Raw genomic sequence first — 72,089 nt, 5'->3', positions numbered from 1 at the left:
ATTTAGGAATCCAAACCGAACAAAAAACCTGTACATTCTTTTGACAAATAGAAAAAAAAATAAATCAAAAAAAACTTAAACTAGCATCTTGAGGATGACAGTTAATACAGTCCTAATAAGAAAGACCCGGAAAAAATTTCCAATTAATCAGACGACGTGGCAAGTTTATTTTACAAATGTGATTGATGAAACGATAATCACAAAATAGCCCCTTATCCTGCTATTTCAAAAATGTGATCTGCCTTATGTAAAGTCGATGTCTAGACAGCAAGTTAAGTTGGGACAGTACCGGGACTTTGAGACTGTCCCATAAGCCCATGGAGTGTCTTGGGACTGGAAGTGTCCCAGAAGCCTGAGACAGTCCTGGGACTTTGGGACTGTCCCAAAACCCAGAGTCTCGACGCGTTTCTTTTATCGCAATCTCAGAGACCCTACAGCCTGAGACAGTAACAAGATCGCTCGGTCTTTGGCAGAGTACTAGAAGCCTGGGCCATTCCCGGGACTTTGGGACTGTCCCAAAGACCCACAGTCCCGACATTTTGGGGTTTTATTTTTAGTCAAACTAGTCCACGAAAAATCAAACCATAAACATGTGGGACCCTGGGATTTTGGGACAGTCCTAAAAGCCTGGGACTGTTCCGGGACTTACGTACTGTCCCAAAGACCCAGAGTCCCGAATTATGGGAGTTTTTTAGTCAACCCATACGATTTCAAGAAAAATCAAACCTTAAACATGTGGGACTTTGGGTTTTTGAGACCGTCCCGTCCCAAAAGCCCAGGATCCCTGGGTCTTTGGCAGATCCCAGAAGCCTGGGGCAGTCCGGGGACTTTGGGAATGTCGCAGAAGCCGGGACAGTTCCAATTTTAAGGTTTTTAACACTTGCTGTCGGCCCAAACTAGCCAGTTGATGTCTAATTCTTTACAATATATACAACTATTATATTTGTAATACTACAATGTTTAAAAAGTCCCTTGAATTAAAAATCAAACCTGAATCGGACTCACTGTCGCTGCTCGAACTGCTCGAACTAGAATCGCTTGAACTATCGCTGGCCTGACCCGACCTGGTCGCAGTATCAACCTGATCTAATGTTCACACAATTAAGGGGACTGTAAGCGTAATTTCAAATAACCTTACATTTATAGTGACATGTCCGATTTAAACGATACCCTTTAAACCTTTAAGTGATCAAGGATTTCGTAGATATTCTTATTTATCTAGCGGGAAATTAAGTGCCTCTAGTCTCCCGGCACTCAATCTTTAGCTATAAGGAATCATAAGGAAGTGAAATCTGCAAGAGACCCCATTGTGGGCCCCCAAAACCGCCCAGGCAGCAGGGTGCACTGTCCTGCCCCTGTTCTAACTAGACCTTTAAATCCCCATCTTCTAGTCCAAATCTAGAGAAATAAAGTAGATACATTCCAGTAGTTGGCTAACCAATTAAAAACCATTGGTTGGTTGGTATCTGTCAAAAAATGAGTGTATGTACCTCATCGTTGTCCGGACAAAGGTATTGTTGTGAATCGGACATGACTCGCTATAAATGAAAGGTTACTTGAAATTATTATAAATCACATTCCTATCGTTGAATATAGGTTTCAATTATTTATCCTAAATAAATGATTACTTACTAAAAACTCAGCAATTTGCATTTTAAGAGACCAATAAATTGCAACTTGTGTACTCCAGTTTTCTGTCTCTCATCGTATTTAAAGCTTACTAGCTTATTTTTTTAATACACTAATCGTTTTTAATTGATTCATTAATTTTAAATTCATTCATTCAGTGTAAAAATATATATCTGTAAGATTATTACAATCAAATGAAATATTATTTGAATAAATTGAAAATTCCACTTAAGAATCAGTTTCTAGGTTATATTTAGTATTTATAATATTTTATTTATTACAATATTCTGTTCAGAGAGCAGCTTTATTTTCGATTTACATATTAATTGCATGTACTTAACACCAACTTCATAAACCATATCACAATTAGTCAAATTCTATTGTTCACCGATCACTGATCAATGCTAGTATTGCTCAGGGATACCGCCCTTGTCCAGATCAATTATCGATTGATCGAGTAGGAAAATATGTTCATATTTACAGAAGGGATGTTCCGAATCATGTTCATGAACCGGAAACAGTTCAGATTCTCGTCGTAAAAAAAGTTCAACGTGGACTGAACGGTTTTTAACCGTGTAGGTTTTCACAAAATTTTGTCCAGGGTTGCAAAGCATGATCTTTCCAAGTTTAGGATCAATACATATACTTTCATTATAACCTTCACTCTGCTCAAAACTAAAATATCAAACCAATCAAAAAGTAAATTATCTCCCAAGAAGCAAAATATTAACAAACCTCGTATTCCCCTTTACACACAAAAAAGTAGAAAAAGTAAGAAAATTAAAGTAGACAAATAGTAGGTATCTCGATCGAAAATCCTTCATGCCTAAATCATAAAATAATGGAAGGAAAATGTAGAACATGAGAAAATGCGGAAAAACAAATATTTGGAGAAGAAAGTGCGAGAGAACAAGGTTTATGAGAAGAAAATGCAGGAGAATAAGTTTTATGAGTAGAAAGTGCGAGAGAACAAGTTTTATGAGTAGAAAATGTGAGAGAGCAAGTTTTATGAGATGAAAATGCAGGAGAACAAGTTTTAGGAGAAGAAAATGCAGGAGAACAAGTTTTAGGAGAAGAAAATGCAGGAGAACAAGTTTTAGGAGAAGAAAATAAAGGAGAACAAGTTTTAGGAGAAGAAAATGCAGGGGAACAAGTTTTAGGAGAAGAAAAAGCAGGATAACAAGTTTTATGAGTAGAAAGTGCGAGAGAACAAGTTTTATGAGTAGAAAATGTGAGAGAGCAAGTTATATGAGAAGAAAATGCAGGAGAGCAAGTTTTAGGAGAAGAAAATGCAGGAGAACAAGTTTTAGGAGAAGAAAATAAAGGAGAACAAGTTTTAGGAGAAGAAAATGCAGGGGAACAAGTTTTAGGAGAAGAAAAAGCAGGATAACAAGTTTTATGAGTAGAAAGTGCGAGAGAACAAGTTTTATGAGTAGAAAATGTGAGAGAGCAAGTTATATGAGAAGAAAATGCAGGAGAGCAAGTTTTAGGAGAAGAAAATGCAGGAGAACAAGTTTTAGGAGAAGAAAATAAAGGAGAACAAGTTTTAGGAGAAGAAAATGCAGGGGAACAAGTTTTAGGAGAAGAAAATGCAGGATAACAAGTTTTAGGAGAAGAATATGCATAAGAACAAGTTTTAGGAGAAGAAAATGTGAGAGAACAAGTTTCAGGAGAAGAAAATGGAGGAAAACAGTTTTAGGAGAAGAAAATGCAGGAGAACAAGTTTTAGGAGAAGAATATCAGGAGAAGAAGTTATATGAGTAGAAAGTGCGAGAGAACAAGTTTTATGAGTAGAAAATGGAGGAGAACAAGTTTTAGGAGAAGAAAATGAAGGAGAAGAAGTTTTAGGAGAAGAAAATGCAGGAGAACAAGTTTTAGGAGAAGAAAATGAAGGAGAACAAGTTTTAGGAGAAGAAAATGCAGGAGAACAAGTTTTAGGAGAAGAAAATGGAGGAAAACAAGTTTTAGGAGAAGAAAATGCAGAAGAACAAGTTTTAGGAGAAGAAAATGTGAGAGCACAAGTTTTAGGAGAAGAAAATGCAGAAGAACAAGTTTTAGGAGAAGAAAATGGAGGAGAACAAGTTGTAGGAGAAGAAAATGGAGGAAAACAAGTTTTAGGAGAAGAAAATGCAGGAGAACAAGTTTTAGGCGAAGAAAATGGAGGGAAACAGTTTTAGGAGAAGAAAATGGAGGAAAACAAAATTTTAGGAGAAGAAAATGGAGGAGAACAAGTTTTAGGCGAAGAAAATGGAGGAAAACAGTTTTAGGAGAAGAAAATGGAGGAAAACAAAATTTTAGGAGAAGAAAATGCAGGAGAACAAGCTTTAGGAGAAGAAAATGAAGGAGAAGAAGTTTTAGAAGAAGAAACTGCAGGAGAACAAGTTTTAGGAGAAAAAATGCAGGAGAACAAGTTTTAGGAGAAGAAAATGGAGGAAAACAGTTTTAGGAGAAGAAAATGGAGGAAAACAAAATTTTAGGAGAAGAAAATGGAGAACAGTTTTAGGAGAAGAAAATGGGGGAGAACAAGTTTTAGGAGAAGAAAATGCAGGAGAACAAGTTTTAGAAGAACAAAATGTAGGAGAACAAGTTTTAGGAGAAGAAAATGAAGGAGAACAAGTTTTAGGAGAAGAAAATGCAGGAGAACAAGTTTTAGGAGGAGAAAATGTTGGAGATCAAGTTTTATGAGAAGAAATGCGGTAGAGTGAATTTAAGGTTTGGTTTGGTGTTCCTAATACGCCGACAGTCTGTACAAGTGAGATCCTGAGTATCAGGAGGTGTAAGGTGTACAGGATAAAACCTTCTACTACTGGACTCGGATTCATCCTGACAACAACACTAAGGCTAGGAAAAATAGAGATTTATTACAAGAGACAATGCAATTTTAAATTCTGGGAGAGTATGTTTTCCATATTTCTTTGTACAAGCCTGCATGGGTAAAAAAGGATAAAAATTGTACTTCCCTAAAAACCACCATTCCATTTTTAAAATCTTTAATTTACTCTATTTTAAAAACTCAAATTTAGAGAAGTAAAAAGAATGTATTTGTAAAAGAAATATATTCTCCAAGATTTTATATTTTTTATTAATGCTCATAATGGTGTTGCCTGGGAGCTTGAATCCTCATCCTCCAAAACAAACTCAGGATTCTCATCTAGACGCAATATTTCAACAATCAGACAATCAATCAATCAATCAACCAATCAATCAATCAATCAACCAATCAATCAAATGACTCTTTAATGAGTTTTCCAGAGAAATACTTGTTTTACAGAGTAATACATGTTTTACAGAGTAATACTTGTCTTACTGAGTATTATTTGTGTTACAGAGTATTATTTGTGTTACAGAGTATTATTTGTGTTACAGAGTATTATTTGTGTTACAGAGAAATTTTACTGGAATTGCATAGTCTTAAAAAAGGGATTTTACAAGGGATCATAATAAGGATTGTCAATCGATGAGAAAACATGATAGGCCAAATAAAAAGAGACACGGGGGTTTTGAAAATATTGTCTTAATTTTTAATAAAAGGTATCAATTTTTTATATTGTAGTGTTTCATTGATCTGTTAGATAAGTAGGGAAAAAACAGGGTTCATTTACCTGCAATCTCGGCTAGATCTGGTTCATGTTTCTTGAGAACCCTGTACCATTTCTTTGACAGCTTAGGTCGCCCACGTACCGTCTATTATGAAGCAATAAAAAAGTTTACCTATGTTTTTTCAAACATTTTATTTAATCAAGAAAAAAAACGTTTAGTTTAATCAACTTTATATCGCAGATTAATTTATTTCTTTTCATTTCAAACGTTTATTTCCCATTAATATTTTCCTTATACAAAGTTAATTTTCCTTATACAAAATATGTTAGATTATATAAATAATCTTTTCCTTGACAAAATTTTCAACTTTTAATTTTTTTTAAGCTTGGGAGTAAAAATGTAAATAAACCGCCACTCCTTCCTCTTTTAAAATGTTTTCCCCTTAAATTTTAGTTATGTGTGCGCGGAACATAAAATCTTGGTAAGAATTCTATTAGCTTAATTGGTGAAAATAAATAAATGATTCATATAGATAAATAAATTAGTTTCATTTAGATAAATAAATTAACTTTTGGGTAAAAATTATCTAAACGGAAGAGAAAAATTTTAAATATTAATGTCCATTTTTTCATTTACTTCAATATTTTTTCAGTTTTCCCTGTAATGTTTTTAAAAATAATTAATTTTTAAAATTAATAATATCTTTAAATCCCACCTTGTGCCACACTATAGGGAAGTTTGTTCTAGAGGCAAAGTTTTGTGTGACAGCTATCGTTGTATCTGGAGAACATTTCAATTAAATTCAAGGCAGTCCAGGCAACAGTGCTTAGGATCCATAAAATTTTGATGCAGATCCGGATACTGGAGCTGCATTGGTAAAAAATGGATCCGGATTCGGATCCAGGACAGGGCATAAACATTTCTTTAACATTTTTTAGAAGAAAAAATTCTAATTTATTTTTCTTTCTTTTTTCGCTCATTTTTATGTTAAAACTTTACGAACCTTTTATAGATACGGAAATATGTATTAAACTCTCTTTGTTCAACAGTTCAGATTAAGATGTTGAGAGCAAAAGATTATTTTTGCAGTTATCTGTTCATATTTTTGCGGATCCGGATCTAGGAAGCCAAAACTTTTGTATTGTGGAGATCAAGATCAATGCTTGATTTCGATCTTTTGATTAACTAGACTAGACTAGACTAGTTAATTTTGAATTAATATCCCGTAAGGATATCTAGAAACCATATAACCCGCAGTATTCTAAACAATTTCTCTAAAATATAGAGAGTAGATTTCCAAATAAGGACTATATTTAATGTTTAGTTAAAAGCTTCCTTCATTCTTCTAAGCTGCTTCTATCGTTCTGCCTTGTACTCAGTTTAGAATTTGGATAAAAGTCTGCGTAAAATGTAGAAGTGCCCACTGAGGATATGGAGATCAAGAGATCAGATATCCAACACAAAGTTCCCAGCTCTAAACATTTTAGCTACCTGGATCTGGTTCAAAATATCAATCCAACCATAATATCAATTAAAGAGATATAATTCAAACCTGCCATATCATTGAATAACATACAAAAGAAGACATTTATTATTAAATTCGCTGTATCCGGAGGCCGAATTTAAAGAATTTGAGCCGCGGTTTAAATTTAAGTCGCGGCTTAATTATGGTTGGTTTCACATAAAATTGTATCAAATGTTTCAAGATTTAAGTCGGCGCTTAATTTAAACCGGGTTTTGGCGGATTTAAGCCGCCACTTAAATTCTTTAAATTCGGCCTCGGATCTATTTGTTTACGGAACTAGGATCCAGATCAAAATTAAAGCCAAGGCTTTTAATTGAAATTTGCCTAGGTTAAGAACTACATGCCACACGCCACCAGGTACAAAAACTGTTTCTCCTTGATAGAATAAAATTAAATAACAATAAAATTTAAAATATACATTTTTCAAGAAAAGTTAAATTCGAAATTAAACGAATTTTCGAGATAAAAATGTTTTAAATGTGTTATTAGTATGTATTTTTTCCTTCAACTTCCTGAATTAAGACGATTTCACATAAATTCGTTAACGAAACCTTCATTCATTCATGCAAACTCCTTTTCATAAAAAAAAGTTTTTAGCTACCCTTGGGGGAGCGCACAAAATTAAATCTAACCTGGATGCTGAATACACTCAGTTGGACGATATTTCTCCGGCCAATCAGGTCTCTGGGTCCTGCAATCAAATAATCAATTACCTCAATCAATCAATCAATCAAAATTTGAACTAAATACCCCCCTCCCCCCCTTCTAATGCACCACGCCCCTCACCTCCAATCAGCTTTTATACTTGAGACCCAACATTGAAATTTAATTTCAAAAATGTGGAAAATCGAAATCTAAGGAAGAGAAAAAAACCGAGGGTTAGCAATTGATAAAATAAATAAAATTCCCTTTCAGTTGAACTCATTTATTCAAATAAACCTTACATACTGGGAACAAATTATGCATCAAGTTACGGGTTTTGATTTTCCAGGACGGAGAGAGATTACCTGGGATATATTATATTAAACCAAGTGATTGCTTCGTCTCTCTGCTTCCCCCCTTCAGCTGAGGTAACCTGGTAAGTCATAAAGTTCATACATTTTTGCAGAAAAATCCACGAAAATATTAGTTTTCCAATGTTCAAAGAAAAATATACGATTTAAAAAGCAACAATCAGTCACTAGAAAATTGACGTGAAGCCAAGTACTCTATGTTCAAATCCTTTCAAATCTTTTGTCAAATTTATCAAATAAAATCAGAAAGAATGTTTGTAACAGGTTACCTTTAGTAGATCTTTAGGTGTATCGGTGGGGAAGAAGCACCATCTTTTAAAAAATAATTCTTGGATTTTTTTTTACATTTTGCCTAATTCTCAATCTTACAAAACTGCTTATTTATCCCAACAAATATTTAATTATTGCTAGAGAATCAAACTTAACCAAAACATTCAAAATGACCGGATTCAAAAGCCTAAGAAGGTTCAATTTCCAATTATTAGCGTTCCTTTTGTGTCCGGAAATAAGAGCGTTCCATGCTGAGGTTCCAAGAGGATCAATATGAATTCCTGTTCCAGATCTGAAAAAAATTGTTTTAAAGAGAGTCGACGTAATTTCCAATACCCTCCAATCCCACTTTAGATATTTTTTTCCATTAAAACATCCAGAAAAAAAAATTATCTAAAACCATTCATAATCATAATAAGAGTCATATAATCAGTGACAAATAATTATTTTTTTACGACTAAAAGGGACTGTAATCGTAATTTCACGTGACCCTCCATGCAAAGGTATCAATGCCTGATTTAAACGGTACTCTTAAAACATTTATCTAATCAAAAATGTGACCGATAAAGTATGCAACTTCTCCATTGTTTCTTCTAAGTAAGAAATGCGCAAGTCAAATTTTTCCGAGAAACCAAAACTAAAATTAAGCAGTTTAAATAAACGAAAACATTGATATTTCATTCATAGTTACACAGACGAAGCGTTCAATGGTACCGTTGTAAATCAGACACTGCCATCTTTGGTTGGAGGGTTACTTGAAATTACTCTTACAGTCTCTTTAGTAAACTTTACTGGCAATTATTAAGAAACAAGCTCGAAAAACGTAAAATGGGGAGGAAATGTATTTTTCTACTCCATCTTTAAAAAAATTAGTCTCACAAAGTAAGTGTTTCTTTTTTTCTACAGTAACCTAGGATGGCTTAATAGAGATGTGCATCATTTAGCGGTTCGTTTTTAAACGTAATAAGTTTTTAGACTTTTCAAAGGCTACACAATAATCTAAAGTGTTTCTCCTATTTTAAACTATACGCTCAAAAGTTTGCTATTTTTCATTTTGCAAAACTTTTCACTCTGACCAAAGATTTCAACCAAAAGGATTTTTCAAAATGATCGGTAAAATCGTTTTAATTAACTTCTTTGTTGAGAAAAAAATAGTAACAACCCGTTATAAAAGCAAACTTATGAAAAATAGAATTGTGCTTCATGTGAAAAATCTGAGATCTGTTTACATCAACTTAAAAGCAGAAAAACTTTGAATGTTCCAAAACGAACCTCAAAATGATGCTCACCAACATTCTGTATGGTTTACCTAGCAGGCCCGAGTACTACCCAACGATAAGGTTCAGTATGGTTTACCTAGCAGGCCCGAGTACTACCCAACGATAAGGTTCAGTATGGTTTACCTAGCAGGCCCGAGTACTACCCAACGATAAGGTGGCCTTTTCTCCTCCCCACAATATTTAAACAGATCATCCCTTAGATATTCTTCTTTTATTCATCATTTAAAGCAGTGCTTAGGATCCATCTCATATTTATGTTTATGCGGATCCGGATCCTGTATCCGCCCTGAAAAAAAGGATCCCAATCCAGGTCATGAACATTTATGTAAGATTTACTGATTTAACATTAATATAAAAAATGATTCCTTCTTTCCCCCTTATTCAAACAAAACGTGATTGAAGTGAAAAAATGAAGAAATTCCTAAAATAAATTGGAAGCTCATAATCCTCCAGCAGTTTCTTCCGCTTGGGATGGTCCCCGTACCCGCTGTCGAAGATGTACAGCGGGCTGTCATCATCTGTAGTTTTGAGATACTCCATGTAATATTTCATCTTCATCTTGACAGAGTACCCCTCATCATCCTCCCCACACTTAATAAAGGAATCATAAGGAAGTGAAATCTGCAAGAGACCCCATTGTGGGCCCCCCAGACCGCCCAGGCAGCAGGGTGCACTGCCCCGCCCCTGTTCTAACTAGACCTTTAAATCCCCATCATCTAGTCCAAATTTTTAGTAGAATCAGGGAAATATATTTTGAGATTTACCACCAAATATAATCTCTAGGTTAAAATCCATAAAAATATTAGCATGCAGGATCATATATGGTAAAACTACAGGGGGAGGGGAGAGCGGGGGGGATTAATCGGGGACAAAAATAAAAAAAAATAGTACATGAATTGGATATTAACCCCCAGCCCCCTTTTTAAAATACGTTTTACCCTATTAGTCATTTCTTTCCATAATTCAGCCTTTCACAATATACAGGGAAGGCTCTGGGGTTATTTCAAAAGAGAAAAGGGATTGATTTTTTCAGAAATTATTCTCATTCTTTATCTCTCATGTCCGACATAAACAGAAATTGTTTTGTTTTTACTTTTTTTCTTCTCACATTTATGCCAGAAATATTTTTAATTATTAAAAAATTGGGGGAATATTTCATTCTCAAATTTAAGAATAAAATTAAAATTTCACCTTGAACTTTTGGTTCCTATACTTCTTGGCAATTCTTTCCAACGTCCACTTTTCCCTAAAATGTAAGATAAGATTATTCTGTGGTAATAGAAAGGCATTTCATCGATAGGACAATTCATAGATAATACATTTCATAGACAGGACATTTCATAAGGACAATATAGATAGGCCATTTCACAGAAAAAGAAATTCATAGATGGGACAATTCATAGATAGGACATTTCATAAACAGTGCAGATTCACAAATAGGTATTTTCATTGACAGAAAGGCATTGTTATTCAGGGACAATCTAAGGTTTTTAATCAATGAAAAAACGTGTCACAATTCTAGAAAATGACATTAGTTTGAGATACATATATTTCAGATTAAATATATATTTTTTTTCAATGTGTGAGTCTTAACTATCAAGATATCAACAATCTATACTATTTTATCAGGTTAGAGCAAAAATATAAAATAATAATCAAATGATCGTAGAAAGAACAAGGGATGATTTAAGAGAAGATCACTTGGGCGAAAAAGAAATGTATCTTATTTGTCTCTGAAATGTCCTATTACCTGTCTTTAAAATGTCCTATTATCTGTCTATGAAATGTCCTATTATTTGTCTATGAAAAGTCCTATTACCAGTCTATGAAATGTCCTATTATCTGTCAAGGAAATGTCCTATTATCTATGAAATGTCCTATTATTTGTCCATGAAATGTCCTATTATCAGTCTATGAAATGTCCTATTATCAGTCTATGAAAAGTCCTATTACCAGTCTATGAAATGTCCTATTATCTGTCAAGGAAATGTCCTATTATCTGTCTATGAAATGTCCTATTATCTGTCAAGGAAATGTCCTATTATCTGTCCATGAAATGTCCTATTATCTGTCTATGAAATGTCCTATTATCTGTCAAGGAAATGTCCTATTATTTGTCTATGAAAAGTCCTATTACCAGTCTATGAAATGTCCTATTATCTGTCCATGAAATGTCCTATTATCTGTCCATGAAATGTCCTATGGCTGAAATACGCGTTGGGGCATTTCATAGAAAGTCATTTCATTGATAGGACATTTCAAAAGAGGAACATTAAGGATTTACGACGATATTCAGTTTAAATCGTGATTTCATCGACTATGGATGAGTCGAGCATAATTAATGTCTTCTCAATGAGATATAAATAACGGTGTGCTTCGGAAATGGCATTAATAGAGTTTTTCTCACCTTGCCTGCCAGGTATCCTGGGCCCCTTGTATAACAACAGTCTTGTAAGGAGCTTCAAACCTAACCAAAAAAAGAGGTTTTGAAAAAAAAACAAAAAAAAACTGACCAGTCATGATACAGAAAATAAAAGAATAAAGCGGAAAATTAAATTTGACAATGGGTTAAGGAAGCATAAAGAAAATTGCTGAAAAAAATAAAGAAATAAAATGGAAAATGAGTGCATAAAATAACTGCAACTAATGGGTTGTGAAGGGACATTTATTGGTTCTTTTATTTTTGGACTTAAAGCACAACACAAATATCATGAACAATAAAAATTTCCAAAATTTCAATCTGTAATCTGTATGCTGTAAAAGTTGGCAATATTTATATCTTAAGGAAAAATAAAAGGAAAAACAAACCAAGAACAATCGTTTATGGTTCGTTAATTTGGTATATAATGGATAAAGTAAATGAGTAAAAATATTCTGGTTAAAACCTGCGGATAAACTCTTGAGGTGAGACGTCTCCGACATGTATTCTCTCAATCTCGTCTTTAACATTCTCCCAACTCAGGTCAAAGGTTCTAGCGTAATCATTCTGAACCCACAACTCACGACTATACAAACATATCATTGGTTGGTATATTCCTGGAGAACGATTTTTGGACCCCCCCCCCCCTCCTATCAATTTTGTACATTGATCTTACAGAAAGTGTCTTAACTTAACCTAACCCGTGGCCGCAGCGCTCGGCCCCCTAGCCNAATCCTTAAAAATCACATCAAAAAGACTTTTTCAGACCGTATCTCATCAGTCAGGCAGTTGACTTATTGCTTTGATTTTTAACTACAATATGTCTTATGACTGTTCAAATATGAAATACAAAATCCAAAAGTACAAAGTCCAAAAATCGTTCACTAGGACAGATCCTTATTAATTATAGTAATTTATAACATCTAGATATCCAGGACACTCTGCAACCCTTTAATAATAACAATTTTAGTCTTTTAGCTGTTCATCGTAGCTCTTAAGGATGCAATTTATTCTGGGAAATTGAAATTCGCAGATTTTACTGAAAACATTGAATATAATTCTACAAATTCCTAGATGTGTGTTCAGGGATATCAGCGTCCTAGTAAGCAATGTATGTACCGTACCCTCTCCCCCCGCTTTTGAATTTTGTATATGATCCAAATTATAACTATTTACCCAAACCGATTTAATTATATTTCAATTTTATTATATTATTTAAGTTGAGTCAGGTTAGGACATCTTCATGGCCGAGCGCTCAGGCTAGGATGTGCTAGCCGCGAGTGCTTGGAGGGGGCAAACTTCGTTCTCCAAAAAATTCCCGTTACCATTGCATGGGACGAAATTGAGTTGCTTCTAAATTGGGTCTAATAGATTTTTCAGAAGCTATTCATGTTGAAAGGCCACTATGCTGAATTATAACCTGGATAATTCTGGTCGTGCTTTTCTCTTAGCTTCTCTTATTCTCTTCCTACTTCTATGTGTTGACATTCTTTAAGTATGAAAAAATAAGAATAATTCAAAATACAATTAATCAGAGTGATTAAAGCAACTTTCATTTTTCGGCGAAATTGAGTGGTTAGAAATCCATTGTGCAATTTTGAGGAAAACAACAAATATTACAAAAATCGGTATATTCCTAGAGAACGATTTTTGGACCTCCCCTCCTCCGCCCCCGCCCCCTCCTATCAATTTTGTACATGGATCTTATATGTTAGACATGGATATAATTGACCATGTGGCCGCAGCGCTCGGCCTCCTAGCCTGTCCTAGACGCAGCACTCGGCCCCATAGCCTGTCCTAGCCGCAGCGCTCGGCCCAGAAATTGTCTTAACCTAACCTAACCCTAAATAATAATAAATAAATACTAATTTACTAATTTCGTCATGTACAAAATTGATGGGAGTCGAGGGGGGGGGGCTGGGGGGGCGGGTCCAAAAATCGTTCACTAGGACGGACCCCAAAAATCATGTTATAGATGCAAATTAGACCGCGTCTGGCTGAAAATTGCTTATCTAGGTCTAGAACCTTGGAAAACCAGCATCGTTAGCTTATTTTACGCTTGATCTGAAAAAATTTGTAATCAATCAATGCCGCGGAGATTTCTCGTTACTAGATAAGACGACAGAATAATATAATCCATAAATCAACTTTCAGGCGAATTCGGAGAATTTAAGGAGATTTATAAGGAATTGGCAGAATTAGGCCCGTGGCCGTAGCTTGGGTGGGCATGGGCACAAGGACACGTGCCCCCTCTTTCATCTCCGAAGGGGAGCACAGGGGAGGGGGAAAACTTTCTGAGACAAAAAAGATGAAAATGAAACAATTAAAGATCATGCAGGAAACAAAAATTAAAGAAAGATGGAAAAAGAGGAGAAAATTGGCCTAAAATCTAATTTTTGTTACCAATATGATGTGTAAAGGATAATTTTTCTCAAATTAACTATTTTTGAATTTTTAATTTCTATCAGCTATCTTGTGAAATGATAGGGCCTTTAAATTAATTTTTTTGTATTTTAAGAAGCTTATCCTAATCCCTTCTTTTATAAGAATATAATGATTCTAATAAACCATCACACAGCAACAAGTAACATATGGAGACAAATTTAAATTAAATATAAAATATGGCCACTGGCCAGGTAGGAGAAGCTGTTTGTTTTACTTATCCTCATGGGCTTGAAGGGGAGTTTTAATAAAAATTTTAGTTTAGAGAAAACTGAAGATTTTCATGCTTTAGCTTTTCTTAATCTTTAGAGGCATTTGCATCCTTTACTTTTCCCGTATTGAAAATAAGTATTGGCATTTATGATTCAAACATTTCCATATAGTACATTTATTTATAGTTTAACTCGCAAACCTCATACATCTTATACAAGGTCTTATAAAGAAATAAATTTAGGGGGGGGGGGGCAAAATTTCGCGAGCGCAAAAATAAATTTTGACCCCCGGCCCCTAGGACCTCCTGGAAGGGGGGGGGGGCAAAATATGAACTGTAAATTCAAAACATTTGGCTTCTTGGATATCAGGTATAAGTATAAGATATACTTTAAATGTACACATACAGTCCAATGACCTTGCATGTGCTAAACTTTATCTCTCCTTTAAACAAAACTAGCATTGTTTCTAAAATATAGACATTTTATTATACTGTTATGTTAGTAATAATTATTTTTTAAACTAGAGATAGTAAAAGACATTTTTGAAAATGAAAAATTCAACTTAAGCTTAAATTCTATGAGTTGAATTATATATATATATTTGTGAGCTGAACAAAAGGAAAAGTTACTCGAAGTTTGTGTTTAAATAGGTTCTTTTTAATGCACTTTAAGTTTTACTAGATCCATGAGGTTATTTATGTAAAATCCTTGGCAAGGTTTGGTTTGGCGGATGGCCGGAGTACGGAGTATTCAACGGAGATACAATCTGTCGGAGACGACCTTTGAAACAGGGTTACATTAGGGATATGGTTCACAATATTTGCTATGGCTGTTAGTTTGTATTAAAAAGAAAGAGTACAAAACGGCGGTGCAATGAATAAAGTAAATTAAATCCAATTTTTACATATCAAATCATATTATTTTAATGAAGCGAGAAATTTTTATTTGTATCCTGCTATAATTTTTGCTCTTTAAGTAAATAATGCTTATTAAATCATGCTACATTTTCTTGCAGGGGACTGCAAGGAGTTTATTTTTAGAGTAAAAATTAAAGTATACAATAAAAAGACTGAAAGTAAAAAAGGAATTTTTGTTCAAAATATTAAAAAAATATGACCAAACTGTAGATGGTCAAGGATGACCTGCATGTTCCAGGTCAAAAGTCTTCGGAGTAATGACTTTGTAAAAATCCAGAGGAGGTGGGGGGCATATGGGGGGGTCCACCCCCTTTCTTTCATTCAGGGAAGGGTTAAGGACTGCCACCCCCTGCCTAAAACTGCCTATGCACATATTCTACATCTCTTTCCATATGTATCTGGAAGCTGAAGGAGCAGAATAATCGTTTTACAATTACCTGGAGTATCAGAGCATTAGCACCAACAAAGAAGGAAACTAGATTCTGCTTTTTTTAATGGAAAACCTTTGTTAATCATAGAAAATGAAGAAAACTATTTGATCTCTACAAACTCCGCACTGAGATATAGAGTGCTTCTGATGAATTGGTAGTTTTTTATATTCAAATAACACTAATCCGCCTACTCTTTCCTGAAAATATGCGAACCGAAAAAATACCGGAATATTCTGCAGTCAAGAACACCAAAAATTGGAGCAACTGCTTGAGGATCCGAGGATGTAAATCTGTTTTTTGATTAAGTAATAAATTGAGAAATTAACATTTCATTTATTTTTAATGAAAATATTATCCTCCTTGTAACATCTGCAGATAACTTAAGAAACAGATGGATTTCTAATTATGATCTGAATTCATTTTAATGTTAAGAAAAAAATGTTTGACCAAAGGGAAAGCTAAAACTGCAATAACTGAAGTTTTAATTTTGTAATTTAATAACAATTTCAGAGGGCTTTGCGCACATCTTTTATCTAAACTTTATATGCGCCCATCTTTTATTTATTACTTTTAGTTTTTGCTCTATCTGTAAGCATGTTCTCTTCTACATTATAAAACAAAAACAAAAAAATTATCAGGTGATTTTTTCTCTGAAAAATTAAATGTTTGATGGTAAACTTGCTTAATTCTGACTATACATAAACCTTTCCTGAGGTCATGTGAGTTTTATCCGTAATGATTATGGATGCAATTAAGCAAACTTACAAACAAAGGATATAAAGATGCTTTATTTGATGAAAATTAGTATTCGAACAGTTTATAATGGTCTATCATAGAAACAAATAATTTTTTTTTTCCAAACTTGTGTCATGGAGTTCTCAAATTGGGCACTTTTGTAAATGTACATGTTGTTAAAATAGTTAATAAACTCGGCTCTTCCCCTTGCAGATGCTGTTTTTGACCTTTCCTTTCCTGATACCAGCGCTTTCACATGCTGCCTCAACTTTAGCCTAGAAAATACAGTCGATTAGGGGATATTAGGAAAGAAATTGGAGACACTTTAACTTAGACAGAAGTTGTGGAAAACTGTAAACCAGGTGTTCAGTGACCACACCTCATCACATTTATACCATGCCCTCTCAATTTTGACACTTTCTCTTTGAAACTTTGTTGTTAAGTTAGCGGTATTATTTATATTTGAGCCTTATAAATGGGCAATGAACATTTCAATTAGGATGCAGGAGGGGAGATTAACTACCTTGTTGAAGTGTAGTGCAGGAGCGTTGTCCAGAATACATGACACCCAATCTCTAAAGTTAATAATTAATTGACTGCTGAATGATATAACCTGTTGTACTGTATACTGGTGAATGATATAACCTGTTGTACTGTATACTGGTGAATGATATAACCTGTTGTACTGTATACAGGTGAATGATAAAACCTGTTGTACTGTATACTAGTGAATGATATAACCTGTTGTACTGTATACTGGTGAAAATCTAACCTATTGTATATTGTATACTGGTGAATGATATAACCTGTTGTACTGTATACTGGTTTATGATATAACCTGTTGTACTGTATACTAGTGAATAATATAGCCTGTTGTACTGTATACTGGTGAATGATAAAACCTGTTGTATTGTATACTGGTGAATGATATAACCTGTTTAACTGTATACTGGTGAATGATATTACCTGTTGTACTGTTTACTGGTGAATAATTTAACCTGTTGTACTTAATACTGGTGTACCATTCTGGGGCAGTTCCACAACAAGACAGACGTCCACTGTTGAAAAATATTCTGAATGATGTTTATGGATTGGAGCAAGAAAATCACAGTAGCATTGGAAGATTATTGACCCATTAGAACAAAATTATGGTTATGCATATATGGTTGAAAGAAAAATCAACAAAAGGTTAAATTTTTAATATTTATTTCCTGACAATACCAACTAGATTTCTTCTTCCCTCCTTGTCCTGAAATAGATAGTTGCTTTGAAATAAAAAATTATTAACTTTGTCCAAAAATGGTAAAAAAAATTAAGTTAAAGTAAGTGATCAATTGTTCAATATTTTATTGTTTTCCCACATTTCTCTCTATAGACTAAATGCAAAGACATTCATTGATCTGCTGCATAGTTAAGAATTTCAAATGTTCATCGTTTTCCTCCCTTCTGCATCTACATGTCTGCAGTTTCTCTTTTTTATGCCTCCCTTTTGCCTGTCTATTTATGGTGCTGCTTTTGAAAGAATGTTTATGTGTTCCTGTCTTTGCACCATTGCATCAGGATTACCCTTTCATTGTATATATTTCCCCTCTACTTTTTTTTTTTTTGCTGAATTGTAATTGCAGCCTCAGCTCTGCACATCCTGTGGACTTGCATTTTCTTCACCACTCATAGCACTTCCAGTTAGTTTCTGTTAGCAGTGAGACAGCAATAGCTTCCTTGCTATGAACCACACATTTTTACTTTCCTATATTAGCAGAGTTGCTAATTATCGAAGGATAATCAATTGACTAGCTCAGAAGTAATTTTGTTGTAGGATCCAACAGAAAAATGTTCTTGAGTCTCATTTCGTTGCTTGTGAGAAGGTTAGATGGTATGTAGAGGAGAGTGGAGATGTGCATAAGGGTTTGTAGGAGTGGGGTATCAGGATTATTTTGTTAAAATCACTCCATTTGTTCACATGTCAAACTGTTTCCCAGTCCAGCAAAATTCCTTACGAAGTATCGAATTCATGCAGAATGCATGTTGTCCCCTATTATCAGCTCTGCTCAGGTAGCAGAGACAGGGCCTTTCCAGAAAGGGCTTTGTTTGTAGTTAAGAAAGGATTCTAAATAATTGAGCATGGGATTCAGGTCCACTTGGCCTTCCTTTCTGCCTATGTGCTGACACCTTTCTCAGCGTTGCCTGCAAATACTGCAGAGATCTTTCTGAGCAGAGCTCTGCTATCCTAACCTGTAGGCATGAAACTTCATAAAGAAATTTTATTAAGTAATAACTTATCAAATATTCAAGCTTTGCCTAGCAAAACCAAACAAAGATAAGTTTGTTTTGGAATTTGAGGTCAAAAACCAAAAACCTGAAAAGTTCTTTATAAAGCAAGTTGGCTCAATATTTCAAAATTAATTGAACAAAAATTTTGCAAACATAAAAAATATGGCAAATTTAACCTCAATGAAAAGTGGCCCCCCACCATCTCCTTTACAAGTTGCTGTTGTAATACCATCCTCCTAAAAAAACATTCATATTTAGGGTGATTAATTAATTTTAAACAAAAATTACTAGTTAATAGTTACCATTTTAATTCCATTGGCACAAATTTGCTCATCAGATATTCCAAGAGGCATTGTAGAACAAAATTCTTTTTTCTTTCTCTAGAAAATATAAAATTCCAACATATTAAAAATTCAATAGTTTAAAGAAAACATTACAACTCTTGGAAATCTTGGAAACATAGATTTTGTAACTTTAAAGATTTTAGTTATTTCCTAAGGTGTGCCTGAGATATTTCAGAACCTACAAGGTAATGAACTTCCTCATAGGGGATATAAGGTTGCCAACTTGAAGAAGTTAAAGTATATTCACACTGGTATAGTTATTGATTTAAAACTTACTTGGCGAGTTTGTAAGAAGGTGTCAAGCTGATTGATACACTCATCAGTGTTCATCAATGTCACATTTATTTCTAGGAGCCTATCACCCATTCCAAACCCCTAAGTGTAGAATATTTCTGGGTTAAAAATTAGGGTATGGTTCTGGATTTATCTCCTTCAGCGGTGGATACAGGATTTAAGTGAGGGGGTGCTAGATTTATTTTGGAACAAAGAAATCCAGATTTAGAAACAAAAAGACATGCAGCTGGCGAAATTTGTTTTACGATAGATACTGTTCCTGTTTTGCACTAGGTTTTTTTTAATTCTTTAGCTTACCCAAATAGAACAAAATCATATAAACTTGAATGGGTTCTCTTTAAAACTCTAGAATGTTTTCCCTCTGCTTTATTTCCAAAAATATAGAATTAGATTGAATTAGAGCTGAAAGTAACTAAATCTGCAAAATCGTTTAAAAGAAAAGTTGCCAAGATCTATTTAGATAGTTATGCAAGTTATATCTGTAAAAAAAACTGTGTATCATGTAGATAAACTTAGTCTTTACTATCTTCTTCACCCTGTAATTCATAAACATGATTTTAATAACATATGTTACCCTCTGTTCCAACCCTTACCCTGAGTATCCTACCTTTCCTTTATACTCCCTCACCTCCTCCTTATCTTTTTCCTGATCTATCATCATTCTTATGTTTAAAATGTACAATGTACATTGTTTTTATTTGCAATTCTCATTCGTTTATAGTGGGCCAACAAATTAAAACAACCTACTCTGGTTAGGCGGGTCCAAACTACATAGTAAATTGTGATTTTTTTATTTGTATTATCTTGTGCTTTGTAGTTGAATAAAAATATGAAAAAAGTGCTATTAAGTAGCTATTCTAAAATCTTAGGGGGTGCACAGGTCCTGCTGCCCCCCCCCCTGTATCCACCGCTGATCTACTTTTTAGTCTATTAAAAAGAACACATTTGGAAAGCTTAAAAAATCATAAGATGATAACAAAAAATGCCATGTAAAATTAAAACCATAGTAAAAGTTTCAAGTATTGGAAATTCTTTTTAGCAGAAGTTCAAGAAACTGCCCTTGACTTAAAAAACATTTTAAATCTCTGATTATATAATGTTTTTTATTAAAAAGATGTGACTAACATTGGTTGCAGAATGTACATTAAAATCTACCTGTGCAATAGCAACTTTTCCTGGTAGATCTAGACCTTTATCTAGACAGATTGGAGTATCTCCAAACTCATCTAGCTTAAACTCTACACGACGTCCTAGTTCTAAAAGAGCTATGTCTGCGTGTAGTTCTCCGTATCTGTATCTTGGATGGATATAAGTATTTTTTACCTCAACTAATTCCTGAGATATTGATTTGTTAATTTTGTTAGTTTTGTCATCTATTTTGAAATCTTTAAAATAACTGTTTGATTTTGGCTTTTTATTATAGGTTAAATCTGACAAATAGCTTGATGTATTTGAAGTTGGGCACATCTATGTAAATTTTAATACAGTATCTTATAATGTGTACCGTAAGGCTTTGTATTGCTGTTCTAAGAATCTGGGATTGTATTTCTGCATCAGGGGGGCGATTAATTTCATCACAGCAGTGAGCAGCTGTTATCATCCATCTGAATCAAGCATTTTCATCATTTTAATTTCTTTAATATTTTTTATGTTTTACTTACCCTCTTACATAATTTTGGAAAACATGTGAAATAATAGGAGCCTACGTTTTTGTTGAAACTTTGTTAAGATTAAAGGGACTGTAAAGGAAAAATGAAAGGGGCTATATGCTGAAAGCTAATCACTTTAGCTCTAGATTGCAACCCATGAAAGTTATACCTGATGTTTCTGTCCCGAGAAATTGATACAAAATTTATGTCAAATAAATACGAAAATTCATATATATACAATTTTGTATGGAATTGGTAGGTTTAATTAGATCATACCCAGCAAATGTGCAACCAATCTTAAAGGGTTAAGGCTCCGTCGTAATGATAGAAAGTACCCAAATCCTCTTCTCTTGAAAGAACCTTTTCATTATTTTACACGGTGAAAATGAACCTAATCCTGAACTTGATCCTGAACCTGATCCTGAACTTGAACAAAACAGCAAACCTAAACCAGAGCAGACCCTGAAACCCCTAAATAAAACCATTCCACCGTAACCTTAACCCTTGTCTAGCCTGAATCCTCCATCCAATTTTGTGAATCCTATGTTTGGATTTTGTCGGGATACTATATGTTCAATATGTCCCGATAAAACCATGGAAAAAATCGGAAACTATGATGCCTGTTTTCCTAGCACAGATAAATCAATACCAGGATGTGGACATGTACACTGGCATTCTAAGAAATCACTCTGTTTTACAGCAAGTGAATTCTAAAAAACTAATATGTGGTTAAATTTCTTTGAGATAACTGTAAAACTTTATGAAATCTTTAATCTTTAATCACAGAACAAATATTTAGATCTTAAAAAGATTATCTTTAAATCTTACTTGTCTGCTATTATTGATGATGAACAAAAAATGGATGTGTTAGAATTAGCATTACTCATAGAAGCGTCATTTACTGTGTCACTAAAATATGTGTACAGGTTAAGTTTATTATAGGTTACTGTGAGACTTTTTAAAATATTATTTTTTATTTTTTTTACACTTAACAATGTTTTGTGTCTCTTTTTGTTACCTTTCCTCACAATTATCTTGAACTCCTTGAACAATATCTTTGTAATCAGCACTTAATATATTAAAAGTATTATTAGATATCAGAACAGATAATATCAAATTAAATATTATTTAGTACCATGCTGATAGAAAGAGACTTACAATTTCACATTAAAAGTAATAATATTACTGAAAATCTTTCTTTTAATATTGTGGAATTGTGTAAAGGTCTGTACTTGGTGTTTGGGAGGCATGAGGCAACTGATATAATGAAAGACTCCAATAAATACAAAATATTCTAAAGCAATAAATTAATTTTGAATAAAAATATTTTTTGACATGGTTTACATGAGAACGTAAAAAATAAGATATTTTGGATACTATAAATCACCACATCCTTATATACCTATACAGCAATTTATTCGAGTTAATTCAGATACTTTAAAATTTTGGGGATATGGTTATTCCTGATATACTCACTTGGTCTCTTCCGGTGCCTCATCAAACCCTTTAAAAACATCTAGACCAATGTTCTCAAGATATTCCAAACTTTTAAAACTGAATTAAAGAGTATTATTAATATGATATATATTTATCAAATCATATGTAGTATATATAAAATATTGATAAAGACATTATTGTTTACCTGCCACAATCAAAGTCCGGATCTGAAATACGAGAGTAGGATTTTCCTTTATAAACTTGTTTCTCTGTGTTTAATGTTGATAAATATCCACAGGATCCACAACTCTCTCTTGAAAAATTAAAGTGTAAAATAGGTTCCAGTCAAAAGCTTTGACTTGAATTATTCTGTAACTAGGGTGAGATGTGTTTAGTTTCTTCAATTTGAATTAAATTTTGGTTCATAAATCAACAATCTTAAAGCTTATGGAGTTGTAATTCTTTACTTTTTCATATAACAACAAAAAATATAAAAACATAAAAAAAATCTAAAATTTTGTTTAATAGGTCCAATTGTGATTGCAAACTTTATTGTGAAATTTAAAAAAGCAAAAGAAATATGAAATTTAGTGAAATTTTTGCAAATGCAGGCCCTGTAATTTTTGCACAATTCTGCATGATTCCGCACAATTTCTCTCATTGGAATTCCAATTAAAAACCTTAGCTAGAACCTGCAAGAATGACCCATTAGGAAGGAGTTTTTAGTACAGTATCCTTGTCTAGCCCATTGGGGACATGATGGAAATTCATCAACACAACCCTGTTGAGTAGAAACATTTACCAATGATAAAATGTCACACCAATTTCATAATCAAATAAAATTTTAAAAACTTCTGTGCAAATACTTAGTACCTCCATTAATATTGCAGAGAAAATTGGAAAAATTGTTTGGATCCTTTAAATAACCAAAATTTAAATTTACATTGCTTTAAAGGAAAATACTGGTCAAATTTTTGCATGGTGTGAAATAGGTGAAAAATTCATGAATTATTAAATATTATTGACTTTCCCTGTCTTTTGATCAGTATTAATTAGGGTTTCCATTTTTACTGGATCAATTTGGTTCCGTAATTAGGCCCTACAGGTCCTTTCCTGAAGCCTTTAAGTATGATAAACCATTAAAAACTTTTGTAAATGGACAATAGAACATTTCTTACTTGATTTTAGAATAAATCTACCTCTAAAATAATGTATACATTTTGAAAATAGTTTATATAGGACAATATTCCATATAGAATTAATCTGGAATAATTGTCCCAAACACTTTTTTTAACAGGTCACACACAGCTCTGTGAACATCTAGAAGGCAGGTTTATCTTAATTCATCAAAGAAAATACTGATAGATTTTTTAATAGTTTATAATTTATAAAATCTTGGAGAAATGATCCGGAAAAAATGAAAACTCTAGTCTTAATACCAATATTTATTTAAAATTAAGAACAGAAAACTTTCAAATTATGAATTTTCTTAAAGGAATGTAAACAATGCCCTATTTTTTATTTAGCAAAAATAATTCTTATGCTAAGAGATGTTGTCAGGACGTAAAAAGCGACATGTTAAAAGAAAGGTCATCAGGACATAGATGGTGGAACATTTACGTCTTACCAACACCCTAATGATTATGTCACATGGACATCTTGTAGGTGATTGATGACGTCATCATCTAGATTTTCCATGGTTGCTAGGGATATTTTGGATCATCTTTGCTATTTAAAATCCTCAAAATTGCGGGAATCAATATTTCCAAAAGTTACAAAATGAAAAATATTATGTGTGTGTGTGTGAATTCTTGAAAAGTCTTAATGTCTAACTTTGAACAACTAATTTTTATGATAAAAATATATACCTTGCTGCCACAACGATTGCAGGATTCCATACATCCTTTCATAGTAAATTGAAACATGTCTACATTCGTCACAAAATTCTGATGTGGTTTAACCTCACTAAACATTGAATTTTCACCTTACAAAGGACAGTTAAATCTCAGATTTGGGATTTATTGACCTATCTTTAGAGAGGTTTGAAGGATCAAATGAGACAAATTTGAAAAACCCCATTACAAGGATTTGCGTAGCTTTACATTTAAAAACTTAAATTAAAGATTAAAAATTTACCTTGTTACAAATTTCTTGTTCAATGCACAAGCTCCATTAGTTTTCCATCTTCTGCATAGGTTCGTCTGATCCTCACATTTTCGGGGTTTATTATTTACTGGAAACCTAGGAATATATCTTTTAACATAAAATCTTGCAGCAGTGGCGCAACATAGGGGAGGAGGGGGCAAATCGAGTTTTGCCCCCCCCCCCTCACTTGAGTCCAGCATGATTATTATTGTGGACCATCTTTTATTAAATTTTGTCAATTAAGAAAAAAATACTAATATTTTTCTTTGGTGCTTCGCGCAACATTTCTAATAGAATTTCTAACTGTTTTCTCGTTTTTGAAGAAAGTCAGTCATGCTTAATTTATCCCCTCAAAAAACCTGTATATATGCAGTTACTTCCCATGAGTATTAAAATACATATATCATTTAAGGTTACACAAAACCTGACAACCTAAGAAGAATACCAAGAAATATAATAAGGATTATATCGGACTATTAGGACTTTTGCAGACTAAAAGAGGAAAACAGGGATAAGCCCTTTACTGGCAAACAAGGACAGAAGGACTAGACTACTATAAATTATAGACAAACAAAATATAGTAAAGTACTGCCATGAACTATTTACTACTAAAGACTACACAGACCTATGATTCAGGGACTATATAGTGGACAAATATGAATAGTGGATGAATTACAAAAAACTGCTGTAAATTGTAATAGACAAAGTGATTATGACTAAGCTGCAGGGACTAAGAGACAATAAGAAATACATGAAAAGACACTAAAAGAACGGAAATTTTTGGGCACTTGACGCACATGTTTAATTAATTTAGTCATGTTGTTCATTTAAAAGCTGTATAAAAAAGTATATTTTTTTAAACACAAGAACAAGCCATGGTTATTATAAGAATTAGGTATATTATTGAACACAGAGCCAACCCTTCAACGAAATCCTGAAAACAGTGCTTTTTTGAAGTTCATTTTGCCCTGGTGGGCTAGGCCCCTCTGTTCCCCCCACCCCTGCCCATCAAAATCAAATTTTGCCCCCCCCCCCCCCCCAACAAAAGTGATAGTGTCGCAACTGGGTTGTAGTGAAGCCAATATCTCCCTTATTAAGAAAGAAATACACCAACAAGATTAGATCCAGAAAAATGTAGTTCGGTAGATGTGAACATGGAGAAATCTACTTATCCTTCTTCTTACACATACTCTCATTTAGGAACCCCAAGTAAGGTTTTTTACACTAGGCTTATTCCATGGTAAAATCCTCAGCGTGAATTCTTGACTTTGCCAGAAGTTTACACTGCAAAAACTGATGTGAGTAAATCTACAGAGTATAGGAAAAAATGTATTTACAAGCAAAAATTAAACAAATTAAATGATCCTTATGATTCTATGAGAAACCAGAGCTCTCTAACAGACTCTCCACCTTTCATTGGCCTCTGACGACAAGTTAATCTTCCGTCTTCCGACTCTTGTTCATAACTGACTCAATTTCGGTTTTAGCCCAGGCTGATCCTATTTTCTCCATTTAAGCCATGGTTCATGCCTATTGATTTGAATTTAAACTCGGATCTGGGGCAAAGGTTTGGTTTTCCATGCATTTAAACATGCATGTTGACACATGTGTTTTCTGGGTTGGCATTTTCTAACAACAAATATTTCTCCATGTTGGCAACTTATCATCTGCCCCACTTTCTGTCCGACCTATAGCTATATACAAACGTTGTCCTGTTTATAGGCCAGACTAATTGAAATCTGAGCTTAACTGCAGATCCAGGACTGAAGGGGTTACATCAATGAAACTATCCAATCTGAGTTTAGCTCGGGTTTGTATGAGAACTGAGGGCGTTTAATCAATGGAACTATCCCTATTCCAAGCTATTGAGCTCACACTGGTTGCAATATTTTTATCTGTTTAATTAATATTCATTTATCTTCCCCTAAAAAACATTTATTTTTCCTAATGCGAGTTAGGAAGTGAGAAAGGGGGAACAAGTTTTTCCACAAATATACACCCCTGCTAGGGTCAATGAAAATAACCCTTCCCAGGTAAAGGTAATTGCTCTATATACTTTCATAAATGATACAATGATTAAATAGAAAAAATATACCTTGGTTTCTGAGGAAGTTTAGATGTTTCCAAAATATTTTTGAATGGACAGCAAATCATAAGTTCCGCAGATTCTTCATCAAAACTACAAAAACTTGTGGCCAAAGTTACAGGGTTTAGATCTAATTCTTCCATTAGGTTACATCTGAAAACAAAATAGCTTGGTTAAATTACATATGAAAATGTTGGATTCAATACGGTTATAAAAAATGAAAATGATAGTAAACATGATATTTTTGAACAATAGCGCAACTAAGGGACGGAAGAAAGTATGATTTTTATGTTGTTTTTCGCATAGAGATAGCATGGAATATAGTAGAAAATGACATCCAATCGTTTCTTTTGCTATTTTGAACACATTCCTCTCTGGCATACTGTTAGCACTAATGACTTCTTTACTCCTAATCATAGAATTGGCGATACAATACAAGAATTTTGGTCAAACACTGTATTTTAAAGATTCTGATTAAATGTTTTTTTTTGTGATTCCCATGTTCAATCAAACTTTTTGCACAGGTAGGGTTGTTAAGTTACCTAGAAAATGGCGTACAAGCTGAGTTTGCATCTTTTTTACAATTACTCTCCACGTTACTGAGGAGAACTTCAGTCTGAGAAAGGTTAGTTTAGATGTCAATTTTAAGTAACTGTTAATTTTTCAAGCAGATTCATGCGGTATACATTAATTATCATTTATATCTAAAGTGTCAATGCAAAAAGAATCTAAATTAACTTTGTATCTTGATTATTCTTTAAAAAATATATTTGATAAATAAAAAAACCATTAATGTTAATGGAAATTATTGATAATAATTGAATTTTTCTGAAATACATAATTCATTTTTCAAAGACTATTTATAAATGTATTTTTCTTACATGCTCATCATATTTATTATCTTCATAGTCACTCCCAAAATCATTTTGTCTCTCATCTAATGCTCCCACTGTTATATCAAATAAACATAAAGGTCATTAAATGAGTTAGACTAAATGTAAATTTTTTTGTTTCAGGGATTATAAATAAGGTTTAAAAAATAATTTAAAATTTTGTAAGGCACAGTTTACATTCAGCTTTCAAAGAAGCAACTTAACTAGGTCTTAATAGGCGCTTCTAACAGTATTCAGAGTTACAGGGTGAGAGAAAGAAAATGGCAAATGCACACAAATGGATTAGAAAAAAACGGAACTACAAGAAACTCCTTAATTACAAGCCTGGTTAGCTGTTATTAAGTATCCAAACTCGTCAGAGAGACATTACTTCTTTTGATTGAATCTAGTTCTATGTGAAATCATCAAGGGAGCTCAGAACAGTCAGGTTCTTATACAACTCTTTCCAGTTTCTTGTGGCTGAACAGAACCCTGTGTGGAATAACTTGGCAGTACACCCTACTTGAAAAAAAGAAGAAAATAATAGTGCAGAGAAGGAGGAGTTTCTCTCTCTCTCTTCCCCCCCCCCTTTTGCCATGTCCAAGGAAAATGAAAACATATAAAGAAGAATCCTGATAGGTTGTGCACCATGCACTATGATACTGGTTTATACTCTGCGGGCTGCAAAGGAAAAAGATAGCTGTAGAAGAGGCCATATTTTGAAGCACTCTGTCCGAGATGAACTTACAAGAATCAAGAATTCTTTTGTTGAAAATATCCACTACTTTCCTAACCTTTTATATTCCATTTGTCATTATTAAGGCTGAATTCTGACAAAGGATATCCTCAGAATTTTCAAACCCTGCTTAGCAGTGACTTTTATTATTCCAACCTGTAAGAAAATATTGAGGAATATGTGTTTGAAGGCCTGACCTTAATAGTCAGTTGTATAGTCAGACATTCCTGGATAAACAAAAAAATTACAGATACATCTGATATCTAATTTTATACTACAATATTAGGGAGAAATAAAATCAAAAATATGTGTCAAAATGAATTTTTCCCTTGTCTACAAGCGTTAGAATGCGTAGATCTAAAAGAGAGGAACAGAAAACAGATGTATGATCAGCTAAAAAGAAGATACAACAGATAGAGAAAAAAATTTACTGCTCTTTTTAAAATTTTGTTAAAAAAAATTTAATGTAAAAATTAATTGTTAGATTTTTTTTGGAGGGCACAGTAGATGAACTAAGTATGGCAAACCAATTTATTAAAATTAATGAAATTGTTAAAATTGGATTTATACTTACACTTCAAAAATCGTGTACACCCGAAAGTTTGTAGAAAAAATACTAATGTTTATGGAGTGTGTCACTGTTTGTCATAAAAAAAAACAACACAAATTAATTTAGTTTATAAAACACCTTCTGTAGCCGAATCTTCTGCATCATTGTATACAGGCTGAATCAATAGACTTATTTGAAAACCAGAAATAATAAGAAGATAATATTTAGTTTCCAGCGGAATAAATACACAAATATACACTGCGAACTTTTGCGCGGCATTCCACATATTTGTGTGAAAATGAATTTTGCGGAGCAAGCACAGCCAATGCACAATTCTGTTTAAAAATTCTGTTCAACTGCTTTGAGTTTGTGTTTAAAAGAATTGAGTCTTTGCCACAAACTCTGATTTTCCAATCCCTATATCTTTGGAACCCAATGTCTTAGACCTTATTTATTTCAAACTAAGTATACTGTTAAATCAAATAATCTAAGTTTGAAATATCAAAGGTTTACTCCATCAGGTTCCAAAGATATAGGGATTTAAAAATTTAAGTTTGTGACAAAAGCTCAATTCCTTTTTGAAAAATTTTTATTTGCGCAATTCTATGAATATTTAATTGCTTCACTGTTCGCAATTGCGCGCAACTAGCGGAAGCAGCATTGTATGCGATTTCAAGCAACGGAAACAGGACTCCTTCATAGGTTTTATTTAATTCAGTCTCTTCATTAGTCTAACTTTACAGCTTAATCCACGGACCCAAGAATAAACTCTTTAATTAGGAAAATATTATAAATTAAAGTTATGATTTCCTCTTTATTATACATTGCAGGTTCTTTCTCATCAATATTTCTTGGACAGCACACCACAGGATGGATACCATGTTGCTAAAATAAAAACAAGTAAGTTTCATTAATACTATAATCCATGATAATACAGGGTGTGCCACGAAACATGACAGTTGGTGAATAGTTATAAAGGTCTTCATCCTTAATTTATTACGTTATTTTATACAAAAGAGAATGATAAAGTATATCATATGGCAGTCATATTATAGTAAAATTTATTTTAAAGTAATTAAATTTGAATATAAGATCTTTTTTGGCTAAATAAACTGCGATAAGTCTTTAATATCTGATACAGTATCTGGAAGACGACATTCAAAAATATTTACCGACTGTCATATTTCATGGGACACCCTGTACACAAATATTTGCAACCCTATTGTAAGTTTTGTCTGATCAAGTATGAAAAGAAAGACAATGATTGATAACGATGTTTTTAATGTTTAAAATGCAGTTTTTATTCATGGTTTAACTAAAAACGTAATTTGCATATTTCTTGCTTCAGAGGTAATAGAGAATTATCAGAACTTAACACCTTTCAAGACAGAACACTTGAGAAATGTCAATTTTTTATCTAAAAAATATTTGTTGGAGCACCAGAGCCAAGTTCAACTTAGTAGTTCGATTCTTCAAATGTTGATGAATGATAAATGGTAACGTTGTGAGCTGTGATGGCTCATCTTTTAATGGAGGATTCCTTAAGATTACTATGACAGTCCCATGTAAAGAAACTGAGTTGTTACCACAAACTCAAATTTTCTGCTCTCCATATCTTTGCATCCCAATTTTGAAACCTTTGATTTTTCAAACTTATTATTTGTTCTAACAGAATTCATAGTTCAAAATATCTGTGGTCTACCATATTGGGTTGCAAAGATATAGGGATTAGAAAATCAATTTTCCTTCGTAAAAATACATATTTTAACATCTCAGCCCATAATTCTACTCAAAGATGTTCCTTATCATAATTTTTTATAACAATTAACTTTTGAAGATTCAACTCTTTTAGGGAAAAAAAATCTACTAACTGTTAATAAAAAAATTTCGATTAAAAACCTAAATTTATATTTGATCCTAGCATGAGAAACCATCCTAACTTGATAAATGTGGTAGTTCATGTTTATTTTTCAGAAAGGATTATGTCTGGATATTCAAGAAACTGTTTAAAAAGATGTTTGCCTGACAAGATGGAATTTTGTTTGCAATATGATTAAATTATTATGAAACATCAAAACAAATGAACAACTAACCTGGGTTGAACTCTCTGAAAATTTAAATCTGAAAAGCGTAAAAACCGCCAAAGGAATTGAGTCTTTGCCACAAACTCTGATTTTCTTAGCTCTATATCTTTGCAACCTAATATTTAAAACTATGAATTCTGCTAGATCAGATAATCTAAGCTTAAAATGTCAAAGGTGTACATCATCAGATCGCGAAGATATAGGGATTAGAAAACTTGAGTTTGTGACAAAGACTCTTAATTCCTTTCCATTACTTTGACTGCCTACCTGTTCGAAAGGAGCCGGAATAGGAATATCAAATCTACCCAGGCTCTCACAGTCCTAAAATTACAAATATTTTCACTTCTAAACATAAATATTTACATTATGACTTTCGAACACAATTAATTCGTTTTCCTCCATTTTACTGTTTTGTCGGCATGATGCGGTTTAAACAATAATGCATTTCAACAAAACTCCTTCAGTTTAAAGATTATTGATTTATGGAGCAATAAGTGATTAAATTCTAATAGAAGAAACCGAATGCTCTCGCCCTGGTTAGTTCGGGGTAAATTTCCCCTTCAATGTGATGCCAGGGGGTTTAAAGAGATGAAATTGGAGACGAATATGGCATCTAATCTCTCCTTTCATAAAAAGGTTACTTTTCTTTCTAGTATATATATTTGCTGTATCGCTGATACTAAAAAAATATATATATAATAAAAATCAACAAACTATTGCAGAACACAGTTTTATCTATTTTTAAATGGCCGAAACCTTTTTAGTACTCCTACTAAAAGAATTGAAGGTACAAGTGTGAATTACAGACTAGATAACTATAACGGTTTGCCCTGTTATGTTTTTAAGAAACAACTTAACATTTCCTTCTTTTTCTATAAAAATTTTGCCAGCCCATTCTCGCAATACCTGGATATATTTAGATGTCCAGTCCATTCTCGTAGTACCTGGATGTATTTAGATGTCCAGCCCATACTCGCAGTACCTGGATATATTTAGATGTCCAGCCCATACTCGCAGTACCTGGATATATTTAGATGTCCAGCCCATACTTGCAGTACCTGGATATATTTAGATGTCCAGCCCATACTTGCAGTACCTGGATATATTTAGATGTCCAGCCCATACTTGCAGTACCTGGATATATTTAGATGTCCAGCCCATACTTGCAGTACCTGGATATATTTAGATGTCCAGCCCATACTTGCAGTACCTGGATATATTTAGATGTCCAGCCCATACTTGCAGTACCTGGATATATTTAGATGTCCAGCCCATACTAGCAGTACCTGGATATATTTAGATGTTCCTTGACTATCTAGTTCAGGGGGAAGATGGCAGAAATCAGGCGGCAGGTCAACTAAATCATCTTTGTTCCTTGCTAAAACATTTAAATACAGCATGTCTAAATTATTTAACATCTAAATGTATGCCTAACCATTATAATATGGCAGATAGTGAAGTTGTTATCGTTTAAAAAATCGTTTTATAATTGAACTTTCGCTCTTAGAAAACGGTAATTATTTATTTTCTTCTTCATAAACAAAGCGATCAGTTAATTTTAGAAAAGTGAAAACGATCACAGAAATGAAAAATGTGACATTCAAACAGGGGCAGGGGCACATTAATCTCTCGTTGCAATCTGATTGTGGAAACCTTTGAAATTTTAAATGCAGACTACTTTTTCTACCCAAAATTAAAGTTTGAAATCGCAAAGGTCTACGAATTCGGGTTGTAAATTTATGAAAATTAGAGTTTGTGGACCAGATTCAATTCCTTTGAAAACTCAAGAAAAAACTTCTGCTAGTTCCAAAGGCAAAAGTTTGAAATATCAAAGGTTCACATCTTCAGGTTTCAAAGATAGAAAGCTAAGATTTAGAAAATTAGAATAATATACAAGTATTCAGTTTCTTTGTCCTGAAAAAGTGCTTTATGGGATTATTTATCTTACCAGTGGAAACAGATAAAACTCTCTGATAAATGATATTTAGTTTATCAATTTTTTGTAAAAAAAAAAATTAAAAGAACAAAATAACTTTTTATTTTTATAAATATAATAATAATTCTAAAATAATCATTCCTGAGAAATAACAATTATTTCTAACACATACACAAGTATCATTTTACATAAACTAATCTGAAATACTTAACATTTGCAAAATCAAGATGGTCTACATTAATAATATTTTACAGTATATCGTGAGCGTACTCACAACTGACCCTACTACATTCGATTCGAACAGTAGTTTTCTATCCTTGTACCGTACTTCATGTAGTATATATATATAGTGTACTGTGTAAACTTAAGCTACCCGTTGGAGAAATAAATCATCCCTCAAGGAAGTTAAATTGCTTTTTTAAACGGAAGCTCGGATTTAGCTGGTGGAACTACCGTTCATTTTGTTTGTATGGAACTATGGGACGGGAAAATGGTGTAGTCGGACATAATAATGGTGAATTTTGACGTCATTTGTAAATGATGTGGTGTGCCTTCACTCCCTCATCTTTGCCACAAACTCAAATTTTTTAAACTATAAGTCTTTGTAATCTGATGGCGTATAACAAATTAGAGTTTGTTGCAAAGACTCAATTATATTTTTCTATATTTTGGTCTCTGCTGGGGTTCAAACCTAACTCTCTTCTCCCCTTCCAACTAGGTTAAAGATATAATAATTACAGTATTTTCTTCCATGCGTTTAATTACGTTAAAATATCACAATTATAGCTGGTAAACTAAATCACTTAAATTCGATTTTACTGTTTAAAAAAAAATCTTGAGATTTTTTTATTTATAAAATTTTCATTATGTTAATTTACTTTAATTATCACCAAAGCACTTCATTAAATTTTTATACTTTTTCATCTAATTTAAAAAAAATATTTTTCAATTTTTAATTTTAATTGTAGCTCGTTACTTAATCATGTACTTAGACTTATTTATTTGCTTATTCTGAAAATTAACAGTAAAAAATTTAGTATTTTAACTTAATTTAACTTTAACTTTCTAATGCAACCCAATGCCGTAAACCTTAGATCTTTCAAACTATAAAACTGTTAGATCAAATAATCTAAGTTTTAAATATCAAAAAATTACACCATAAGATTGATAAGATATTATAGGGATTAGAAAATTTGAGACTCAATTCTTTTCAGTATAGTCCTGAATTAGACTATTTAACATAAAATCAATAATTTGTAAATTTCTCTAATTTTTGAGTTTTTTGTTTCTTTATTTAAATGAATTGTTATTTTACCCCTTTCACACCTTAAAATCTATTATTGGCTTTACGCAATAAATCGCTATGAAATGCCGAGAAACCTATATATATACATAATCATATGACAAAAATGTTGAAAAAACATTGATTTTTCAAATTGTGAAATTAAAACAAATGTGAAAAAATTAAAATATTGCCTGCCAAATGTTTTAAAATTAAGAAAAAAAAACCATTAATGACTTTATTTTGGCGCAGTCCAATCATGTTGTTAAGGCATTTCAAAACATAAAAAATTAGATTCACAGAAATAGATAGAAGAAATTATTTTAAAAATTAAAATTTGTTTTTTCCAAGGGCAACGCTGGGCTCTTTAGTTTTCATTCTTTTCATAATTTTTTCACAATTCAGTATTTTTTATTTTGGGAAAATTGAAGATGGCGTAGTTGGGGAAATAACCTTTCACCCTGGATTCAAGAATTAAACATTTTTCAAGCTAAGAAACGACGATATTTTTCAAAGTTCATGATTATTAAACGGTTTGAAGGATACCGTTGCAAAGGAATTGAGTCTTTGGAACAAAATCAAATATTAAAACCTGCACGATATCTTTAGAACTCGATGTTATAGACCTTTGATATTTCAAACTCAGATTACTTGATCTATCAGAATTCATAGTTTGAAATATCTAAGGTATGCAACATTTGGTTCCAAAGATATAGTGGTTAGAAAATAAGAGTTTGTGGCAAAGACTCAATTCCTTTAGCACTCTGCTCTTTAACTTGGAGATCAATTACCATTAGACAATTAACAGCCCTTTTAACTCAAGCAGGTATTAGTATTTATCGGAATTCAAATTTCTCCCTTCAAACAGTTTTACAATTTAATTTAACAAATATGAATTTGAAGGGTGTGTTTTCATGGATATAGGGCATCCACGCTTCTCAATGGTTTAATCCTTTCTATGATAAATAATTAGAAAAATATTGTCATTTCCTTAGATTAGTTAATTCTGACAATTTTCATTCATAGTTTCTCAACAAACTTGTAGAGGAACCACCATTGAACATAGTCAATTTTCAAAGTCAAAAACATGGATAATCACTCTAGCTTGATAATACACTATAGTAATTGGTATCGTTCTAAATCAGACATGCCTATCGTACTTCTGGATGGATACGTTTTCAGAATTGTTTTTATTTAATTATTAAATAATATAAACAAAATTCTACAGTAAACTAATTAGTTGTTTAGAAACAGGTTGAGAAAATAAAAATAAATCTTATCATCGAAAATAAGTAATCTTATTCAATTATTAGTTTCTATAATCTCTCTTTAATCACAAAGATTTTCTGCAGATTTTTTGGAATTTTTACTATTTGAAGAATTTGAAGAAATCTGCGAACAAATTCATCGAAAATAAGAAATTCAATATAATGATAATAAGAAAGTAATTAATTCTAACTTCGATCTATTGACACATTTCTTTTGAGAAATATGTTCCTAAACATCTAATTAGTTTACTATAGAATTTTTACTATATTTTTCGTCGTTTTTATTTATTAGTTTTAAAAAATCGATTCTTGAAACGAACCCACTCAAATTCATGATTTTGAACGTCGACTTTGCGCTCAAACTCAGTAATTATACATCGTGGAAACGTTTTATATGTCTCAATGAATCCTAAAGAATTCGTCCACAACACTGCATACTCAGTTTAACTACCTTACATAGCCAGAATTAGAAATCTTTGTTCTCCTTTATTTATTTGTTAAAAAGCTTCAACAGCTTGAACTTGTAAAGTAAAATAGGGCCGTGTACAGTGTACTGCACCATTATTATGTTTTATTTTCATTGACAATTAGAAGTCATAGCTGGAGTTTAACACTCATCTTCATATTGGACATTATAAGGGGTCTCACAATTTATAAACATTTATATGGGTTCATACGAATATGAAAAATAAAGGAAAAACTAGATCATGAAGTGATTAGTATTATTCTTTAATTCTAATTTAATCATTTTTTTAATTAAAAAAAGCTCAAATGAATCTTAATTGCCGCGAGGCTATATTTATTGCACAAAACTGACTGCCCAGCATGAACGGGAGTGTCTTGGACGCGGTCGAGGACGTCCTTAAGCATTCCCAAGACCCTCAAATTTTTCCAAAAATATAAAATTTCAGCAAATATCTTGTAATATGAGATATAACCTTTAAAATATATGGGTATCCTGCTCCCCGTCCCCTTTTTCAGGCGTGTTCTCAGTTATCTCCCACATCTTGAATTTGTCTTGTGTCAAGTCAAAAAAAGACTTGTTCCCCCCCTTACCGATTTAGCCTATTCCTCACCATATTTCATCATCCACATCTGCAGTTAATAGTAGTTAATAGTCTTGCCAAGACATGACACCAAGATGATCCTCAGTTTTATAATGATATCATATTTCATCCACATGTGTTATGTCCCATTCTTTTAGCCTGTTCCCCTCATATTTGATCCACATCTGTTAGAGGTCTTGCCAAGACCATCCTCAGACTGTGAAGAACCAGTCAGGACAATTTTTTGAGGACACCCGCATGACTTCCTCTGTAAGTGAATATAAGACGACTGCAGGGATGGGGGGGGGGACTGGGGAGGGGTTGAAGAACAGCTTTAAAACAGCTGCCAGAGAAACACATGTGGGGACACATTATAGACACACACAAGGGACCCCTGCAACGACAAATGCCATTGGTAACCTGATACCCCAGTTCATGAGCATCGTCTTTTTGGTCTTAATATGACTACCTCGCTAGGAGTAATTATGGGTCTTGAGGACGTCATATCTTGTAAGTCAATTTTAGACTTCCTTGGTCGTCTCCTGATTTTGCTGTGTGGGTCAACTTTACACTTGGTAGTCTTGACTGGTTGGTACAAATAAATGCATGTACAGTACACTTACACTTAACTATGATAACCGGTTTTGATAATGCAACGATTGGAGCATATGCAAACTAATTTCAAAATTTGAATATAAAAATGCAGGTATTTTCTCACTATTAAAAAAACAGAAACTTAGATATTGTTTTGATAAAGATGCAAAAGAAATAAAAAAAAAATTTTTTTGGAAAAGATTGTTTTTGTAGATCTGTCAAATGTTTAAACTCACAGACCCTTTAAGCTTAATTTTTATGTATCTTATTTGTTGAGCTATTTTAATAAGTTGACATAAATTTAATGATATATTGAAATCGTTAATGAATTTTAGCTTTTAATTATAACAGAAAATTCCGTAAGGAAACGAAACTTCATTTTACCTAAAAAAACTGAAGGGCTAACTGAAAAAAAAACGGTTTTAACTAACCGTTCACAAACGAATTGAAAAAGCAGAACGTGCACAGTCCTAGACATAGGACGCTCTCTTTTTATGAAAGCTATAAAAACTAGAACTGAATTGCGTATAGGTGCAGGAGAGAAAAATATTTAGAAATATTTTTAAGGCTTTTTTAAAAGTTTGTGTGACATTTTCATAATATGGACAAAGATGTCACTGAAAGTGTTAAAAGCTTAAATTCTATATTTTTTAACGGTTGTTTACTGCTTAAATATTATGTAAACCCAAGGTGGTGAGGCCCCTTGACAGTGGGGTTATTGTAAACATTTTAGGTTAAAAGCTTCAAGATTAGGTTTGGTTCAACGTAATACCAGTCAGTTGGGTTTCAAACCTCATAGGAATTAGTCCAGAATTATTTTGCTTGTACAGTGTTCGGCGATTATATCTATACATTGAAGACGGCTTTTCAACGTTTGATTTCAACCAAGCTTTTTTTCAAATTACAAGTTTACAAGTAAACAAAGAGAAGCTGTTAATTGACAGCCCCTCTATGTTTCCATGTTTTAAGTTTATGTGTAAGTATATCCATGATGTTTAAATTGTTTTATAGAAATAAAAATTGAAGTCAAAAGTCGTCTTCATTGTATTGAAATATTCGTTGACGACTGTATTTTTTTTTAAATTCTAAAAGACTCCCACTGTAAACATGACAGTTTGTGATAAATAGAGAGTAAAAATATCGTCTTCAGGAAATAATGAACCTAAGTAACCTAACTTTACAGTCAAAAGTGGCTTNGCACCTTCTATTTCCTTTTATTTAGGGCACAACAATAGAAAGGGGGCACCTTCTATTTCCTTTTATTTGGGGCAAAACAATAGAATGGGGGCACCTTCTTTTTCCTTTTATTTGGGGCACAACTATAGAAAGGGGGCACCTTATATTTTGTATTATTTAGGGCACAACTATAGAGAGGGGGCACCTTGTATTTCGTATTATTTAGGGTACAACTATAGAGAGGGAGCACCTTATATTTTGTATTATTTTGGGCACAACTATAGAGAGGGGGCAACTTCTAGTCCTTTTATTTAGGGCACAGCAATAGAAAGGGGGCACCTTATATTTCGTATTATTTAGGGCAAAACTAAAGAGAGGGGGCAACTTTTATTCCCTTTTATTTAGGGCACAACTATAGTGAGGGGGCAACTTCTAGTCCTTTTATTTTGGGCACAAATATAGAGAAGGGGCAACTTTTAGTCCTTTTATTTAGGGCACAAATATAGAGAGGGGGCAACTTCTATTTCCTTTTATTTAGGGCACAACAATAGAAAGAGGGCACNGGCCAGTGAAAGGGAAAAAATTACAATTATTGAATTATTTCCTTCTTCTTGAAGCTGCCACTGATTTTAACTATATTTTAGAAACAATAATCATTTAACAGTAATTATTACAGTAGGACACATACAAATGTGGAAAAGGAAGACGACATTTAATCAATTTTATGTGTGTTTATATTATGCAAATAGCTTTATCAGCATCTTGTAAATCATCTTCTAAAGTAAAACGGGTCTGTGTACAATGCACAGAGTCAAAATTATAACTTATTTATTTATTTATTTAAAGAGAATTGCTGGGGTTGTTCCTGGCCCCAGGCATTCCCACCCCTTAGCACTCCCCCTAATGACACGTGTATTCCTCACGCCTGAGGTAGTCTGGTTAATCCGCTTAAGGCATGTATTATTTATGAACCCTGAATGGAAGCGTACCCGGGTGTAGGGATATCAGAACCCGTAGTATTCTGTAGCCCCAGGCCAACATCCTTGGCCCCCCTAAACTCTTGGTTTAGTATGATCTTTAGCATAGTACATGAACACCTTATCCATTTATCTTTCCAGGTAATATTAAGACCCTGCCTTTATTACATTTATTGTTAATCCGGGTCCCTCTCATACCACAATGATGGGTTTTCCCCTATTCATCAATTTTGTTACCTGTTCTCATGGATATTCGGCTTAAAGTCATCTTTCTATTCCAGAATTCTAAAGTTCTCACTGCATGAATTGACTAGATTTAGGTCATTATCATTATTATTATTGATGCAATCATTATCATTATTATTATTGATGCAATCATTATCATTATTATTATTGATGCAATCATTATCATTATTATTATTGATACAATCATTATCATTATTTTGATTATTATTAGTATTATTTTTATCATTAATATTACTATTATTATTATTATNAACCTTTTCGCGGCACAGGAGAAGAATAGGGGGAGTTTTCCAGAAGCCACGTCATGATATATATATTTTCTACTTTGTAAACTTAGATAAAAATATAGTTAGTCGTTATCATTTCAGATTTGTTCCTACAAAAATGATATTGATGTATGCACTAAAAATAATTTTCATTTTTAAGGAATGATTATTTTAGAAATTTAAATATATTCGTAAAATTATTTAATTTTTTTTCTTGTCGTTTTTATTAATTTTTTTATGACTAAAAATCATTTCTGCAGAGTGTGTTCTCTGTTCCTATTGGTAAGCTAAGTTTCCTTATAAATTTATATAATAAAAACAACACATTCGTATATATGTTCCCTAAACCCGGCCAAACGTCTCTGAAGTCTCATCCTTTGTGGGTAGCCCTGTATCAAAAGATACAAATTCAGGACTTGGGAACTGAATACTATATATTTTAATCTTCTATTCCTTATATCGTTGCAACCTGATGATTATAAACCTTTGATATTTCAAACTTATGGCTAATGGAACTTTCTTTAAAATATCGGGTTTCTAAGAAACAAGAAAAAGACAAAATGCTTCAGACAACAGCTGTCTAGTGTCTAGTGTTAATGTCTAAAATTGTTTTTTTAGATCAACTTTCTCCTTAAATGTTAATTTAAAGGTTACAATACTGCAACTAAAAACAAAGAAATTGAGTCATTTCTGATTTTCTAAAACCTATATCTTTGCAACCTGATGGTGTAAACCTTTGATATTTCAAACTTATTTTTTCTGATCTATTAGGGAAATATAAAAGGTCTACGACATTGGATTGCTTATATAGAGAAATTAGAAAGTCCGAGTTTTCAGAATTTCTCTGAAGAATTTCTCTATTAAAATGTTTTTAAATATTTACAGTTGAAGAAAGGGAAGACAGTTATGTTCCTGAACTTCCTTCTGATTTCTGCTCTCTTCCCGCTGAACTAGATTATAAAGGAGCATCTAGATATATCCAGGTACTGCAAGTATGGGCTGGCAAAATTATTATAAAAACAGAATGTTTTTGGTAAAAATCAATATATCTCTTTTGGATTATGCTTAACACTTTTCGTGAGATGGTTACTGAGCAGGGCTGAGCTAAATTTCAATCAAGATTTTGAAATTAATGGAAACTTATCAAAAGAGCTCTTCAGTTTTTTTAAAAGTTTTCTAACCCCTAAATCTTTGCAACCTTATGGTGCACCTCTTTGATATTTCATAATCAGATTTCTAACAGATTTCATATGCATCAGAAATACAGAGTCTACGACATCAGGTTGCAAAGATATAGGGATGAAAAAGTCAGAGATTGTGGCAAAGACTCCATTTCTTTTGATTTAACATTTATTTATATTTATATTTAATATTTATTTATTAACATAAATGTCTAACTACAGTATTTATCTTTAAATTGGCTGAATTGTTTTTTTTATTAATCCTTTTCTTTTCAGTATAAATTATTTATGAGTTTTGTAAAATTAAAATTTACATCACAACCTCCAATTATTTTGGTCAGGCTACTGCAGTACGGTCAGGCTATTGCAGTACGGTGAGGCCACTGCAGTATGGTCAGGCTACTGCAGTACGGTCCGGCAACTGTTGTACGGGCAGGCTACTGCAGTATGGTCAGGCTACTGCAGTACGGTCCGGCTACTGCAGTACGGTCAGGCTACTGCAGTACGGTCAGTCTACTGCAGTACGGTCAGGCTACTGCAGTACGGTCAGGCTACTGCAGTACGGTGGCTAATGCAGTACGGTCAGGCTGCAGTACGGTCAGGCTACTGCAGTACGGTCAGGCTACTGCAGTACGGTCAGGCTACTGCCGTACGCACCGAACGTCCAGTTTAGGGTGAAATAGTGATAGCAATTTTTTTTATTCGAAATATTTGTGTTTACAGGACTGTGAGAGTCTGGGCAGGCTTGAAATCCCTATTCCAGCTCCAAGCACTGAGGTAATTAAGCACACAGTTTACAGATATATACAGATAGCTAATCAGCTTTAACGTGCTGGCCTAAGTAGGCCTATGCCTGTACCGGCACGACATGCTATATTGTTACAAAAGGTTTTTGACTGCTATGCCATCTAACCGTCACTTTTTGCATCTAATATCCATTTACGGGTTAAGTTTTATAATTTTTAAAGAAATACCTAAACTTTTAACAACAACAAAAAATTAAATTATTTTTTAAGGTTTTGTATTTCGTATCTTTAGGATCCATAAATATCCCTGAATATAGATGTCTGCTAATGGTTTTTTTTTAACTTTATCAATTTTTTTTTTTTTTATGAAACAATTTATTTGATACCATATATTTAATGCAGAATGCAGATAATCATTTTTCAAATCTTCTTGTTTCCTGGCTGTCCTGTTTTGCTCATTCAATTAGCTGCATACCCCCGCCCCCCCAGGATGGTTAATATGCAGATTCGAGATGCTGATCAGGCAATTTGTAGTATTTCAATATCAGCTCTTGAGTTTCTGTAATTATTCTAGTTGTTTTTGATATCGGCCATCTATGCAGGTTTATTGCTGACATTGTGTAATGAGAACTTCCCTTTGTCAGGTGCATTACATGTATCAGTGTCTTGCAGTAATTTAGAAAGAAATTAAATGGCCTCCTAGCCTTAACTGCATTCGGCTAGCTTCAAGGTGATTTAGATGTACCCCCTAGGAAAGGAACACCCAATGCAACCAATGATGATCTCTCTCAGAAAGTTTTGATTACGATTCCACAGCAAAGCAGTTTCTGAGTTCCACTATATCTGCTCGTGAAGAAGGATAAGGTTGGAATTTAGGAGGCAGGCGGATGAGGATGGAGGTGTAAGGGTAACAGGTATGAGAAATACCGTAGTCCTCACTTTTAATGTGTATTCTCACGTGAACAGATTTTTTAAAGAAAAAATAACCCGCTAAGCATGCTGTCTCATCGCTTTAAAACACGGGAGTGTGTCTTTTGCCTATCATTGTCAGAGGTCTGCCATGCGTAATCGAGTTTCCATTGTGAGGAGGGTGAAAAACCAGTTTATGGTATTTGATTTAAAGTCTATTGAAGGCTGTGTTTCCCCTCAAAACCTGTATCAGCGTGTACCTCATCCCTGATGTTTTGAGTTTCTGTATTCCTTCTATATTCATCTTCATTACTATATCTTGTTCGGGATTAGTCACGCTTCTAATGGGTCTTTAATACTTTTCCAATTGTTGTTTCGGTTATTTTAATAATCGTTAAATCTAAAGTCATATTGATGTATTTTTTTTTTATAAAATTTGGTTCTCCTCGTTCTTGTGAACTCTTTTATTATAAACAATGCCATAATAAAATTCTAACTTGCTTTTTTAAAAACAATACTTTTAATATCCAGACAAACTCTGTTCTGAGTGCATGAAACAGTGGCATTATTAAATATTTAACTTTAGAACACACTACCAAATTATCTTTAATAATAGGATGAAAATCTTCAAAATTGTCAAGTATTTAAATTATGGGAACTTAAGAATGGGATATCTTTAATCCCGATGGGTTAATGTTAATATCCAGTGTGAACACTTCTACTTTCCTGCATCCGACCAATGAGAGTTCACTCATTCAATGGCGCGCAAAATTTCAAATTTCCCGGCTTCTCTGATTGGCTGTTCCGGTTTCTCCAAATGCCACTCGATTGGTTGAGTTATTTACACTTTTGCGGATACAAACTTAGGAATAAATTAATCTTGAAATTAATAAAAAGTGAAGATCAAGCATTGATCTCAGTATCCACAATTCTATAGTTTTCAGCTCAAGATTGTTTTTCTTCTGTAGAAGAAAGAAGTCTTGATCAGTTGCAAAGATAAGTAAATTATAAACCTGTTCCTTGTCCAACAGTGCACTATAAATATATCGGCCATTCAAGGGGTATTCACCTTTTTCTTCAGAACAACCCACATAATTTGGGGCCTGAACAATTACAATACTTTTATAATACAGAGTATATTGATAGAGGTTCAGTGTACTGAGTACAGCAGACAAGCTGGGCAAAACTGTACTATTTTATAAAAATTGGGTTTGTTTGTGTATTTTTAAAAACATGTTATCTTTTCAGTGCTTTCTTCGTTTGCTTTCTTATAATTATTTTCATTTTAGGGGAAAAATATCTATCTATCTCTCAGATCATTTCATATTGATGTGTACAACTGCAAAATGCCTCCTAAATATCTGATCTAAATATATACCAAAATTGAAGTTTTAACAAATCCCTACAGACTCTGCAGTATGTGTACTGAATAACCCCCTCTTCTTCTTGAATCGAGGTTTCGTGAGATGAGTTTGTCTATTTAAACACAAAATTTATAAAACAACAATTAAGTAAACAAAAGAAAGCTAGGAATTGATTTTAATTACGCATTGATATTTCAAAATTCAAAGGTTCACAAATGCAAATTTACAAACCCTTTACAGTTTCCTGGAATTGAGTATTGGCCACAAACTCTATAATTTTCTAATCTTTATATTTTTACAAACTATGAATTACATTAGGTAAAACAATCCAACTTTGTAGGATTAAAGGTGTACACCATCAGGTTGCAAAGCTATAGGAATAAGAAAATTTGAGTTTCTTGCAAAGACTCAATTCCTTTGTTTTATATTTTTATTTTTGGAAATAGGCAAATTCATTTCTGTTATTGAAAAATGTCATTGAGGGAAAGAATTAAGTTTTCAATCCATTATTTTTCAACCTTGTTGTTTTCTAGCAACGTGGAATCCATCCTGTAGTGTGCTGTCCCAGGAATATTGATACAAAGGTATCAATATGTTTCCCCACTGATGCGTGGTGTCCAACATATACTCAGGAAATCATAACTTTTCTAGTAAAAGGGGGCTGCTGTACGCTGCTACAAGCTGCTGAAAGCTGTTGTAAGCTGCTGTAAGCTGTTGTAAGGTGTTGTAAGCTGCTGTAAGCTGCTATACGCTGCTATAAGCTGCTGTAAAGCTGCTGTAAGTTGATGTAAGCTGCTGTAAGCGTTGTAAGCTGTTTTAAGCTGCTGTAAGCTGGTGTAAGCTGTTGTAAGCTACTGTAAGCTACTGTAAGCTGCTGTAAGCTGTTGTAAGCTACTGTAAGCTGTTGTAAGCTACTGTAAGCTGTTGTAAGCTACTGTAAGCTACTGTAAGCTGCTGTAAGCTGCTGTAGCTGTTGTACGATACTGTACGCTGCTGTAAGCTGTTTTAAGCTGCTGTAAGCTGTTGTAAGCTACTGTAAGCTGTTGTAAGCTACTGTAAGCTGCTGTAAGCTGATGTAAGCTGCTGTAGCTGATGTACGATACTGTACGCTGCTGTAAGCTGTTTTAAGCTGCTGTAAGCTGTTGTAAGCTACTGTAAGCTGCTGTAAGCTGTTTTAAGCTGCTGTAAGCTGCTGTAAGCTGCTGTAAGCTGCTATAAGCGTAATTGTAAGTGACTCTCTATTCAAAGATGGCGATGCATGATTTACAACGGTACCCATTAAAGTTTTCTCTGATCAAGTATAAATTAAATATCCAATTTTTTGTTCCTATAAACTGAAAATGTCACTTTTCTGAAATAAACACTTTTAGAGTAATAAAAACGACGTTTTCTCTTAAATATTTTTGATCAGATTAAGATTTCAAGGGTATCGTTGTAAATCGGGCATTACCAGCTTTGCGTGGAGAATCACCTGAAATTACCATAGATAAAGATAGATAAGACGACATTTTTCATCTTGAAAGATATAAATGTACAGAGATGTTTTAAAGATATTCAATAGATTAACTAGGTCGGTTGTGAACATTGGCTGTTCTTATGTCATTGAGTACTTGTGGTGTACATGAGTTCTGTAGAGAGAAATTTAAGTTAGTTCAGTCCTTCTCATGTCCTTCCTCAGTTTTCGTCAGTATGATATATTGCTCAGTGAAATATTGTTGTTCAAAAAGTTCCATTCCCTGAGTTATTTTACACTCTATTATGAAATCCATTAAAACACCAAACCACCCCGCTTATCAATGAAGTACACTTTGACCCCTAGAAGTATGAGTTCGCGGACTGTACAATTCTTGGTGATTTGGCGTACATAAGCTATCTATGTTTATTTATTTATCTATGGAAATTACACATACAGTCTCTACACAGAATTCATTTGCAAAATTTGAACTTGGTTAAAAAACTTCCATTGTCGAAAAATTAAAATGGCAGCAGGTTCTTTACTTACAAAATTAAAATTGCAGCAGCTTATTTACTAACACAAAATTATAATATCAGAAGCTTATATCATTTAAAATTTTAAATGCAGCAGCTTATTTACTAACAAAATTATGATTGCAGCAGTTTAATTACTTATAAAATTTAATATCAGAAGCTTAAATACATTCAAAATTTTAAATGCAGCAGCTTATTTACTTACAAAATTATAATTGCAGCAGTTTTTTTGGAGGGGAAGTTGCGAGATAAGCGTTATACGCATTGAAGAATGAATTATTTTTCAGTAATCTGTTTAATTATCTTTAATACAGGGTGTCCCAAAAAACATGGGAATTCAGTGACGAATTCAATATCGCCTTTGTTATGAATTAGCATTGTAATACCTAATTTCAAAAGCAATAATATTATTATGTCTGCTAGAGTTTATTTTATGAAAACGGTAAAAGACTGTAAAGATGTGTCTATAATGTCTCCGCAAGATGAACAGTGAAGACGGACAAGTTTACTCTGTTTGTATACTGCAATTTTCTTGTTATACTAAGTACAACCGTATGCAGTCAAAACATTAACAAACAAAATGTGAACATAGCAGACGAAACTCTTACAGATTACAGCTTTCTCAGTAGGTATCACTATACTAAATCAAAGAATTATTTTAAAAGACGATATCGAATTCGTCACTGAATTCCCATGTTTTTTGGGACACCCTGTTGTTCAATTAGATCAATGTTCTTTTAACTGCCTTTTGACAAGCTTAGTCTCTCATTTGATGATGTGACATAATGAAAATTTATTTACAAAATGTGGAATTTGCGTACAAAATGTGGAAAATATATCACTGTGATTTAAAATTTGCAAGCTCTCAAGCTAAAATTTATGAGAATTTTGCCAATTACTTCTTAAAAACCAAAGCTAACAAAGGAACTTTACAATCGTAAAATGAACATGTAAAGGGCTACAGAAAGGCATTTGAGAGTTAGAGCGGTAAAATCAAAGCCCAAATCAAAAACGACCAATGTGACAAAGTCAAAATAGACTGAATCTATATGACATCGGGATAGAGCACTTATACTTGATAAAAAGCACTAAAAAGACGTTGAATATATAGATAGACTATCCTCATGATCATTAAACCTGTCCAAAATATTGCCTTCTTGACATTTCTGTTGTTTGAAAAAACGAAAGTATATTGATGAATTCAGCCTGTTTACGACGATTACGACAATGCTGCAGAATCCGTTGCAGCAGGTATTTTCTAGATTTAAAGGGACAAAAGGCGTAATTTAAACTCCTCCATGAAAAGATGACAATGCCCGATTCACAACGGTACCTTTGAAGCCTTAAAGGGAGTGTTCGCGAAAAATGAAAGGGGGTATAGGCTTAATGTGATAAAAAAGCGCTTTTGATCGCCACTAAGCTTACTTCCATCTGTTGCGTTTATAAAGAGAAAATTGTTAAAGACGTCTCATACCGAATAACATGGCGTCCATACAAATTGAGAAAATTGCAACATACGACTTATACCGTAAAAAAAATCAATTTAATTTCAAACAAATCATTCATATATTACAAACTATAGTCATCGATTATCTTTCGCCACATTTATATATAGTTGATTTTTCATAATATGTTTTAATTGTTATGATCTGAGAGTTACTTATAAAAACGTTTATTCCTGTTTCGAGGATTTTTGGTAATGAAGACCACATTTTCATATTTTCCAGGAATGTTCGAAAACAAGTTGTAAGCTAAATATTATTTTAAAAAACAAAATCAAAACTAGTATGAAATATTAAATATATACAAATGTGGCGAAAGATAATCGATGACTATAGGTTGTAATATCTGAATGATTTGTGATATTAATTTAATTTTTTTACGGTCTAAGTCGTATGTTCCAACTTCCTCAATTTGTATGGGCGCTACGCTCTTCGGTATGAGACGTCTTTATCAATTTTCTCCTTATAGACGCAACAGATAGAAGTAAGATTAGTAGCGATCAAAAGCGCTTTTTTATCGCATTAAGCCTATACCCCCTTTCATTTTTCGCGAACACTCCCTTTAATCTGATTTTAAAAACGTGGAAGATAACGTTGTTTTTATGACACGAAAAGTGTATATTTCTCTGAGTTTCCATTGCTTATAATAAACAAGCAGAGGTTTGGCAGAGAAACCTCAAATGAAAATACAGTTTAAAGGAATAAAAACATTGATATCTAATTCATACTTGATCAGACAAAGCTTTCAAGAGTGCCATTGTAAATCCGGCATTGCCTTCTTTACATGGAGGGTCACTTCAAATTACGTTTTTAACAAAAAAAATTAGTTTTTGACAAACTGTACATTTAATTTGAACATTTAGTGATCTTTATGCTTAGATGATTTAACAGTTGGAGGAGAAGATGTGAGCCAATATGATGATGGAATAGATCAAAGACAGTATGACGATGGAGCAAACAATGAATATAATACTGATTATGAATATGTAAGAACAAAACATTTTTACAATTGGAACTCATTACTTGATACAGTGTCTTTGCATCCTGACTATTTCATTCTAAATCTTGAACTTTGCTCGAGATCAAATAATCAAAGTTAAAAAGTTTGTGGCAAATTAGAAATTCCATTTTAGTTTATTTGTATTTGTAAAAGGTTTGAGTGTGGCTTTAAAAATGCAAAAAGTATGTCGGAAAATTTGAAAAATTAAAAGAATTTATTTTTGAAAAATTTTTAACTTCGGAAGCATTTTTTATTCATCATTGAGTTCTAACTTCTAAAAGGGGAGTTTACCCTTCTGCATTTTTAGGGTTAACTCATATTTTGTTATAAAAATTTATTTCCTATTTATTAAACCTTATTTCTTATTTATTAAACCTTATTTCCTATTTATTAAAACTTTTGACTTTAAAGATTTTAAAAATGGAATTGAAAGGCTGAAGGCATAAACGTTTACCTTACTTAGATCGCAGAGGTGGAAGTTTTACTGAGTAATGTGGAGATTAACTGTCTAGGTGTTGTTAACACAACTTGTACTCCATTCTCAAGGTAATAACAAATATAGCTTATCTCTTGAACACATTAAAAGGAGATGTAAGCGTAACCCGCCATGTAAAATGACAATTTCCGACTCACAAGAGTACCTTTAAAAGTTTTGTCTGATCAAATATGAATTGGATATCAATGTTTATGAATCCTAAAAATATTAATTTCAATTGTGGTTTCTCTAACAAAAGTGTCATGTGAATTTCTATTGCAGGACAGCATATGGGAATTATTAGAATTAAACCTATATAAACAACAATATCTTCCACATTATTGATCAGATAACTTTTTGCTATCCTTGCATGTAGATTCACTGAAAATTATGCGTGCACTTCCCTTTAAGTCAGTACACTTGTAATTTCTTTGAAAACTTTTAGTTGATTTTTAGTAAGTTAGTAATTCTCTTTTTAAACTCTTTATTAAAATCTAGGATTTCACATTTCATGTAGACCCTCCATGCAAAGATGACAATGCTTGATTTACAACATTACCCTGGAAACCTTAATCTGTGTCAATCTTAATCTGACTCGAAAAGTGATTATTTCTATGAATTTCTCCATTGCTTCTGAGAAACAAAAAATAAACATGTCTTTTAAAGATATTTTGTTTTCAGGTGTAATATAATGGAAGAACTAGATCTGAACCCTCAAACCTTAGAACAGACAACAAGGTTTTGCAGTTTTGACGAAGCATCTGCGGAACTTATGATTTGCTGTCCATTCAAAAATATTTTGCAAACATCTAAACTTCCTGAGAACCCTAGGTATATTTTGTATCATTTAGGATATTATTTATAGAGCAATTACCTTTCCTGGGAATTGGTTTGTTTTATTTTAACTCCTTTCTAAAAACTAGGTGAATTCATTTGCAAAACTTTTGGCGCGAAATTTAACGCAAAATATTTATTATTATTAAAAGAGCAATTTGCGCAATCATTCACAGATGTCATTTTGCTCACTATTCCGCTTTTTTGCAACTTTGTTTTGCACAATTTTGGACAAATTGAAAAGGTCCCAATTTAGAAAGGATAGCAAGGGTTGCATTATATATATTTTAAAAAATTTAACATTGACACGAATGTATCACAGAATTTATATAATCAAGAGCCTAGTCCTGTTCTCAGGAGATACAGGGTGTCCCACGAAACATGACGGCAACAAGACGAATTGACTGTCGTCTTCAATCTTGGAACATAATTGTCACATTTAGTCGTAAACCTACTTTAGCATGTACAGTGATAACCAGAAAACTCTGAAATAGGAAGACGACTTTACAGCAATACTTAAGTGTATTTAAGGTTGCTACAAAGCAAATAATTTGACCATAAGACACTTTTGAAAGGGGTCTGTTTACACTGCACAATTTCTGTGTCCGATGATAATTGGAATATTTAAAGTCGTAACTTGAGTCTAAAAGTCGTCTTCTAATTTCAGAGTTTTCTGGTTATCACTGTATGATTCTTGAAACAATAATCACAACATTTGTCTAGTCCTGGCATACCCAAAATGTGGTCTGCCTTTTCAATGTGGTCTGCCTTTTCTTTACCGTTCAAGTCGTCTTGCTACAGTCATGTTTCGTGGGACACCCTTTATGTATCCCCTGAAATCGTATATATCAAAGATTATGTGTGTACTTTTCAGTCTTCATATATATTTTCCTGTCTTCCGAATTCATAATCTGTTTTTCGGATATAGTTTCTGTTTTCCGGATACAATTTCTGTTTTCCGGATATACTTTCTATTTTCCGTATATATATTTTCTGTTTTCCGGATATGTTTTCTGTTTTCCGGAGATATTATCTGTTTTCCGGATACATTTTATGCTTTCCGGATATATTTTCTATTTTCCGGAAATATTTTATGTTTTCCGAATATATTTTGTGTTTTCTGGATATATTTTATGATTTCTGGATATATTTTCTGTTTTCCGGAAATATTTTCTGTTTTCCGGATATATTTTCTGTTGTCCGGAAATATTTTCTGTTTTCCTCGATATATTTTCTGTTTTCCGGATATATTTTCTGTTTTCTGGATACATTTTCGGATATATTCCTAGGTTTCCAGTCAACAATAAACCTCGAAAGTGTGAGGATCAGACAAACCTGTGTCAAAGATGGAGTAAAAAAGGAGCTTGTGCACTGGACAAGTCATTCGTTACAAGGTAACTTTTGTCACGGGTAGCCGTAGTACATTTGAATTTCTGAGCCGGGTCAACCTTTCCGGTCTTAGTTTGTACTGTATCGCCCGGACATTGGGTTAATAAAGCAGACACTCAACTGGTGCAACAAGGTTGACCCGGTCAGACTTTATGCTTCATATAGGTTGAATTTACTTTAACTAAAGGGGCAGAGGTACGGGATGAATGTACTTAACATGAAACCAAATGTATTTGTAATGTGTATGTAAGAATAAGAAATAATACAAATTTTCTAATGGTTTTTTAACAATCGGCTATTTTGTTTCCGCAGCCTTCTATTAAAACATGCCAATTGGTCCCAAAGGAATTTAGTCTTTAGCACTCAAATTTTTTAATCCCTATATCTTTGCAACCGGATGGTGTAAACCTTTGATATTTCAAATTTTGATGTTTTTATCTAACAGAAATCTTCCTTTGAAATATTTAAGATCTATATCATTGGGTTGTAAAGATATTGGGATTAGAAAACAGAGTTCGTGTCAAAGTCTCAATTCCTTTGAAGCGTCTTCCCTAAATGTTAGAAGAAAATTTAGTGTTAGAAGAGATTGCTTCAACTAACCCTAATAACGTTGTCTAATTTGTTCCCGCAGACGTCTCTAAAAATATGCCAATTAATCCATAATTTGACTGCCCTTTTAAAATAGAAAATTCTATATTTAGTGAGGTTGATCCGTATCAGAATTCTATATTTAGTGAGGTTGATCCGTATCAGAATTCTATATTTAGTGAGGTTGATCCGTATCAGAATAATTCTATATTTAGTGAGGTTGATCCGTATCAGAATTCTATATTTAGTGAGGTTGATCCGTATCAGAATTCTATATTTAGTGAGGTTGATCCGTATCAGAATGTTGTGACAAATCTTGACATGTTTCAATTTACAATGAAAGGATGTATGGAGTCCTGCAACCGTTGCGGCAGCAAGGTATATATCTTTTTATCATAAAAATTAGTTATGCAAAGTATGACTTAAAAGGGAGTGACCGACTATGTAAGATTGTTGAACTGAGTATGCAGTGTTGTGGAAAACTTCTTTCGGATTCATTTTAGACATATTAAACTTTTTAAAGATATGTAAATCCTAAGTTTGAGCATCAAAATAGAAACTGATATTTGAACAAGATTACTTATTTTCGATGATAAGATTAATTTTTTTTTCTCAACATGTTCCTGTACATGACGTCTGTAGTTTATTGTAGAACTTTTTTACATTTCATGTCGTCGTTATTTAATAATTTAAAAAAACTAATTCTGAAAACGTATCCACCCCCAAAGTAAGAGTTTTGAACGTCGAATTTGCGCTCAAACTCAGGATCTACAGATCTTACATAGCCGGTCACTCCCTTTAAGGCGTTTTAAGAATGCAAACACACACAACATAGTAATTTTCATTTTGTAACTTTTGAAAATAATGATTCCTTCAATTTGGTGGATTTTAAATAACAAAGATGATCCAAATTATCCCTAGACACCATAGGACGTATAAATGATGTCCAGAGGACGTCAATTATCTACAAGATGTCCATGTAACATTGGCTTTAATAGAACCTAAATGCATCTGCACCATTTACGTTCTGACAAAATAGTTTACAGGGAAAGTCAAGAAAATCATTAATGTTACTTTTTTACAAAATGGACAAATTTGACCAGCACTGTCAAATAAATCAATGTAACTGGGAAATTTCATGCAAAACCAAAAAAAATATATATGATATAATATGTGAAGTGGCAACAAGCTCTAACTTTTTTATCTTTGCAACACTCAATGTCTTGACCTTTGATATTTCAGACTTTGAGTTCTGTTAGATTAAATAATCTAAATTTGATATATCAAAGGAAAATAAATTCCTTTATGCAAATTGAAAGGAGTTGAGTTTTTGCCACAAACTCTAATTTTCTAATCTCTATATCTTTGTAACCCAATGTTGTAGACCTTAGATATTTCAAACTATTAATGTTTGTCCTCTAATCCTCATTTCTAAAATGTTTCTACTCAATAGGGGTGTGTGGATGAATTCCCATTATGTCCTCAGTGGGCTAGGGAAGGATACTGTACTGCTTATTCCTTCTTCATGGCCCATTCTTGTAGGTACTAACATCACATCTTATACTGTTATAATTGCCTTCAATGGATTTATCTTATGATGAGAAATGTACTTAGACAATAATAGAAAAAGAAATTGTTTCATGCAACCTATTTATTCAATTTAGTTTTAAATAACTCTTAATTTGTTTTATTAATGTTGGGAAGAATTTTCAAACTTTAGTTTTGTTTTATATATAGTGGTAGGCGATTACATCAATATTACGAAGACAACTTTCGATTTCATATCAAGCTGTTAAGCATTGATACTTGTAAACAAAAAAGTCAAGAGAAGCTGTCAATCAAAAAAGCTTCTTTTTGATTACTTGTAAACTTGTAATTCGAAAAAAAACTTGTTAACAATAAAAACTAAAATAAAAAAGTCGTCTTCATCCTTTTGATATAATCGTCTACCACTGTACAAATAACCAAACCAAAGACAATTGTGGAGTCAATACTCCATATAAGGATGTAGAAGGAAGTTCCAAAACCCCTGGGTTTGCATACAGCAAATAAAATAATTAAGTCTTTGTAACAAATTCTTAATTACTCATCGCTGTATCTTTGCAACCCAAGGTTGTGGACCTAAGATATTTAAAACCATGAATTCTGTTGGATCAAATAATCTGACTATAAGAAAATTTGAGTTTGTGGCAAAGGCTCAATTACGTTTTCCAACTTTTAAATAAAATTATTTCAAAATTATTATCCATGATGAAGTTGCAGGTATAAGCAATGATATATATTCTACAATTTTACCCTCTAAATTAAAAAATAAAAATAAATCGCTTATTTAGAATTAAAATTAGGATTCTATACCAATTAAGCGAAAAAAAATCACTTGTGTTCTACAAAATATTGCTAATTTGAGAATTGCTATGTAGCAAAGTGGCTCCGCTAGAGCAGGCTTGAGGACCATAACAAGGTTTGGGAAGCTTAGTCCCTCTTATATTTACTCAAACCCTATTGCCTCCATGTAATGACGAGATAAATATTTATTACTTGTCTTTTGGCACATTTTGAATACACTTTAATATTCTAGAGAGAGCTGTGGATCATGTGGATTTTTATCAACCTTAAGCACGGAGAAGCAAGTCTATCAAGGGAAATCATATTCTCGTATTTCAGATCCTAACTTTGATTGTGGCAGGTAACCAATCACTTCTAAAACTTATGTCTTCTTCATTTTGATTTGCATTGACATTTAAATTACTCTTATTTTCAGATATAAAGATCTTGACTTTCTTGAAAGCATTGGTCTTGAGGTCATCAAAAATTCTGATGAGACGTCAGAAGAGGCCAAGTAAGTATGACAGGAATCATCCTTTTTGGTAATTTCAAGTGACCCTCCATGCAAAGAGGCCAAATGGCAATGCCCGATTATCAAATGGCAATGACTATTCATAAAGTAGATAGATTTCTCTATTTTAACATAAATTGGTCATCTCTTGAATTCCTGTAAGCTGCAGTAGGCTGTGTACTAAGAACTTCAACGCATCTGATCTGTTACTTAACGCAACTCAAAGTATCAACTGTTTAATGTTAAAAGCGGTTTTCAAACATTCAAAAATCAAAAGTAAAATTTATTTTTCTGCCACTTTTAGATCATAGCCATTGATATTTTTTAAATATATAACAGTTTAAAAAGTAAGTGTTCAGCAATTAAAACGTTTGAAAAGATTACTCATTAATATAGATAAAGAGTACCATTTTTAAATGTAAGGTCACTTGAAATTATCCATACACCCCATTTAAATTTATAGTTTAATTTATACCTTTGCGCGCAACCTGATGGTGCCAACCTTTGATATTTCAAACTTAGACTATTTGAAACAGAATTCATAGTTTGAAAATCTAAGCTCTACAACAGATAAAGGGATTAGAAAATCAGAGGTTGTGGCAAAGACTTAATTCCTTTGATCACTTTTCTTGTTAAGTTGTGTTTTATGTTTCTATGTATGAATGTTTTGATTTATTTTGTTTTTACATTTGATGACATTTAAATATATTTAGAGCAGAGGATGCAGATACTGATGCAAATTTTTGTGAAGTAAGGTAACAAAAGCAGGCAAAGTATAGCATTAAACATGAAGAAAATAATTAATAAAAAACCTAATTTGTACTTCCTTTAGCAACAACGAAGATGACACAGCTTTGGGTAATGCTAATTCTAACACAACAGTCTTCTGTTCCGCATCAATAATAGCAGACAAGTAGGATTTTATACAGAATCTTTATATTCTTTTTAATCATTTTTTATAATTATTTATTATAATGTTGATGGGTAATAACTTGCTTTTCTTAGTAGAAGGGAAAAAAAAGAAAAAAGAGAAAAACTTCACCAAAAAAGGATTATCTAATTTTGGTTTGTTCTTAGCAAGTATCTTATCTCAGGGTCAAAATTTAATCTAGTAAAAAAGAGCAAAGGTTTGGAATAATCAAATTTGAAATTTGTAAAACTTTTTTTGCACCTTTTCAGAGTTCACTTGATAATCATGAATTGAAACCTGAAAATGGACACAAGCTTAAGACATAACAAAAAAGTTATGTTATGTTTTCTGAAATTATAAAAAATATTGAATGAATTAAAAAGCTTGATTCAGATGGATGATAACAGCTGCTCACTGCTCTGATGAAATTAATCCCACCCTAGATGGAGAAAGAAGGATAAAGTCACAGATTCTAAGGACAACAATACCAAGCCTTAAGGTAAATGCTTTCAAGATACTGTATTAGACTTTAAATAGAATGGCTTAACTTTGTAAACTTATTTCATTATTTATTAGGTATAATTAAAAAAAAGGCTCTAAATCAAGACTTTTTTTTGGCTATTTTGAAAATAAAACATCTTGTTATTTCAGGAATTAGTTGAGGTCAAAAATATTTATCTCCATCCAAGATACAGATACGGAGAACTACACGCTGACATAGCTCTTATAGAACTAGGACGTCGTGTAGAGTTTAAACCAGAGGAGTTTGGAGATACTCCAATCTGTCTAGATAAAGGTCTTGATCTACCTGACAAAGTGGCTACAGCTCAGGTGTGATATTGATGTGCACAAATAGATTATCAAGTACAATAGGTGGCAACAGAGAAATGGACCAATTATACACGATGTCACAAATGTCAAATATAACAAGGAAAACGAAATTTTCTCACATTATTTGACATGTTTTTCAAGATCAAATAAAAAGTGTAAAAACGGAAAAAAATAACAATTGAAATTGCACCTTTTTCACTGTAAGGTAAGCTCTTTATTCTAAAATAATCACTATTATTAATAATTTTGTCAGCCACAATACTGAGTTGACACTTCTGACGTAAGAATACAGCTGTACTGAGTGTTCAAATTCTACGTTGCCATCTATTGTACCTAACAATCTATTTGGATGTGCATTCTGCAATCATTGCTTTAAACAATTTATGAATATCAATATTTTCCAAATAAAATCAAGTAAGACTCTCAGATTTACCATCTCCATGGCCACCCTAAGTGACCACCAAAAAAAGAGCAGCCTAATTACAGCAATCTAATTTCCTCAAATAGAATTTTCAATTTTAAACAATTTAAAACATTAGTTTCTCAGAACAACTAGTTGGTTTTCACACAATCTGAGAATATGTTAATGTTATTTACTATAAACAAATAAATTTAGGGGTTTGGAAAGACCGAAAAAGATGATAAAGGTGGTAAACTGCTAGAAATAAATGTAACCTTGGTGAACACGAATGAGTGCATCAATCAGATTAATACCTTCTTGCAAGCTCCCAGAGTTAGGGTAAGTTAACAATTCATATTTTTTTCTAACTGACAGAGGCCTGGTAGGATTATTGATTGATTTTTCTAACTGACACAAGCCTGGTAGGATTATTGATTGATTTTTCTAACTGACACAAGCCTGGTAGGATTATTGATTGATTTTTCTAACTGACACAAGCCTGGTAGGATTATTAACTGATTTTTCTAACTGACGCAAGCCTCGTAGGATTATTGATTGATTTTTCTAACTGACACAAGCCTGGTAGGATTATTCATTGATTTTTCTAACTGACACAAGCCTGGTAGGATTATAGATTGATTTTTCTAACTGACACAAGCCTGGTAGGATTATTAACTGATTTTTCTAACTGACACAAGCCTGGTAGAATTATTGATTGATTTTTCTAACTGACACAAGCCTGGTAGGATTATTGATTGATTTTTCTAACTGACACAAGCCTGGTAGGATTATTGATTGATTTTTCTAACTGATACAAGCCTGGTAGGATTATTGATTGATTTTTCTAACTGATACAAGCCTGGTAGGATTATTGATTGATTTTTCTAACTGACACAAGCCTGGTAGGATTATTAACTGATTTTTCTAACTGACACAAGCCTGGTAGGATTATTGATTGATTTTTCTAACTGACACAAGCCGGGTAGTATTATTCATTGATTTTTCTAACTGATACAAGCCTGGTAGGATTATTCATTGATTTTTCTAACTGATACAAGCCTGGTTGGATTATTCATTGATTTTTCTAACTGATACAGTCCTGGTAGGATTATTGATTGATTTTTCTAACTGACACAAGCCTGGTAGGATTATAGATTGATTTTTCTAACCGACACGAGCCTGGTAGGATTATTCATTGATTTTTTTAACTGACACAAGCCTGGTAGGATTATTCATTGATTTTTCTAACTGACAAAAGCCTGGTAGGATTATTAACTGATTTTTCTAACTGACAAAAGCCTGGTAGGATTATTGATTGATTTTTCTAACTGACACAAGCCTGGTAGGATTATTAACTGATTTTTCTAACTGACACAAGCCTGGTAGGATTATTNTTTGCTTAACTTTAATGATTTCACAACAACGAAATATTTCAAGCTCCGTCGGAGGAGGACAATGGAATTTGCGGGCTGAAAATTTGGTTTGGCTGTCTCCGACAGGAGATTCCAGTAGAAGACGACATTTTACAGAGGTTTTGAAATTAATGGTTAACAATATTACCTATATTTGTGTAGAGAAAGAAGCAGATATTTTGTAAAACAATGCCCATGGGAATTTCTGATGAACAAATTTGTGCCAATGGAATTAAAAAGGTGACATTTTATGAGATGTTTTGATTTATAATCAATTAATCAAATCTATAAAATAACTTCAATTATTAATGTTTTAAAAGGATGATGGTATTACAACAGCAGCTTGTAAAGGAGATAGTGGGGGTCCCCTTTTCCTTCAGGTTTGAAATATTTTTGATAATTTTCAGACTTTTAACTCTGAAGCCAGCAAACTTTAAAAATAGAGCTATCCAGGTAAGGCATGAATATTAGAAAAATTGCCTGTTAGTTATTAACATTTAAAAAATTTTAAAATAGCATAATTTTTTATTGTTAAGGTAATTTTTTTCCATTTTTCTAAAACTTCTTTTTATTAATGGAACTTTACCCAGAGCTGTTGTTGTGTGGTCATACATTTATTTTGTAGGAGTGTGTTTGTCCGAATATTTTGGCAAACCCCTAAATCAGCAGCAGCTCAGTAAATCATTGCTCAGCTCTAAGTGTACTTTTTTTGCAGAAACCATTTAAAAGATTGGATCACTAACAAAAAATAAAAGGTTTTGGTCTCGACTGGTAGTGGGATAAGTTGCAACTTTTAAAACAAGTATCAACCCTAGGTCTTCCCATGCATTCTTAAACTAAGAAAAGTTGGGAAATAATGAAACATAAGACATTTGTCATTCCAAGCTTAAAGTTAATAATGTTTTGATTCTTAAGGGAGTGACCGGCAATATATGGTAGTTGAGCTGAGAATGTAGTTTTGTGGAGAAATTTTGAATGATGTATAGTTACTGAGTTTGAACGCAAAGTCATCCATTTGGGTGGCTACATTTTGAGAATCGTTTGTTGATAAATCATGCAATGTCAGAATCAATCATTTCTGTTTCATCATTATATCGAATTTCTTTTTCTTTGCAAATTTGTTCGCAGAATTCTACAAAATCTTCAAATATCGTCTTTTCAATAAAAAAAATATTTGTGAAGAATGAGAGATTACAGAAACAAATAACTGAATGAGATTACTTATTTTTGGTGTTGAGAATTAATTTTTAATTTCTCAACCTGTTCCTAAACAACTAATTAGTTTACTGTAGAATTTGTGTTACATTTTTCGTTGTCGTTATTTTATAAAAATTTAGATTCTCAAAACTTACCACCCAAATGAATGATTTTGAAAGTCGCCTTTGCGCTCAAACTCGGTAATTATACATCATTAAAACGTTTTATTTGTCTTAAATATATCCTAAACATGTTTCCACAACACTGCATACTTATTTCAACCATCATACATTACCGGTCTCTCCCTTTAAATCAAGTTCTAATTTAGGATGAGGAGGGGAGGAGAAATCTAGTTGGTATTGTCAGGAAATAAATATTAAAAATTTAAACTTTTAGTGATTTTCCATACAACCATGTCAACAATGTTGTTCTTGCTAAACATCTATTAAGGATGCAGTTTATCTTCACAAAAAACCACAAAAAACCGTAATAATGGTTATGGTCATTAACCATCCATAAAAATCCATAAAATCATTTTCAATATTTTTCAACAGCGGATCTCTGTCTTGCTGCGGAAATGCCCCAGAATGGTACACCAGTATACAGTACAACAGGTTAGATCATTCACCAGTATACAGTACAACAGGTTATATCATTCACCAGTATACAGTACAACAGGTTAGATCATTTACCAGTATACAGTACAACAGGTTATATTATTCACCAGTATACAGTACAACAGGTTAGATCATTCACCAGTATACAGTAAAGAAGGTTAGATCATTTATTAGTATACAGTACAACAGGTTACATTCACCAGTATACAGTACAACAGGTTAGATCATTCACCAGTATACAGTACAACAGGTTATATCATTCACCAGTATACAGTACAACAGGTTATAGCATTAACCAGTATACAGTACAACAGGTTAGATCATTCACTAGTATACATTACAACAGGTTATATCATTCACTAGTATACAGTACAACAGGTTATATCATTCACTAGTATACAGTACAACAGGTTATATCATTTACCAGTATACAGTGCAACAGGTTATATCATTCACCAGTATTCAGTACAACAGGTTAGATCATTTACTACTATACAGTACAACAGGTTATATCATTCACTAGTATACAGTACAACAGGTTATATCATTCACCAGTATACATTACAACAGGTTAAATCAATCACTAGTATACAGTACAACAGGTTATATCATTCACCAGTATACAGTACAACAGATTATATCATTCACCAGTATGCAGTACAACAGGTTATATCATTCACCAGTATACAGTACAACAGGTTAGATCATTCACCAGTTTATAATACAACAGGTTATATCATTCACCAGTATACAGTACAACAGGTTAGATCATTCACCAGTATATAGTACAACTGGTTATATCATTCACCAGTATACAGTACTGCAGATTATATCATTCACCAGTATACAGTACAACAGGTTATAGCATTCACCAGTATACATTACAACAGGTTATATCATCCACCAGTATACATTACAACAGGTTAAATTATCCACCAGTATACAGTACAACAGGTTATATCATTCACCAGTATACATTACAACAGGTTATATCATTCTCTAGTATAGAGTACATCAGGTTATATTATCCACCAGTATACAGTACAACAGGTTATATCATTCACCAGTATACAATACAACAGGTTATATTATCCACCAGTATACAGTACATAGTACAACAGGTTATATTATTCACCAGTATACAGTACAACAGGTTATATCATTCACCAGTTTACAGTAAAGAAGGTTAGATCATTTATTAGTATATTATAGTACGCATAACCGCATAACCCATACTTGATTTTCTTTAGGAAATGGATTGAATGTATCTTGGACAGAGCTCCTACACTAAACTTTAATAAGGTTAATTTTATATCTAGTTTATCTTTCATCTTGCATCAGGCTTCCTGCAGTTTACATCATGATATGTTTTCCAATATAGCCCTGGACACGTTTAAACTTTTTGTTGCTGGACAAAAACGGACATTATCATTATAATTTCTATTTGTTAAAGAGGGTGCAATTTTTTTAGAATGTTTCTTTTCGTTCATTAACAAATTTTTCCATTTGTCAACAGAATTTTCTGTTCATTTTAAAAGACTGTCGTTCGTTATAATTGCCTAGGCCTATGGCATATATCTTTTGTTTTTTCCTATGTAATATATCTATCATACAAAGAGTCCCAAAAAACATGGGAATTGAGAGACGAGTTTAAAGTCGTCTTTGATTTCTGATACTTATTGCATGACAAAGAAAGTATAAAAACGAGGCTGTAAATCTTACGAGCTTTTAATAAAGTGATCTACCTTTCTTGTGTCTTAAAAATTGACGAAGTTATTAATAGATATTAAGGCAATTTTGATTTATTAAATAAATTGAAATTTGAACAAATTTTACAATATCTCCGTCAATTTTGAAAATACAAAAATGGTAGACCACATTTTTAAAATCTCATGCCCAGGCGTTTTCTATTTTGGATGTTTAAGATGGAATACTGTAATGATTGTATTCATGAAAAATGCCGCATTGATCGAAGACGATATAAAAGTTGTCACGTAATTCCGATTGGGACACCATGTATTTAACTTGCATGTTATCATTGTATATCATGTTTTGGTATCAAGATAAACAGTTTTCTTCTTTCTCCTGTCCTAGTTAAGGCTGGCCGTCGTTCCTGAGGAACTATCGTTTTTTCATGGGAACGAACGGAACGAACGATTAAAAAAAGTAGGAACACGCGCAGTTCTAAGGACCGGTAATCGTTCCAGGCGAATTATCGTTCTTTTACGAAAACGAAAGAAACGGAACAGACGATTTAAAGATAGGATGAACATGCCCTGCCTTGTACAAGTATTCTAGTATTTTAAAAACTTCTTTCTTAATTTCTTTCATCAAATGTATTTTCCAGGCTAAAGTCGAGGCAGAATGTAAAGGCGCTGGTATCAGGAAAGGCAAAGACGACTTCAGCATCTGTGGTCAATAACAATTTTCCTAATTCTTAAGAGGACGCCATCACAGAAGTTTAGAGAAAAAAACTTTTTTTAAATGTGTTTCTAAATACGATAAACCATTGATATTGTTAGAATACTAATTACAATAAAGTAAGCATCAAATTACATTATGTAAACAGGTTACTTCTGAGCTAGTTTTTTTGGTCAAACATTGCTAATATCATTAAAAGTAGTTTGATCATTATTTAAAATTTCAACTCTATCCTGATTGGGAATTTTGGTTAAATATAGATTTGATTTCCACCCTCCAATGATTTTGCACATAAAGGAGTGTGATACATAACCCTAGTCCAAATTATCAATACCGGTGGCCGAATTTAAAGAATTTGAGCGGCGGTTTAAATTTAAGCCGCGGCTTAAATATGGTTGGTTCCACTTAAAATTGTATCAAATGTTTCAAGATTTAAGCCGGCGCTTAGTTTAAACCGGGTTTTGGCGGATTTAAACCACGGCTCAAATTCTTTAAATTCCATCTCGGCTTTTGGCAGATTTAAACGGCGGCTCAAATTCTTTAAATTCCATCTCGGCTCATTAAAAAAACTTAAATTGGGATGTTTAAAAAAGGGAGTGTTCTCGAAAAATGAAAGGGGGTTATAGGCTTACGGTGAGAATAAGCGATTTTGATAGCTACTATTCTCACTTCTATTAGTTGCGTGTATAAGGAGAAAATTGGTAAATAGTTGATATTTTATAATATTTTTTATTTTTCATGAGATTCATGATCTGTGAGTTACTTTTGAAAACAATTATTCCTGTTTCGAGGATTTTGATAATGAAGACGACATTTTCATATTTTCCAGGAATGTTCGACAATCCAGCGCCAGCGAAATATTATTTTTTTAAAAACTTAATCAAAAATCGATGATAACACCGCTCAAAAGATCGTATACTAAAGTTGAGACATAAAATTGAAGACGACCTATAAACGTCGACCTACTCTGCTTCTGTTGTAAAAACCAAACTAAGGACAATCGTGTGATTCTAGAGAGCAGATCAAAGTTTAAGAAAAATATGATTCATAAATAATACATACAATTAAACCATAAATTATACATACAATTAAACCATAAATTATACATACAATTAAACCATAAATGAGCCATAAATCGAAAGAATTTATCAAATGTCGTGTTGACAATTTTTCAATGGGTTTTATACTACTTTACGTAAATCTCAGTATTTGCGAAAGTAAATAAATAGCCATGAATATGTGGGAACAGTTTTAAAGAACTCCAAATCATCATTTTATTATAGAGATATTTTTAATCAAATTTGATCCTTTTAAAATGTTTTGAAATTTTAATATGTAATTTGTAATCCCATAAATTCTTAGGTTTTTTTCATGCGGAAAATCAAAACGAGCTACGAGTTTACAAAGACGTACCAGTAATATCGTGTAATTTTAACTTCTCCTTCTGTCTGTATTACTGTGATAAAATTTTAGAGGTTTTTTCTCACACTTTTTTATTCAAAACCTTGTTTCTGTATACTTATATGTATACATTGTTTGAAATTCTTAACTCTGCAAAGAATGGGGGCTTTACAAAAAATTTTAAAAATTGTAGCTTTAATAATATTTTAACTATAGTTATGGGCTATCTTAGGTCTTTCAACTGTCCTGCACCTAGGGTTGTTAATCGTTTTTGAAAACGATCGTTAAACGATCGTTTTATGTTTCATTTTCCAATCGTTTTCAAAAACGATCTTTTCGTTTTCGGAAAAAACGATCGTTTTTAAAAACTGCCCACTCGTTTTGAACTTTTAGAAAACGAATAATGATCGCTTTTGAAAACGATCATCTTTATAAATACGATTTGCGACCGTTTTTTAATACGATTGGTTTTTAAAAAACGATCTCTTGAAAAAACTATAATCGTTTTAAAAAAATTTATTTAAAATTATGTTAGCGATCGTTACCGAAGAGATCGTTAACGATCGTTACCGAAGGGTTGTCGTTAACGATCGTTAACTATAAAGCGACGAACTTTATAAAAACGGTCGTTTTTGGAAAAACGATCGTCTTACATGAAGTTAAACAGTTGCGGGAAGCTAAAACTTCTTGATATTTTCTTAAAATCTACTCAATGATAAGTACAGATGCCCTTCAGGTCGAACTCCTCTCTTCGTTAACGAAGAGTCGTCGTTAAAAATAGTTAACGAAGGGTCATCGTTAACGATCGCTACCGAAGGTTCGTCGTTAACGATCGTCAACGAATTGGTTCGTCGTTAACGATCGTTAACGATGGGTCGTCGTTAACGATCGTTAACGAGACGACGAGTTTTATAAAACGACCATTTTTAACAAACGAACTTTTTAAAATAACGATCGTTTCGTTTTCGATTTTTTGTCATCGTTTTCATAACGAAACGATCGTTTTTCAAAAAAAAAAATAAAAACGTTAACATTTCTACATGTTCCTTGTAACCATATGCATTAAAGTAAATAATAGAAATCCATTGAATTACTGATTCTCACAAAACTAAAAATATAGATATATTGGGCAAATGAAACATTTTTGCTTAACTCAAAAAAAAACAAGTGGTAACTGAAAAGTAAATCCCTATTAATTATACAAATGTGTTGCAATTCATTACAATACAATGACATAACCGGAAGCAANATTTCCTGCAATCCAATTATAGTTTCCATTCAAAAGGATATTTTATACAAATCTAAGTTTATTAGAGGCATATTCACTTTGGACAGGTTTTAAAACCTCAGCTACATAGCTGAATATTGAGATTCCCTGTCTAGATAACAAATTCATACTCGGCTTCATCTCCTGCTTTATCTGTGAGCATCATAATATTTTGCACGTACTTTTAAAATTTAACAAAAATCAAAAAATTTTACAAACAAATTTTTGTAATTTTGAGAATCTATATTCTATATACCTTTCCTGGGGTCAAGTGAGGTCCCACACAATATTTGGTTCCGATCGGTTTAGCCGTTGTAACGTTTATTGGATACAAGCGGACGGACAAACAGACAGACAGAAAACAAAGTATAAATATATATAGACTGTACTTTTAGGGCGCCTCGCGCTCATCTTCTATTTTCAACTTTTCACTGGGACTCTATGTGTAAGCATCTTCTCTTTGCACAATATAAAAAATAACAAAAAAGTTTGCGGATTCAATAATATTTTTAGCGCATTTTCAAAATTCAACAAAAATCAACAATTTTTGGATACAAATCTTTGTAATTTTGAGCATCCATAAACTTCCCTGGGGTCATGTGTAAAAACAAAATCTTCTCTCTATTTGAATAAAAACTATCTGCTTGTTTGTTAAAAAGCAAGTTTATTTATTTAACAAATATTAAAAAGAATTGATTACAAAAATATAAGTTATATAATTAATAAAAGAAACCAACTTTAAGAGTAAAACAAACTTGTTGGATTCAGTTTGGTTAATATGTTATATTGTAAATATTACATGTATGGAGGGGGGTGGGTGGGGGGGTGTTATATGAAATAGATCTAAAAAAACGGTTTAAAAAATAAGAATTTAAAAACGAGTAGAAGTTTAAAATAAGTGCTGTTTTAACTTATTGGGGGATTGATTGATGCCCCTCCAAATTTGAATTTGGGGGATGGGGGCTAGACGTGGCGCATCTTTTTCGAGGTCCTTCAGGCAAAACTTTAAATATCTTTTAAAGTATAAATACAGTAGCAATGGATTAATTGAATAATATTAAGCTTAAGGATAAATAAATGTTTGTACCAATTTGTTTTCATTAGTGTCACCATAAAAAAGTAAATTTGTCATGTTTTTTTTAAACTGAGGTTTGTTTTAGTTTGGTGTTGACTAAGAGAAGTGTTTGAATGTAAGATTTAGCATGATAAGCTTCTCCAAGAGAATACATATAGATATAGGGTGTTTCAAAATAAAATCCGTATTTAAAAGTGAATAATTCAATTTTCAGTTGTAATTTCATTTTGATGACACATTAATTTTGGGTTTAAGAAAAGAATCTTTAAAATGTTTATAAATTTTTGAACTTTTAAAAATCGGTATTTATTTTAGGACACCTCTTCTGTAAATTGATTAGTTAGGTTTGGCTCTGATTGGCATCATTTAACATAAAGTCAATACTAAAGATTGTTATACAGCACTCACACTGGTTAGACGTGATAGAGCATGGACAATCCGTGCTTTTTGCGCGCAAAATTTTACATTTTCAATACGCAAAAAGTGTGCACTGTGCACACCTGGTGCAGGATACCTTCACGTTCATACTCGACAAAAATGTTTTAAATTTGAATATCTTATAAATCTTTTCAGACTTCTAGAGATTTGAAATATGCAATTGTTCTTCACCTTACTCCTCGTAACCATTATCGGGAAGGGGGTATAGAGCTAGACGGTGCAGGCGGGAAAACAGACCATGTTTGGGTTCTGTCTGGAAATAAAGTCGACCGCTGATGGTTCCGTTGTTTTTCCCTATTGGTTGGTCCAAATGAATTCCAGCCATCTCACCCTTGGCAAAGTGTACTGTTCCTATGTAGGCAATGCGTCCCTTCTTAGTACCGTCAACCCAAACCTCCTGACCCACCATTAGTGCGTCTGTGTTGTTGTTTAGAACAATATCAGTAGCAGAGGGACGACGAAGCCCTGCCTCAGATAACCTTCTTCGTTGCAGCTCTGCATCCTCCTCTGAAGTCCTCTGAGCTGAGGAGGAACGTCTATCTCTTTCCAATCCTGCTTGAGAACCCCTACGAGGTAAACTATCATATCCAGAGAGGCCTGCGTTAGAACCCCGTCTTGGTAGACTATCATACCCAGAGTAGTTGGCTGAAGAGCCTCTGCGACGGGGTAAGCTGTTAAAGTCAGCATTAGATCCATGCTTCTCAAATCCTGCCCCTGAACCCCGTCTTGTAAGACTACTATCTCGCTTCGCCATACTGCTGTGGGTGGGATCACTGTAAGAACCCCTTCTGCCTTCTGTCAAGTACTCTGACTGTTTCCTGGAGAAACTTGGAGGTTTGGAGCTGTTGCATATATGATTGGGAGCCATTGGACTTGATCTGCCAGTGTTGCTTGACTCAGAACTTCGCCGACCATTATCTGTTAAATGCTCTGATTGACGTCTGTTAAATCCAAGTCTGGGCGAAACAGCAGTTGGTCTGCCAGGAGATACTCCAAGTCGATTTTCAGAAGCTCGCCGATTAAGATTCTGGACATCAACAGCATTAGACCCCCGCCGTTCCATCAGGTTTCCACCCATTGACAGCCGGCGAGCTTCATTTGCCAACCTTTCAATATCCGGGTCCCGTTCTATCTTTATTTCTCTATAAGTTGTGATATTATTGCTTGGTGAGGCAAGAGGTGATTTACCCGGTGTGAATTTTCTACTTGGAATTCCAAGATTGTTGTGCCGTTCTCCGAAACTACTTCTTCTGTCAACTAAACCAATGCTTCCTCTTCTTGTCTCTGGACTTGCTCTGGAGTAGGGTTCAGGGGTTCTCCGAGGACTCCGAGACTCTGGCGTTGAGCTCCTCATAGGGCTTAGTGAACCTCGATCAATGCTGCCTCTTCTTGATCCACTGTTGAAGCTACCTCGTCGGTCAGATGGCATGTCCACGATCTCATATCCAAACCTTAAACAAATAGACATAGAATATGAAGAACATCAAATTTAGTTTACTGTTATTGCACAGGCCTGGCCCTCCTGTACTGTAAATAATTACTAAGGAAATTGTTAGCAATTTTTGTTTTTGCTTTAAGCAACCCCGATCCTACCCTCTTCAATTCTACTTTCATTGGATATACGTGAATTTAAAATGTCAGGAATATATGCGTGTTAATGTTTCTTGATGAATAACTTAAGAAGTCAAACTTGTGTATTCGCTGAATGCACTGAATACTCTCTATACAAGTATACTGCATGTAATACACACAGATCATCTGATAAGCGTGCCTTGATGATGCCTTATCAAGATGCAAATGTGACAGTGTGCTATGAGAAGACAGGGTGCTAAAAGGGGACAGGGTGCAAGGTGGGGACAGGGGGCTAGGAGAGGACAGGGTGCTAGGAGGGGACATGGGACTAGGAGGGGACAGGGTGCTAGAAGGGGACAGGGTGCTAGGAGATGATAGGGGGCTAATAGAGGACAGGGTGCTAAGGTAGAACATCTGGTAAACATTTCCTTGTTTAGAAATAAACTCCAGAATAAGCAGCAAGCTAGTAATAAACTGCAGAATAAGCAGCAAGCTAGTAATAAACTGCAGAATAAGCAACAAGCTTGTAATAAACTGCAGAATAAGCAGCAAGCTAGTAATACTGCAGAATAAGCAGCAAGCTAGTAGTAAACTGCAGAATAAGCAGCAAGCTAGTAATAAACTGCAGAATAAGCAGCACGCAAGTAATAAACTGCAGAATAAGCAGCAAGGCAGTAATAAACTGCAGAATAAGCAGCATGCTAGTAATAAAGTGAAGAATAAGCAGCAAGGCAGTAATAAACTGCAGAATAAGCAGCAAGGCAGTAATAAACTGCAGAATAAGCAGCAAGCCAGTAGTAAACTGCAGAATAAGCAGCAAGGCAGTAATAAACTGCAGAATAAGCAGCAAGGCAGTAATAAACTGCAGAATAAGCAGCAAGCTAGTAATAAACTGCAGTATAAGCAGCAAGCTAGTAATAAAGTGCAGAATAAGCAGCAAGCTAGTAATAAACTGCAGAATAAGCAGCAAGCTAGAAATAAAGATGTTTTGGGTGTAAACCCCGCTAACTCCGCCTGCGGGTAAACATCAATCAATAAAAACAATAAAAATAAACATTTTTATAAATCTGACCTAGCCCAAGGTTATACAAACCACTATACGGCTTATCTTTTCTTTTTCATCTTTCACAAAACCACGCTCAGGAGTCAGGAGGCGCAACTGTTAAGGTTTTAACGTAGGGCCGGGGGAGGGGGGGGGGAATCCAGAAGTAGAACTGAAACTCTAACCATTTACATTTTTTTTATTTTTTTTTGTTTTCCAATAACGTTATAAGAAATACACCAATTTTTGTTTCATTTATTCAATATTTGAAAAAATGTCCTGGTCAAAAATGTTGTTTTTTAATTTATAAACCTTAGAGTAGAAAATCTGTAAAAATTGTTGTATCGAATCTGCAAGAGGAACTAAAAAAATGGTGAATGTATTATTAGAAAATCTGATTTGATTGTACAGAATTTATTTAACCAAATTTTATTTTAAACATTAAAAATATTTTCAATGTTGTGTGAAAATATTGACTATACTAAGTTTCTCTATGAATCCCACAAAGCTACCAGTCCCCCCCCCCCCGAACACTTTTAGGGGGGAGGGGGTGTTGCTTCCCCCTCTAGGTTAAAATGAAAATACGCTCCCCCCCAAAAAAACTTGGCAAAGTTGACAGAATTAAAATCATTCCCAGAATTGTGAATTTTCAGTGAGCTTATTAAGAAATAAATGGATTGTGCTTGCTACGGGTTGGGGCCACCACCGTTTTTAGGTCCGTTTCAAAACATTTTGGGATTAATTGGGTTTTAAAAGTGCTGAAAATGTATTTATCACATTGAAAAATGGCCTTCTCATAAAATTTGATTTTATTACATTTTGCATTTTTTTTCCTCTGACCAAAGAAATTAACTTAAAACGATTCTTAAAAACTAGTCGTTTTGAATATCCATTTAATAGTCTAAAACATTTAAATGAAAACGATGCACAGGACGGGCCGAATAAAAGATATATTAAGTGGGAGCCAAACACAAAATGTGGAATAGAAAGACGACTGTTAGACTCAAGTTATGATTTTAGATAGTCCATAGAGCATTAAACACAGCATTTTTTTACTCAACGTTTTCTTAGCTACTGGTAAAACTATTTACATCAAGTACAAGATGGCTAAATGTCGTCTTCCTATTCCCAAGTTGTATGGGTCGGACTGTATTAGAGGGTTATAAACTGGTGTGAATGGCAAGGGTATATTTGTGTAGGCGTTTACTAGTATTTATCACATCTGTACACTGTTAAAACAAATATTGAATGACCGAAATAACTTAGAAATTTTGTAAGAAATTAAAAACATTTTGATATATTCAAAGCTAAATTTGAGCCATTTTTGTCTTAACAATACCCCGTAGAAAATGTGTCCTTAAAGGGACTGTAAAGGAAGAATGAAAGGGGGTTTAGGCTGAAAGCTAAATACTATAGCTCTTGATCGCGACCCCTGAGACCCCTGAAAGTTATATCTGATGTTCCTATCTCGAGAAATTGATTGTTAACTGTGTCATATTTATACGAAAATTCATATATATATACAATTTTGTATAGAAATGGTAGGTTTAAACAGAACATATTCAGCGAATATGCAACCAATCTGAAAACGAAGATATCCCAGAGAAACCTAATTGTAACTTAAGGTTTTTTACAATTATTATTTTATAATTTTTATTTTTATTTTTTAAAGATATAATTGATAATATTATTTATAAGTCTGTATGACGTCATCAGAACTCCCACCAATAGTAGTATAGTAAACTGGTCATGTGATACAGACAGAGACATGACACATTTTTATATCAATTTATCGAGACAGAAACATCAGATATAATTTTCAGGGGTCGCGATCAAAAGATAAAGTGATTAACTTTCAGCCTAGACCCCCTTTCATTTTTCCTTACATTTCCTTAATTTTCCGTTCTAAATTTCTATCAAAATGCTTCTAATTCGTAATGCTTTCTCCTTTCGATACAAAGAACAAAATCTTATATTTTAACAGTGTAGCAAGGCCCCTGAAAATGTTGTATTTGGAGTGTATGAGTAGCTAAAATATCTTACACTCAATATATGAGTCATCTTACACTCTATAGATGAACATACCATAGACTAATTATAATATAGACATAGATCTACATGACCATAGCTTGTCATATACGTAAAGATATACATATTCATAGACTGGTTATGTCAAATAAGTATAGATATATATCCATAGACTGATTGTATTATATATATATCCATAGACTGATTATGTCATATACGTATAGATATATATATCCATAGACTGATTATGTCATTTAACGTATAGATATATATATTCATAAACTGATTATGCCATATACGTTTAGATATATATATCTTTATAGACTGATTATGTCATTTAACGTATAGATATAGATATCCATAGATTAATTATGTCATATATGTATAGATATATATATCCATAGACTGATTATGTCATATACGTAAAGATATATATATCCAGACTGATTATGTCATATAACGTATAGATATGTATATCCATAGACTGATTATGTCATATGTCATAAGGCCAATTTAGCGACAGAAAAAGTATGATATAGATCGAACACATTATCAAGCGCAAAGAATAAATATGCATTCATTAGTTATTTCTTTCTAATCTCTATATCTTTGCTTATATAATTCAAGCTATGAATTAAAAATATTAAAGGTTTACATCATCCGGCTGCAAAAATATACAGATTAAAAAACTATAGTTTGTGGCAACGACTCAAATCCTGAAGTTTTATGTATTAGTTTTAAAACTTCACTGCATGGGTAGCAGGTCCTATTCACACCGGTACCCTATAAACATTTATCTGGGCAAATATAATTTGCAAGAAATGAAAGAAGGAAATTGTCCGAATTGACCACTTTTCAGGACAATGAAGTGACAAAATATTCCTTATCGTTGCTTTAATAAAGATTAAAAGGCACCCTTGTCAATCGGCCAGAGATATAGGGCGCTTGAAATCCCGTGTACAATCCCTTTAAAGAGGTTTGATGAAAAGGAAG

The 72,089-nt window shown here is 33.1% G+C and overlaps 4 protein-coding genes across 9 annotated transcripts in view; 1 reads left to right on the top strand and 3 right to left on the bottom strand.

Annotated features, from left to right (window-relative positions):
• The window catches only part of LOC111707110 (bifunctional arginine demethylase and lysyl-hydroxylase JMJD6), a 13,872-nt gene extending 674 nt beyond the window's left edge, over positions 1 to 13,198 (bottom strand). Inside the window, exons 1-16 of one of the 4 annotated variants that reach the window (XM_023480110.1) lie at positions 13,097 to 13,198; positions 12,143 to 12,262; positions 11,665 to 11,724; positions 10,449 to 10,503; positions 9,679 to 9,848; positions 9,381 to 9,452; positions 8,198 to 8,269; positions 7,977 to 8,019; positions 7,702 to 7,769; positions 7,327 to 7,385; positions 7,019 to 7,069; positions 5,885 to 5,949; positions 5,232 to 5,313; positions 4,734 to 4,780; positions 4,358 to 4,452; positions 1,862 to 2,304 (exon numbers count right to left, since the gene is read on the bottom strand). In XM_023480110.1, the coding sequence (XP_023335878.1) occupies positions 2,034 to 2,304; positions 4,358 to 4,452; positions 4,734 to 4,780; positions 5,232 to 5,313; positions 5,885 to 5,949; positions 7,019 to 7,069; positions 7,327 to 7,385; positions 7,702 to 7,769; positions 7,977 to 8,019; positions 8,198 to 8,269; positions 9,381 to 9,452; positions 9,679 to 9,848; positions 10,449 to 10,503; positions 11,665 to 11,724; positions 12,143 to 12,262; positions 13,097 to 13,164 (1,398 nt within the window). In that variant the 5' untranslated portion in view covers positions 13,165 to 13,198 and the 3' untranslated portion in view covers positions 1,862 to 2,033. Of the gene's footprint in view, positions 1 to 990; positions 1,087 to 1,861; positions 2,305 to 4,357; positions 4,453 to 4,733; positions 4,781 to 5,231; positions 5,314 to 5,884; positions 5,950 to 7,018; positions 7,070 to 7,326; positions 7,386 to 7,701; positions 7,770 to 7,976; positions 8,026 to 8,197; positions 8,270 to 9,380; positions 9,453 to 9,678; positions 9,849 to 10,448; positions 10,504 to 11,664; positions 11,725 to 12,142; positions 12,263 to 13,096 lie in introns of those variants that run through there. The other 3 variants (XM_023480111.1, XM_023480113.1, XM_023480114.1) reach the window with 3 other exon arrangements.
• A 3,250-nt stretch (positions 13,199 to 16,448) lies between these two features.
• On the bottom strand, positions 16,449 to 33,019 carry LOC111707120 (uncharacterized). Of its 3 annotated transcripts, none has more exons than XM_023480122.1 (25): positions 32,959 to 33,019; positions 32,830 to 32,851; positions 32,168 to 32,259; positions 31,149 to 31,202; positions 29,608 to 29,682; positions 28,936 to 28,972; positions 27,521 to 27,600; positions 27,182 to 27,255; positions 26,649 to 26,792; positions 24,545 to 24,649; positions 24,277 to 24,373; positions 23,101 to 23,189; positions 22,614 to 22,721; positions 22,448 to 22,525; positions 21,990 to 22,040; positions 21,800 to 21,880; positions 20,827 to 20,926; positions 20,478 to 20,657; positions 19,305 to 19,403; positions 18,987 to 19,064; positions 18,861 to 18,920; positions 17,625 to 17,662; positions 17,412 to 17,471; positions 16,937 to 16,988; positions 16,449 to 16,688 (listed from the first exon to the last, which is right to left on the bottom strand). In XM_023480122.1, the coding sequence occupies exons 1-25, from the start codon at positions 32,998 to 33,000 to the stop codon at positions 16,599 to 16,601; spliced, it is 1,986 nt and encodes a 661-aa protein (XP_023335890.1). In that variant the 5' UTR covers positions 33,001 to 33,019; the 3' UTR covers positions 16,449 to 16,598. The 3 variants fall into 3 exon arrangements, with proteins under 3 accessions (XP_023335890.1, XP_023335892.1, XP_023335893.1); XM_023480124.1 differs by having other exon boundaries at positions 27,521 to 27,588; XM_023480125.1 differs by having other exon boundaries at positions 32,168 to 32,238.
• Positions 33,020 to 39,750: 6,731 nt separating this feature from the next.
• LOC111707106 (uncharacterized) lies at positions 39,751 to 62,407 on the top strand. Its single transcript, XM_023480105.1, has 25 exons — positions 39,751 to 39,832; positions 39,933 to 39,954; positions 40,558 to 40,655; positions 41,577 to 41,630; positions 44,406 to 44,504; positions 47,067 to 47,112; positions 48,243 to 48,349; positions 48,827 to 48,909; positions 49,520 to 49,669; positions 50,962 to 51,066; positions 51,931 to 52,027; positions 53,103 to 53,191; positions 54,228 to 54,335; positions 54,411 to 54,488; positions 55,199 to 55,240; positions 55,318 to 55,398; positions 55,789 to 55,894; positions 56,047 to 56,226; positions 56,843 to 56,965; positions 58,201 to 58,278; positions 58,359 to 58,418; positions 59,564 to 59,601; positions 59,790 to 59,849; positions 61,103 to 61,154; positions 62,200 to 62,407. The coding sequence occupies exons 1-25, from the start codon at positions 39,791 to 39,793 to the stop codon at positions 62,272 to 62,274; spliced, it is 2,073 nt and encodes a 690-aa protein (XP_023335873.1). The 5' UTR covers positions 39,751 to 39,790; the 3' UTR covers positions 62,275 to 62,407.
• A 3,455-nt stretch (positions 62,408 to 65,862) lies between these two features.
• Positions 65,863 to 72,089, bottom strand: part of LOC111707103 (uncharacterized) — a 17,042-nt gene continuing 10,815 nt past the window's right edge. Inside the window, exon 5 of the mRNA XM_023480102.1 lies at positions 65,863 to 67,905. Within this exon, the coding sequence (XP_023335870.1) occupies positions 66,627 to 67,905 (1,279 nt within the window). The 3' untranslated portion in view covers positions 65,863 to 66,626. The remainder of the gene's footprint in view (positions 67,906 to 72,089) is intronic.

This window comes from Eurytemora carolleeae, unplaced genomic scaffold (assembly GCF_000591075.1).
Source record: "Eurytemora carolleeae unplaced genomic scaffold, Eaff_2.0 scaffold155, whole genome shotgun sequence".
NCBI lineage: Eukaryota > Metazoa > Arthropoda > Copepoda > Calanoida > Temoridae > Eurytemora > Eurytemora carolleeae.
The sequence above is the reverse complement of the archived record's forward strand: the minus strand, read 5'-3'. Positions and strand labels throughout refer to the sequence as shown.

What these genes read in the sequence shown, in the direction of transcription:
- LOC111707106 (XM_023480105.1), top strand. Translation starts at nt 39,791, where the DNA reads ATGATATTGATGTATGCACTAAAAATAATTTTCATTTTTAAG. An exon ending in TGTGTTCTCTGTTCCTATTG is followed by an intron (nt 39,955 to 40,557) that starts GTAAGCTAAGTT and finishes AAATATTTACAG; the next exon opens with TTGAAGAAAGGGAAGACAGT. An exon ending in ACCAGTATACAGTACAACAG is followed by an intron (nt 59,850 to 61,102) that starts GTTAGATCATTC and finishes GATTTTCTTTAG; the next exon opens with GAAATGGATTGAATGTATCT.
- LOC111707120 (XM_023480122.1), bottom strand. Translation starts at nt 33,000, where the DNA reads ATGATACTTGTGTATGTGTTAGAAATAATTGTTATTTCTCAG. An exon ending in ATAATAAATATGATGAGCAT is followed by an intron (nt 27,256 to 27,520) that starts GTAAGAAAAATA and finishes AACCTTTCTCAG; the next exon opens with ACTGAAGTTCTCCTCAGTAA. An exon ending in AACAAGAAATTTGTAACAAG is followed by an intron (nt 24,374 to 24,544) that starts GTAAATTTTTAA and finishes TTCAATGTTTAG; the next exon opens with TGAGGTTAAACCACATCAGA.